General features: G+C 44.2%; 4 protein-coding genes across 6 annotated transcripts in view; 2 read left to right on the plus strand and 2 right to left on the minus strand.

Annotated features, from left to right (window-relative positions):
- Positions 1-895: 895 nt before the first annotated feature.
- Positions 896-3,084, plus strand: LOC134293165 (uncharacterized; the record flags this gene model as incomplete). Its single annotated transcript, XM_062959887.1, has 1 exon — positions 896-3,084. A coding segment is annotated over one exon (1,338 nt), but the record flags the coding sequence as incomplete, so codon positions are not given.
- A 5,863-nt stretch (positions 3,085-8,947) lies between these two features.
- Positions 8,948-39,122, plus strand: nrtn (neurturin). Its single transcript, XM_062959657.1, has 3 exons — positions 8,948-11,966; positions 36,667-36,871; positions 38,153-39,122. The coding sequence occupies exons 2-3, from the start codon at positions 36,694-36,696 to the stop codon at positions 38,602-38,604; spliced, it is 630 nt and encodes a 209-aa protein (XP_062815727.1). The 5' UTR covers positions 8,948-11,966; positions 36,667-36,693; the 3' UTR covers positions 38,605-39,122.
- A 7,376-nt stretch (positions 39,123-46,498) lies between these two features.
- On the minus strand, positions 46,499-55,723 carry LOC100565215 (4-galactosyl-N-acetylglucosaminide 3-alpha-L-fucosyltransferase FUT6). Of its 2 annotated transcripts, none has more exons than XM_062960060.1 (2): positions 55,341-55,723; positions 46,499-47,696 (listed from the first exon to the last, which is right to left on the minus strand). In XM_062960060.1, the coding sequence occupies exons 1-2, from the start codon at positions 55,491-55,493 to the stop codon at positions 46,557-46,559; spliced, it is 1,293 nt and encodes a 430-aa protein (XP_062816130.1). In that variant the 5' UTR covers positions 55,494-55,723; the 3' UTR covers positions 46,499-46,556. The 2 variants fall into 2 exon arrangements, with proteins under 2 accessions (XP_062816130.1, XP_062816131.1); XM_062960061.1 differs by lacking the exon at positions 55,341-55,723 and adding an exon at positions 55,179-55,334.
- A 10,157-nt stretch (positions 55,724-65,880) lies between these two features.
- The window catches only part of LOC100557535 (radial spoke head 3), a 17,444-nt gene continuing 11,889 nt past the window's right edge, over positions 65,881-71,435 (minus strand). For both annotated transcript variants that reach the window (XM_062960531.1, XM_062960530.1), the window contains exons 7-9: positions 70,819-70,905; positions 70,350-70,736; positions 65,881-68,046 (exon numbers count right to left, since the gene is read on the minus strand). In XM_062960531.1, the coding sequence (XP_062816601.1) occupies positions 70,366-70,736; positions 70,819-70,905 (458 nt within the window). In that variant the 3' untranslated portion in view covers positions 65,881-68,046; positions 70,350-70,365. The remainder of the gene's footprint in view (positions 68,047-70,349; positions 70,737-70,818; positions 70,906-71,435) is intronic.

The following is a 71,435-nucleotide window of genomic DNA, read 5'->3' on the forward strand; positions in this document are numbered from 1 at the left end:
TCAATTCATCATCCACTGTGACTCCGAGCCCTTGTTGGAGTACTTCCTCATTCGCCATCCCGAAGGAGATAGAGCCCCCTTGTTTCGGAAGCGACCTGCCTTGGCTCGTCTGCGACTTTAAGGTGCGAGGACTCACCGCGCTTTGAACGCCAGCCATCTCTGGTGACACCTCCAAGCATTCATGGCGAGCCAAAGAGTTTTTTCCGGGAGACGCTTCTTTTCAAAGTTGTTTGGCGATCGAACAATGCTGGGTTTCTTCCCGTCAGATTTAATCCTATTTGCACTCTGTGATTTCCACACAAAGAAACTCTTCCGGTCCTCCTCTCGGGTCAGGAGAAAACGGTGCTAGAACACATTGGCCATATAACCTGGAAACTACACAACACCCCAGTCAAAGTCTTCGACAACACATCTTCGACAACAATATTGGAAGGATCCCCAACTTGTTATGAAAACCTCACAACTTCGGGAGACACATGAGGCCTGTCCCGTCCTCTTTCAGGATGTATTTTATACAGCTTGATGATGTTCCCTCGTCCAAGAATTTTTATTGCTCCTCTGAATGTGTACAGAACGTGTGCTGTCCTGGAACGGGCCGAGATTCATCATCGTGGCTTTGGGGCTGTTTTTTAATAACGCTGCTTTCATCCTTGGGATGCTTGTGATGCCATTGCTTTGATTCACGGTCCTTGTGCGGAGCCTGTGGGATGCTTCGCTGCTTTGTCACCGCTCCTTTCAAAGACTTTTTTATTTAATGAGACACTTGTTTCCCCGTTTGATTTTGGGCCAGGCTTGACGCCTCCCAAAGCTTCTCAGAAGAACAGAGGGATAAAAGACCAGTCTGGACCAAAGGACAAATCCTCCCATTTCTGGAGAGTGTTATTGAAATGACTTACATGTGAGGAAGCCATCCCACGTTAAGTCCAAAGCTAAACGTTCAAAACGTAAACGTAAATGGCCCAAACGTCAACCCAAATGTCATAAATATAAACCCAAATGTCATAAACCTAAACTTAAACGTCATAAACGTAAACGGCTCAAACATCAACCCAAATGTCATAAACATAAACCTAAACGTCCTAAACATAAACGGCCCAAACGTCAACCTAACCGTCATAAACCTAAACGTCATAAACGTAAACGGCCCAAACGTCAACCCAAACGTCATAAACCTAAACCTAAACGTCATAAACGTAAACGGCCCAAACGTCAACCCAAACGTCATAAACCTAAACCTAAACGTCATAAACGTAAATGGCTCAAACGTCAACCCAAACGTCATAAACCTAAACTTAAACATCATAAACCTAAACGGCCCAAACCTAAACCTAAACGTTGCGAACGTAAAAGGTCCAAACGTCAACTTAAATGTCGCAAACCTAAATCTAAAGGACCCAAACCTAAACCTGAACGTCCCAAACCTAAACCTAAATGTCTCAAATGTAAACGTCCCAAACCTAAACGCAAACAGCCTAAACATAAACGGCCCAAACATCAATCTAAACGTCGCAAATCTAAACCTAAACCTCCTAAACCTAAATGTCCCGAACCTAAACGTAAATGGCCCGTACCTAAACCTAAACATCCCGAACCTAAGCCTAAGTGGCCCAAAACTAAACCTAAATGTCCTAAACCTAAACGTCCCAAACTTAAACGTCCCAAACCTAAACGTCCCAAACCTAAATGTCCCGGACCTAAACGTCCTAAACCTAAACGTCCTAAACCTAAACGTCCCAAACCTAAACATCCTAAACGTAAATGTCCCGAACCTAAACTCAAATGTCCCAAACCTAAACGTCCCAAACCTAAACATAAATGGCCTGAATCTAAACCTAAACATCCCGAACCTAAACCTAAATATCCCGAACCTAAACGTCCCAAACCTAAACGTCCCAAACCTAAACATCCCGAACCTAAACCCAAATGTCCCGAACCTACACATCCCAAACCTAAACGTCCCAAACCTAAACATCCCGAACCTAAACCCAAATGTCCCGAACCTACACATCCCAAACCTAAACGTCCCAAACCTAAACATCCCGAACCTAAACCCAAATGTCCCGAACCTACACATCCCAAACCTAAACATCCCAAACCTAAACATCCTAAACATAAACGTCCCAAACCTAAACCCAAATGTCCCGAATCTAAACGTCCCGAATCTAAACGTCCCAAACCTAAATGTCCTAAACCCAAACCCAAATATCCCGAACCTAAACATGCCAAACATTGACACCAATGACCAGCCATTACTAGAAGGAACGGAGAGTTTCCTCTATGCTGACGATTGTGCCATCACGGCCCAAGCAGAGAGTTTTATCACAGGATTCCTACACCCAACACTGTTTTGCTTCTGACATGATAAATAAAACCATCTACCATCTGTCTATGTGAGTTGACACAAAAGACCTGGCGTGAGGGCCGAAGTTTGCCCAGGCTTCGGACAACGGGATCCACTCTTTCCCTTGAGAACGCGAGAGCCGGGGTCTCTTCTTTCTTCTTTCTCCCACTCTCTTTTAGCCAAGTCTTCAGTTAATTTGTGCTCATGTTCCATTTAACAAGACAGCCTAAATATTTAAAATAGATTTGCGAGCACGGGGGCCGCCAGATCTGAGCGAAAGTGTCCTTTGCGAGCTCGCCCGGCCTCTCGGGTTACGGGGAAAAGAGCCGCAGATGGAAATTATTACGGCTCCTTGAGGAGAGCCCTGCCAAGGAAGAGAAGAGGAGGAGGAGACGAGGGCGCTTTCGGTGTGACAACAGCAACAACAACAAGGGCAACAAGCCACGGCGGCGGATCAGATCCCGATAATTTAATTCCGCCCGTAATAGCAAACAGGTGAGTTTGGCCGGAGCGTCGCATCTCCATTGGCGAGTGACAGCGTTGTTGTCGGAAGACAGGAAATCGCCTGTCTCTGGTCAATTGTTTTGGGAAATGGCCAGAGGGATTTGCCCTGGAAATAGGCCCAAATCAAACCCGAATATCTCGCAGATTTGGGATATTTGGCAGGCAATCGCCTACCTCTGTGTACACCTGAACAATAGGTTTGGTCAATTGTCTTGTTTTGGGAAATGGCCAGAGGGATTTGCCCTGGAAATAGGCCCAAATCGAACCCGAACAATAGGTTTGGTCAATTGTCTTGTTTTGGGAAATGGCCAGAGGGATTTGCCCTGGAAATAGGCCCAAATCAAACCCGAACAATAGGTTTGGTCAATTGTCTTGTTTTGGGAAATGGCCAGAGGGATTTGCCCTGGAAATAGGCCCAAATCGAACCCGAACAATAGGTTTGGTCAATTGTCTTGTTTTGGGAAATGGCCAGAGGGATTTGCCCTGGAAATAGGCCCAAATCAAACCCGAACAATAGGTTTGGTCAATTGTCTTGTTTTGGGAAATGGCCAGAGGGATTTGCCCTGGAAATAGGCCCAAATCAAACCCGAACAATAGGTTTGGTCAATTGTCTTGTTTTGGGAAATGGCCAGAGGGATTTTCCCTGGAAATAGGCCCAAATCAAACCCGACTATCTCGCAGATTTGGGATATTTGGCAGGCAATTGTCTACCTCTGTGTACACCTGAACAACAGATTTGGTCAATTGTCTTGTTTTGGGAAATGGCCAGAGGGATTTGCCCTGGAAATAGGCCCAAATCAAACCCGAATATCTCCAAGGTTTGGAATATCTGGCAGGCAATTGCCTACCTCTGTGTACACCTGAATAGTAGGTTTGGTCAACTGTCTTGTTTTGGGAAATGACCAGAGGGATTTGCCCTGGAAATAGGCCCAAATCGAACCCGAACAATAGGTTTGGTCGATTGTCTTGTTTTGGGAAATGGCCAGAGGAATTTGCCCTGGAAATAGGCCCAAATCAAACCCGACTATCTCGCAGATTTGGGATATTTGGCAGGCAATTGTCTACCTCTGTGTACACCTGAACAGTAGGTTTGGTCAGTTGTCTTGTTTTGGGAAATGGCCAGAGAGATTTGCCCTGGAAATAGGCCCAAATCAAACCCGAATATCTCCAAGGTTTGGAATATCTGACAGGCAATTGCCTACCTCTGTGTACACCTGAATAGTAGGTTTGGTCAACTGTCTTGTTTTGGGAAATGACCAGAGGGATTTGCTCTGGAAATAGGCCCAAATTGAACCCGAACAATAGGTTTGGTCGATTGTCTTGTTTTGGGAAATGGCCAGAGGGATTTGCCCTGGAAATAGGCCCAAATCAAACCCGAACAATAGGTTTGGTCGATTGTCTTGTTTTGGGAAATGGCCAGAGGGATTTGCCCTGGAAATAGGCCCAAATCAAACCCGAACAATAGGTTTGGTCAATTGTCTTGTTTTGGGAAATGGCCAGAGGGATTTGCCCTGGAAATAGGCCCAAATCAAACCCGAACAATAGGTTTGGTCAATTGTCTTGTTTTGGGAAATGGCCAGAGGGATTTGCCCTGGAAATAGGCCCAAATCAAACCCGAACAATAGGTTTGGTCAATTGTCTTGTTTTGGGAAATGGCCAGAGGGATTTGCCCTGGAAATAGGCCCAAATCAAACCCGGATATCTCCAAGGTTTGGAATATCTGGCAGGCAATCACCTCTCTCTCCATACACCTGAATGATGGGTTTGGTCTATTACCTTGGTTTGGGAAATGGCCAGAGGGATTTGCCCTGGAAATAAGCCCAAATCAAACCCGGATATCTCGCAGGTTTGGGAAATGGTTTGGGAAATGGCCAGAGGGGTTTCCCACCCGTCCTGTCCAGGGAATCTCTCGGCAGGGAAGCGAATGTCTCTGGGCTCATCGGAAGTTCAACCAAGAAGACAAAGAGGAGGAGGAACGAGACCCAGGGCTTCACTCAACCAAGGTGACAACCACAGTACTTCTCTTCCAACTCCTCCTCCTCCTCGCCTTCCTTTTCCTGTTCTCCTCATCTTCTTCCTAATTCATCTAAAACACAGATGTGTACTTTTCACCTTAAGAACAGTTTCATCCACGCCGACGAGTGTGCCATCACCGCTCAAACAGAACTTGGAAATGGTTGAACAGAAGGTCTCAGAAGCTCGAGGTGATCTTACAGCCTATTACAGGGGAAACTAACTGATATCCTAATCCATCTAAAAGACAGATGTGTACTTTTCACCTTAAGAATAGTTTAATCCACGCTGACGATCGTGCCATCACCGCTCAAACAGAACTTGGAAACGGTTGAACAGCTCGAGGTGATCTTACTGCCTGTTACAGGGAAAACCAGCTGATTCTCATCTACGCCGACGATTATGCCATCACAACCCAATCAGAGAGCTTTGACATTTTTTCCCCAGTGTTGCCTGTGGTTGGGAGTGCTGAATTTAGCTCTCGAGTCTCCGAATTTAGAATTGGTTGGCCGTCTCTTATCCAAGTGCTCACCCCCGCGGATCCTGCTTAGCGGACTCGGATGCCGCTAAGCAGGATCGTTTCGCTCCTCGACCTCCAAAAGAGAGGAGGAAGCGCAAGGCAAGGCAAACAAGCTTCTCTTTGCTCGGGCCCATCTCTCTTTGTTCTCGTCTCGAAACTCTGGCGCAACCGGGCTTTGGCGAGAGGCCATGGGCGCCGGAGGCTAGGACTGTTTTGTGTGTGTGGATATACAATGCCACAAGAACGTCTCTATCATCGCTTGCCGGAATCAACACACAGGCTCCGTTGAGGTCTCCTGGGGCCAAGAAGGAGCCGAAAAACGCCTCTCCATCCGACTACCTGCACAACCCCAACGCGTTCCTCCCGGTCTCAATAACTCGAGAGGAAATGCCGAAACGCTTTCATGTTGCCGTTGCTAAGGGTGACTGTGTTTTTTATTGGTTTATCCCACATGTTGGGCACATGTGTGCGAATCGTCCGCCGCAACACGGCTCGGCGAGGGGTCTCCTTCCCTTCCTAGGAAATAATTCGATTGTCTAGTAATAATAATAACAACAACAACAACAACTCAACAACTCCAAGATCTATCTATCATTCATCTATCCTTCTAGAAAATAATTAGATAGTTTAGTAACAACAACAACAACATCTGGTCGACGACTCCACGATCTATCTATCATCCATCTATCCTTCCTAGAAAATAATTCGATCGTTTAGTAATAATAATAATAACAACAACATCTGGTAGACGACTCCACGATCTATCTATCATCCATCTAACCTTCCTAGAAAATAATTCGATAGTTAAGTAATAACAACAACAACAATATTTGGTCAGCAACTCCAAGATCTATCATCCATCTATCCTTCCTAGAAAATAATTTGATAGTTTAGTAATAAAAACAACAACAACAAGAATATCTTGTCGACGATTCCAAGATCTATCTATCATCCATCTAGAAAAATAATTTGATAGTTTAGTAATAATAACAACAATAACAACAATAAGAATATCTGGTCGACGACTCCAAGATCTATCTATCATCCATCTATCCTTCCTAGAAAATAATTCGATAGTTTAGTAACAACAACAATAACAACAATAATATCTGGTTGACGACTCCATCCATGTATCTATCATCTATCACGCAATGACAAGTTGCCATCATATGCAAAAAAGAGTCCCGTCCCGAGCTCAGAATGCAAGAAATGCCAAGAAGACGCCCCGAAATCATTTGCAGATGGAAGCACATCTGAACGCCATCAGGCAGGCTGCGGAAACATGGATGGAGAAAAACAGCTTTCCAGGACTATTTTCTTTCCGGAGCAAAGAGAGACGGTGACCTCGATGCCAAAGAGTTCGGAACGGAACAACATGCCCTGGCAGAATATGTAAAGCAAAGTGAAGAACCTGCTTTGATTGAAGTCAAAAATCTGAAACTCCTCAAGACACAGCAGGCAAAGAATCAGTACAAGAAAACCGCACTACAAACTAGAGCAGAATCAGTACAAGAAAACCGCACTACAAACTAGAGCAGAATCAGTACAAGAAAACCGCACTACAAACTAGAGCAGAATCAGTACAAGAAAACCGTACTACAAACTAGAGCAGAATCAGTACAAGAAAACCGCACTACAAACTAGAGCAGAATCAGTACAAGAAAACCACAACTACAAACTAGAGGAGAATCAGTACAAGAAAACCGCACTACAAACTAGAGCAGAATCAGTACAAGAAAACCGCACTACAAACTAGAGCAGAATCAGTACAAGGAAACCGCACTACAAACTAGAGCAGAATCAGTACAAGAAAACCGCACTACAAACTAGAGCAGAATCAGTACAAGAAAACCGCACTACAAACTAATGCTGACAGCTGGCACCACAAAACACTGCATGGAAAGTTCCTTGACAAAATTGAAGGAAAAGCTGACAAGGAGAAGACCTTGTCAATGACGGGAAAAACCACGTCTTAGTGGGAGGAAATGCTTCGTTTGGGGGAATCCCGACCCTACCAACCGTTCTGGGAGTTAATTGCATTCCCAAGCTCTGAGCGAAAACGACAAAGACCCAGGATATGCATTTTCTAATCTTGGGATGGATATGTACGGGAGGGCGAGGAAAACGTGGCTATTTTATTTATTTCCCTCTTTCCTTTAAATGGGCAAAACCCGCTCTCGCCAGGAGGGAGAAAATACGGCTAAATTAAACATAATAATCCTAAATCCAGGTCAGCTATATAAAGTCCGATGTCAAGGCGTTTAAAGCCCTAGGAAGGGAAATAACGCACTGTCGATTTGGGGCAATTCAAGACCCACAAGACGTCATATGGGTATCTAGGGGTCGGAAAAAATAATCCCGTATTTAAATACTGGGAGTCGGCCGCTCCCAAAGGTGATTAAATGGAAACCTATTATGCAATTATACCTGAGCTCATCCAAAGGGTTTTAAACAAGCCCTGCGGGGAGAAAACGTACTTTTCCTCCCCTTATTAAATCTCTTTCCTTACCTAATGAGAGAATCCCTTTAATGGGGAGAGACACCCCACAATGTCATGTGGTCCCTGGTCAAGGTTATGATTGAGCAAGATGGGACCTGGTCAAGGTGGTCCTTGGTCAAGGTTATGATTGAGAAAGACGGGACCTCGTCAAGGTGGTCCCTGGTCCAGGTTGTTCCTGGTCAAAGTAGTCCCTGGTCAAGGTGGACCCTGGTTAAGGTGGTCCCAGATCAAGATGGTCCCTAGACAAGGTGGGTCCTGATCAAAGTGGGCCCTGGTCCAGGTGGGCTCTGGTCAATTTGTGGCCTGGTCAACGTGGGCCCTGGTCAAAGTAGTCCCTAATCAAGTTGGTCCCTGGTCCAGGTTGTTCCTGGTCAAAGTGGGGCCTGCTCAAGGATGGGACCTGCTCCTCTGACCCTGGTCAAAGTGGTTCCTGGTTAAGGTTTTCCCTGATCAAGTTGGTCCCTGGTCCAGGTTGTTCCTGGTCAAAGTGGGGCCTGCTCAAGGATGGGACCTGCTCCTTTGACCCTGGTCCAGGTGGTTCCTGGTCAAAGTGGGGCCTGCTCAAGGATGGGACCTGCTCCTCTGACCCTGGTCCAGGTGGTTCCTGGTCAAAGTGGGGCCTGCTCAAGGATGGGACCTGCTCCTCTGACCCTGGTCAAGGTGGTCCCTGGTCAAGGTGGTCCCTGATCAAGGTGGTCCCTGGTCCAGGTTGTTCCTGGTCAAAGTGGGGCCTGCTCAAGGATGGGACCTGCTCCTCTGACCCTGGTCAAAGTGGTTCCTGGTTAAGGTTTTCCCTGATCAAGTTGGTCCCTGGTCCAGGTTGTTCCTGGTCAAAGTGGGGCCTGCTCAAGGATGGGACCTGCTCCTTTGACCCTGGTCCAGGTGGTTCCTGGTCAAAGTGGGGCCTGCTCAAGGATGGGACCTGCTCCTCTGACCCTGGTCCAGGTGGTTCCTGGTCAAAGTGGGGCCTGCTCAAGGATGGGACCTGCTCCTCTGACCCTGGTCAAGGTGGTCCCTGGTCAAGGTGGTCCCTGATCAAGGTGGTCCCTGGTCCAGGTTGTTCCTGGTCAAAGTGGGGCCTGCTCAAGGATGGGACCTGCTCCTCTGACCCTGGTCCAGGTTGTTCCTGGTCAAAGTGGGGCCTTCTAAAGGATGGGACCTGCTCCTCTGACCCTGGTCCAGGTTGTTCCTGGTCAAAGTGGTCCCTGTTCCTAGGATTCTATGAGTTGGAAGGCAACTGTCTTCTCCATCACCTTGTCCAGAAAAGGAAGGTTGGACACTGGTCTGCAGTTGTGAAGGCCCAGGGGATCCAGGGAGGGCTTCTTCAGCAGTGGTCTGACTACTACTTGGATATAATTCTCATGTTGCATGTGAGATCCGAGCTGCATCTCCTCCTTGGACAACCGGCCAAGAGGGACTGGGATCAAGAAGGTCGTCTTCCTTCTGCTGCTCGTCTTTGAGACCGTCCTGAACCTTTTTTTCCCTCCCCTCCTCTTCTCTTCCCAGAGCAATTTGATCCTTTCCATCTTGGTCGAGAGAGGAGGGATTTGCACCCAGCCCACCCCGTCGGTCTTCCCAGATCCCTCCTCCTCCTTCCCGAAGCTGGAAGCAGAGCACCTTCCTGAGGATCCCGAGCTCTTCTCAGACCTTGCTCTTGGATCCTTCCTTCCAATCTGGCTTCGCTCTCTCCTCCGTTCCTTGAAACTGTCAGCGAGGAGGGATGTGAAGAGCAGAGAAAGGGAAAAGTGAGCGGCCGTGAAAAACTGCAGAAAGTTGCCTGGCTTGGAGAGACGTCCGCTCGACTTTCGGCAAAGCTCCGAGCCTCGGGATATTATTCTCCCGTCCTTTCTCGTTGGGGAGAAGAGCGTGAAGGAACCAAGGCGAGAAGCAGGAGCGGCTCAACCGTCTTGCCTAATTTCGGCGGATCTTCTCGACCAGATAAGTCAACTTTATCCCGCGTCGACTCGTCTTGAATAAATAACACAGCTCTATTCTGCATTATCCGGACTCTGCCGGATTTTGTTCCGCGTTGTCCGGACTTCGCCGGGTTCTTCTCGACTTATGTTTATCCTGCAACTACTCGTCTTGAATCGATCACACAGCTCTATTCTGCATTATCTGGACTTTGCCGGATTTTGTTCCGCGTTATCTGGACTTCGCCGGGTTCTTCTCCACTTGTGTTTATCCTCCACCGACTCATCTTGAATCGATAACACAGCTCTATTCTGCATTATCTGGACTTCACCGGATCTCCTTGACCAGATAACTGACATTTCTTCTGCCTTGACTTGGAAGTACACGGCTCTTCTTGACTAGCAACGTCAAGTTGATTCTGCATTAACCAGCTTTGACCGGATCACACGGGCTTGTTCTGCATCGATCGGACTTCACTGGGTCTCCGGAAAGTTCGGTCTATTCCACATTGGCTGGACATCTAAATCCGGAAAGTTCCGTTCATTCTGCATTGATTGGACTTCTCGATCCAGAAAGTCCGGTTAATTCTGAATCCGGAACGTCTGGTTCATTCCGCATCCAGAAGGTCCGATTTATTCTGCATCGCCTGGATTTCTTGATCCGGAAGGTCCGATTTGTTCCACATTGTCTGGGCATCTCAATCCGGAAAGTCTGGTTTGTTCTGCATTGCCTGAACTTCTTGATCTAGGAAGTCTGGTTCATTCCGCATCCAGAAAGTCCAGATTATTCCGCATCCAGAAAGTCCAATCTATTCCGCATTGCTGGGATTTCTTGATCCAGAAAGTCCAACTCATTCCGCATCCAGAAAGTCCAGATTATTCTGCATCCAGAAAGTCCAATCTATTCCGAATTGCCTGGACTTCTTGATCCAGAAAGTCCAGTTTATTCCGCATTGCCTTGACTTCTTGATCCAGAAAGTCCGGTTCATTCTGCATCTGGAAAGTCGAATTTATTCTGCATTGCCAGGACTTCGTGATCTGGAAAGTCCAGTTTATTCCGCATCCAGAAAGTCCGATTTTTCCGCATTGCCTTGACTTCTTGATCCAGAAAGTCCGGCTCATTCCGCATCCAGAAAGTCCAATCTATTCCGCATTGATCCAGTTTATTCTGCATTGCCAGGACTTCTTGATCCAGAAAGTCCAGTTTATTCTGCATCCAGAAAGTCCAGCTTTTTCTGCATCCAGAAAGTCCGATCTATTCCGCATCGCCTGGACTTCTTGATCCAGAAAGTCCGGTTCATTCTGCATCTGGAAAGTCGAATTTATTCTGCATTGCCAGGACTTTGTGATCCGGAAAGTCCAGATTATTCTGCATCCAGAAAGTCCAATCTATTCCACATTGCTGGGATTTCTTGATCCAGAAAGTCCGATTCATTCCGTATCCAGAAAGTCCGGTTTATTCCGCATTGCCTGGACTTCTTGATCCGGAAAGTCTGGTTCATTCCGCAACCAGAAGGTCTGGTTCATTCCGCATCCAGAACGTCCAGCTCATTCCGCATCCGGACAGTCTGGTTTACTCTGCATTGCCTGGACTTCTCGATCTGGATACGTCAAGTTTGCTCTGCATTGCCCAGTGTTTTTGGATCCAGTCGTCACCCAACAATCCAAGAGAAAGGAAGGGAAGATTAGCCGAAGGAATTCATGATCTCTTATTAGAGAGAGAAAAAAGGGAAGATTAGTTGAAGGAATTCAGAAGCCAAGGCCCGAGTGGCACGAAACGCATCCGAGACGCCACCCAAAAATCACGGAATCACCTGCCCGAAGCGAAGAAAGGAAGGAGAACCCGTCCCCGTTTAGGCGGCGAGTGTCAACGCCTTCTGGAGTTTCGATTTGACAACAACTTGGTGTCCGTTTGTCGCCAAATCCCAGGAATGGTATCCGACATCGGGGAGCTCTTTTGGGCGCCCCGGAGCCGTGTTTTTAAGGATTAAGCAGAATCCAGCGTCCTTTGTTTTTGTTTACTTGCGAGATTTTCCGCTTTCCCGGGACGGCATGGATGGCCCTTCAAGGTGACTTCTCCTTCTCCGCCTTCCGCTTTGGATCCTCCTCCTCGTCGCTCCATGGCCGGAGACTTGGGCTGACTTCGGAGAGACGGGAACCGACGCCGAGGAAAAGGTACGAGTGCCGATCCGAAGGGACGGGAAGAGAAGTGGGGAAAATAGGGGGAGATTGTCGTGCCCTTGTGCTTCACGGCCGTTCGGGGAGACCGGGGAGGGGGAAACGAGGCCAGGCCTGGAAAGGTTTCGGGAGAGAGAGAAAGCTCCGATTCAACCAGAACCAGACGCACATGCGAAGTCGATCAGTCTCTCCAACAAGTCGAGGGAAACAGAGTTTTGGGAGGATACTAAAGGCCGTAACACTCAATTCGGGAATTATCGCTCTCCGAAACGATATGAAAATTGGCAAACCTTGCATGCATGTAGCATAGGTCGAGTGTATAGTATAACCTGGTGGCGCAGCGGACTGAAAGGTTTCCAGGTTTGAACCTGGGGTGAGCTCCCGCCGTTAGCCCCAGCTTCTGCCAACCTAGGAGTTCGAAAACATGCCAATGTGAGTAATAATAATAATAATAATAATAATAATAATAATAATAAAACTTTATTTATATCCCGCCACCATCTCCCCACGGGGACTCGGGGCGGCTTACATGGGGCAGTGGCCCAAACAACATAAGAACAAAATATAAGCAACACAATACAATCACAATATAAAAAGATAAAACAAGAATACAATATATCAATATAAACAACAGTACAAGATAAAAATTTCATTTAAAACACATAAATGGTAAGACCGTAATAAAAACAGGATAAATTATTAAATTATAAATTGTGAGTGGATCGATAGGTGTCGTTCTTATTGGCGGGAAGGTAACATTGGCGCTCCATGCAGTCATAATACTATTGGATAAACACAGATGTCTATTCGGCTATAAAAAAAACACAATAACGGTTCAAAACATAAGTCGTACACCATATGTATGTACGCGTATGTACATATGACATTCACAGAATCAATGCTCAGTCCTACGGTATAGAACACAAAAGTATCGTACTCAGTATTGTAAATCAAAACAAGATAATACTCAGGATCGACATCAGCAGTATCAGCTTTACTATTGATCCAAAACCTGAGGAGTCCTGTGGAATTGCTCCAGAACTACAGAGTTTCTGAATTGTTTTGCCTTTAAGACAATCAAATCCTTTGAGGACTGCAGAGACTTATATCATAGAATCATAGAATCATAGAATAGTAGAGTTGGAAGAGACCACATGGGCCATCTAGTCCAACCCCCTGCTAAGAAGCAGGAAATCGCATTCAAAGCACCCCCGACAGATGGCCATCCAGCCTCTCCTTAAAAGCCTCCAAGGAAGGAGCCTCCACCACGGCCCCGGGGAGAGAGTTCCACTGGTGAACAGCCCTTCTCACAGTGAGGAAGTTCTTCCTGATGTTCAGGTGGAATCTCCTTCCTTTCCTGTAGTTTGAAGCCATTGTTCCGTGTCCTAGTCTAAAAAACAAGCTCCCTCCCTCTTCCCTATAACTTCCCTTCACGTATTTGTACATGGCCCTCATCATGTCTCCTCTCAGCCTTCTCTTCTGCAGGCTAAACATGCCCAGCTCTTTAAGCCGCTCCTCATAGGGCTTGTTCTCCAGACCCTTCATCATTTTAGTCGCCCTCCTCTGGACGCTTTCCAGCTTGTCAACATCTCCCTTCAACTGTGGTGCCCAGAATGGGACACAGTGTGATTCCAGGTAAAGTGGTCTGACCAAGGCAGAATAGAAGAAGGGGGAGCAGGACTTCCCTGGATCTAGACGCTATTCCCCTCTTGATGAGGCCAGAATCCCGTTGGCTTTTTTAGCTGCCGCATCACATTCCTGGCTCATGTTCACCTTCCTCCCCACGAGGACTCCAAGGTCTTTTTCGCACACACTGCTGTCAAGCCAGGCCTCGTCCCCCATTCTGTCTCTTTGATTTCCATTGTGGAATATCTTGCATTTGTCCCTGTTGAACTTCATTTTGTCAGTTTCGGCCAATTATCTCTCTAGTCTGTCAAGATCGTTTTGAATTCTGCTCCTGTCTTCTGGAGTGTTGGCTCTCCCTCCCAGTTTGGTGTCGTCTGCAAACTTGATGATCGTGCCTTCTGACCCTTCGTCTAAGTCGTTCATCAAGATCCTGAACAGAACCGGGCCCAGGACGGAGCCCTGCTTGTGGCACTCCACTTGTCACTTCTTTCCATGATGAAGACGACGCATTGGTGAGAATCACCCTTTGGGTTCGTTCGCTTAGCCAATGACAGATCCACCTAACCGTAGTTTTGTCTAGCCCACATTTGACTAGTTTGTTTGCCAGAAGGTCGTGGGGGACTTTGTCGAAGGCCTTACTGAAATCTAGATATGCTACATCCACGGCATTCCCTGTATCGACCCAACTCGTAACTTTGTCGAAAAAAGAGATCAGATGAGTCTGGCATGACTTGTTTTTGGTAAATCCGTGTTGACTATTAGCCATGACCGCATTTGTTTCTAAGTGTTCGCAGACCACTTCCTTCATGATCTTTTCCAGAATCTTGCCTGGTATGGATGTGAGGCTGACCGGACATTGGTAATTGTTTGGGTCGTTCTTTTTCCCCTTCTTGAAGATAAATAGGGACCACATTCGCCCTCCTCCAATCTGCTGGGACTTCTCCCGTTCTCCAAGAACTCTCGAAGATCATTGCCAGTGGTTCTGAAATAACTTCCGCTAGTTCCTTCAGTACTCTTGGGTGTAGCTGATCTGGCCCTGGGGACTTGAATTGGTTTAGAGAGGCCAAGTGTTCCTGGACAACTTGTTTCCCTATTTGGGGTTGGATTTCCCCCAATCCTTCGTCCATTCCGTGTTGCTGAGGTTGAAGATGGCTTTCTTTTTCTGAGAAGACCGAGGCAAAGAAGGCATTAAGTAGTTCTGCCTTTTCCCTATTCGGCTATAAAAAAACACAATAACGGTTCAAAACATAAGTAGTACACAATATGTATGTATGCGTATGTACATATGACATTCACAGAATCAATGCTCAGTCCTATGGTATAGAACACAAAAGTATCTAACTCAGTATTGTAAATCAAAACAAGATAATACTCAGGATCGACATCAGCAGTATCAGCTTTACTATTGATCCAAAACCTGAGGAGTCCTGTGGAATTGCTCCAGAACTACAGAGTTTCTGAATTGTTTTGCCTTTAAGACAATCAAATCCTTTGAGGACTGCAGAGACTTATATCATCTTGTTTGATTTGCAATACTGAGTTAGATACTTTTGTGTTAAATACTATAGGACTGAGCATTGATTCTGCGAATGTATATGTATACGATGCTCTGATATATTTATGTTTTGAACCGTTATTTGTGTTTTCTATAGCTCCATGCAGTCATGCGAGTGGTCACATAACCCTTTGTACCGTCTTCGGCTTAGAAATGGAGATGAGCCCCAACCCCTAGAGTGCGAGTAGATCGATAGGTACTGCTCCGGCGGGAAGGGAATGGCCTTGGAGGTGTCTACGAGTCGTTTGCAGAATTTGGGGCTTCCGTGAATGGCGCTTTGGTTTGAAGTTTGCCGATGTTTTGGTCGAGCTCTGTCCTCGTGTTTGGTGTTGCCACCGAAATTTCCCGTCGAGGAAAGCTTTGCGACTGGAGGGTTTCCTTGGCCCCAAACCCCGCCCCCTCCACCTCTTAAGGATGGGTTTCGGGGCTCTTTCCGACGCGTTCGACTACAAGCTCCATCACTCCTGGCTAGCATGGAATATGGTTGGACTAGCTGCCCTTTGAGGAGCCCTTTCCTGTCTTGGTTCCCATTTATTCGATGCTAATCAAGCTGGGCAATTGCCTCCGGCAGACCCACAGGGAGAGAGAGAGATACGCTCCACTTGCTTCCGTTCCAACGGACCTCTCGAGCCAACGAGGCGGGCGCAACGTCAGGAGAGAGTGCTACTGCACCGCCCGGGGAGAACTCGCGGAAAAGCCAGGCGGAAAGAAATGGGCTTTCTTTTTTTTTTCCCCCAGACCCACCCTGGACGTCATTCCGCAGGGAGAGAGATAGATACGCTCCACTTGCTTCCGTTCCAACGGACCTCTCGAGCCACGGATGCAGGCGTAACGTCAGGAGAGAGTGCTTTTTTTAAAAAAAAAAAAACTCGGGCTTTTTTTTTTTTAAGGGGGCTTTGTTGTGTGTGTGTGTTTTCTCTCCCTGGCCTTGTCACAGTAGCACTCTCTCCTGATGTTTCGCCCACATCTATGGCAGGGCACCCTCAGAGGTGGTGAGGGAAGGGGAATACTAAGCAAGTGGGGTCAATATATATATATATATATATATATATATATATATATATATATATATAACTATATATAATATATAATATATAATATATATTATATTATAATATATATTATTATATTATATTATTATATTACATTATTATATATATTATTATATAATATTATATTATTATATTATAATATAATATATTATATTATATTATAATATAATATATTATATTATATAATATATATATAACTACTAGCTGTGCCCGGCCACCCGTTGCTGTGGCAAAGTGGTGGTGGTACTGGTTAAAAATTGTTGTGTAATTTTTATTTGACTTTATTTGCATTTTTTATTAATTTTATTGTAAGTTATATTTTTATTTATTATATTTTATTATATTCTTGTATTATTTTTAGTTATTTTCTGTTATTATAGTATTTTATTGTATTAATTTTTTAGTGTTTTTTATTATTTTTTATTGGGTTGCTAGGAGACCAAGTTGGAGGAGCTTAGCCTTCTAACTGGCAGCAATTGGATAAAAGCAATTATTCATCTCCCTCTAATTAGGACTTTATTTTTCTTTTCTTTTTGTTGTATCAACCTAGAGGCGTGGATGATGGGTTGTGTTGTCAAATTTCGAGGTTGGGGGGCCTGTAGTTTTGTTGTTTTGTGCGTCGCCGTGATGCCATCACTCTTTTATATATATAGATATTTCATTATTTTCTTGTATTATTTTTAGTTATTTTCTGTTATTATAGTATTTTATTGTATTAATTTTTTAGCGTTTTTAATTACTTTTTATTGGGTTGCTAGGAGACCAAGTTGGAGGAGCTTAGCCTTCTAACTGGCAGCAATTGGATAAAAGCAATTATTCCTCTCTCTCTAATTAGGACTTTATTTTTCTTTTCTTTTTGTTGTATCAACCTAGAGGCGTGGATGATGGGTTGTGTCGTCAAATTTCGAGGTTGGGGGGCCTGTAGTTTTGTTGTTTTGTGCGTCGCCGTGATGCCATCACTCTTTTATATATAGAGATATATATATATATATATCGCTGTGGAATGTTGTCATGGGTCGCCTGGATTAGCATTAAAAGGCCTCGCAAGCTTCATGCCCAGGCTTCGACAACACATTGACTTGAGCATCTCAATGGGAAGGAAGTTTATGGATGTGTCTCATTAAATTTTTACTGCGTCGCGATCTCAAGTGCTTCCTGGAAAGGCCGACGCCATATAAGGAGCCGAAAGAATCCCGTTAAGAGAAAAACGAGGCGGTTTGCTGTGTCTCTGCGTGGATTCGGTTGCATTCCTTAAACGTAGTAAATAAATAAAATAAATAAATCCCCCCCCCAGGCAGGAAGCAGCCAGGCTTTGAAGCGGCAAGGCCATTCGGTTGCGCTCGTCCGCTCCGGGATTTGTTCCGAACTTAATTCGGAAGGATATCGATCGACGGGCGAATACCCAGACCGGCTAGCGACGATTTTCAGGAACCGTATTGATTCCTTAAACGTAGTAAATGAATAAAATAAATAAATCCCCCCCAGGCAGGAAGCAGCCAGGCTTTGAAGCGGCAAGGCCATTCAGTGGCGCTCGTCCGCTCCGGGATTTGTTCCGAACCTAATTCGGAAGGATATCGATCGACGGGCGAATACCCAGACCGGCTAGCGATGATTTTCAGGAACCGTATGGATTCCTTAAACGTAGTAAATGAATAAAGTAAATAAATTCCCCCCCCCAAGGCAGGAAGCAGCCAGGCTTTGAAGCGGCAAGGCCATTCGGTTGCGCTCGTCCGCTCCGGGATTTGTTCCGAACCTAATTCGGAAGGATATCGATCGACGGGCGAATACCCAGACCGGCTAGCGATGATTTTCAGGAACCGTATGGATTCCTTAAACGTAGTAAATGAATAAAGTAAATAAATCCCCCCCCCCAGGCAGGAAGCAGCCAGGCTTTGAAGCGGCAAGGCCATTCAATGCTAATCAGGAGCTTCATTGCAACATTCGCACTTTCTTCCAGCAGACAAGAGTTCTTTCTCCCACCCTGGACATTATTCCACAGATATATAAACCTCTCTTGCCTAGTTTCCAGTATAGCTCACAACCTTTGAGGCTGCCTGCCACATATGTGGGCGAAACGTCAGGAGAGAATGCTTCTGGGACATGGCCAGGCAGCCCGGAAGGCTCGCAGCAACCCAGCAATCCCGCCCTTCTCACATACAATATTATATTATTAGCATAGCACAATACTGGGAAATTAATTACTATATTGTACTATATCAATGTATTGTAATATTATTAGTAATATTACATGTAAAATATAATATACTAGCTTTGCCCGGCCACGCGTTGCTGTGGCTTATGGGAATCCTTTTGGAATAGCAGTGAATAGCCTTGCAGCCTCAAAGCCTGGCCGTTTTCTGGAGTAGCTGGAGTTTTTTTGTTGTATGAACGTAGAGGCGTGGATGAGGGGTTGTGCTGCCAAGTTTAGTGTTTCTGGGATGTGTAGTTTTGTTGTTTTGTCCTAGGCCGAAACGCCATTACCCTTTTATATATATACTAGCTGTGCCCGGCCACGCGTTGCTGTGGCAAAGTGGTGGTGGTACTGGTTAAAAATTGTTGTGTAATTTTTATTTGACATTATTTGCAATTTTTTATTAATTTTATTGTAAGTTATCTTTTTATTTATTATATTTTAATATTTTCTTGTATTATTTTTAGTTATTTTCTGTTGTTATAGTATTTTATTGTATTAATTTTTAGTGTTTTTTATTATTTTTTATTGGGTTGCTAGGAGACCAAGTTGGAGGAGCTTAGCTTTCTAACTGGCAGCAATTGGATAAAAGCAATTATTCCTCTCTCTCTCTAATTAGGACTTTATTTTTCTTTTCTTTTTGTTGTATCAACCTAGAGGTGTGGATGATGGGTTGTGTTGTCAAATTTCGAGGTTGGGGGGCCTGTAGTTTTGTTGTTTTGTGGGTCGCCGTGATGCCATCACTCTTATATATATAGACTAGCTTTGCCCGGCCATGTGTTGCTGTGGCTTATGGGAATCCTTTGTTGGCCAGGTGGAATAGTAGTGAATAGCCTTGCAGCCTCAAAGCCTGGCCGTTTTCTGGAGTAGCTGGAGTTTTTTTGTTATATGAACGTAGAGGCGTGGATGAGGGGTTGTGCTGCCAAGTTCAGTGTTTCTGGGATGTGTAGTTTTGTTGTTTTGTCCTCGGCCGAAATCTCGTTACTCTTTTATATATATATAGATATAATTAATATTATTATATTGTATTATTAGTATTATATAATCCTTAGCTGGCCCTGGTGGTTTCCTGCCTGGAATTTCCCTCTTTTCAGAGTGTTGCTCTTTATTGGCTGTCCTGATTTTAGAGCTTTTTAAAAAAATAATTTCCACACATCTGTCAACCCCACTCGCCCAGTTTCCAACAGACCTCGCCACCTCTGGGGAGGCCTGCCACGGATGTGGGCGAAACGTCAGGAGAGAATGCTTCCGGAACTGGGATTTTTGGGAGGAATGGTAACGAGTGAGGGTTTCCTCTTCTTCTTCTTTTTTTTCCCCTTTCGTTGCCGGAGAAATAAACCCGCTTCCTTTGGGCTCCCTCCTGTACTTGCGTTTTTATCCTCCACCGGCCGGCCGGTCGTAAAGACTTCAAGATACTTTATCTTTTTACAAGTTGGAAGGAGAAGGGCGGAAGGAATGCACCTCCTTTCTCTCCGAGGAACGCAGGCGTGTCAAGCGGTGCGGATCCTAATTTCTTCCTTTGTCCGTCATACACCTTTGAAACTCAGGTGCGTGAGGTATGACGTCATGGCTTCTTGGTCGGGCTTAAATTAAGCAACGTTTACTTGGACTTCCACACTAACCTGTCTCACTCAGTTGTCTCCAATTTACTCTGCATTTTCCAGGATTTTTGTATTAAATTGCATTAGAGAGAAAGGAGTTTTCCTGGGATATCGGATTAGGTCTTTGTACAGAGGGAGTGAAGGATAGATCAGTAAGGCATTCAGAAAGACTCTGTGATAAGTCATCGAAACCTAGGTGTGTGAGGTATGATGTCATGGCTTCTCGGTCAGGTTTGGGCTTAAATTAAGCAATGTTTACTTGGACTTCCGCACTAACCTGTCTCATTCAGTTGTCTCAAATTTACTCTGCATTTTCCAGGATTTTTGTATTAAATTGCATTAGAGAGAAAGGAGTTTTCCTGGGATATCGGATTAGGTCTTTGTACAGAGGGAGTGAAGGATAGATCAATTAGGCATTCAGAAAGACTCTGTGATAAGTTATCGAAACCTAGGTGTGTGAGGTATGATGTCATGGCTTCTCGGTCAGGTTTGGGCTTAAATTAAGCGACGTTTACTTGGACTTCCGCACTAACCTGTCTCACTCAGTTGTCTCAAATTTACTCTGCATTTTCCAGGATTTTTGTATTAAATTGCATTAGAGAGAAAGGAGTTTTCCCGGGATATGGGATTAGGTCTCCGCACAGAGGGAGTGAAGTCTGTGAGGCTCTGTGAGAAGTCATCGAAACCCAGGTGCGTGGGGCACGATCTCATGGCTTCTTCGTCGGGCTTGGGGTTAAATTAAGCAATGTTTACTTGGACTTCCGCACTAACCTGTCTTACTCAGTTGTCTCAAATTTATTCTGCATTTTCCAGGATTTTTGTATTAAATTGCATTAGAGAGAAAGGAGTTTTCCCCGGATATGGGATTAGGTTTCCGCACAGAGGGAGTGAAGTCTGTGAGACTTTGTGAGAAGTGATCAAAATCCAGGTGCGTGGGGCACGATCTCATGGCTTCTTGCTCGGGATTGGTCTTAAATTAAGCCACCCGACGCCATGACCGAGTGGCACAAAACCCAGGTGTGTGGGGTACGATCTCATGGCTACTTGGTCTGGTTTGGGCTTAAATTAAGCGACGTTTACTTGGACTTCCACACTAACCTGTCTCATTCAGTTGTCTCAAATTTACTCTGCATTTTCCAGGATTTTTGTATTAAATTGCATTAGAGAGAAAGGAGTTTTCCCGAGATATCGGATTAGGTCTTTGTACAGAGGGAGTGAAGGATAGATCAATTAGGCATTCAGAAAGACTCTGTGATAAGTCATCGAAACCTAGGTGTGCGAGGTATGATGTCATGGCTTCTCCGTCAGGTTTGGGCTTAAATTAAGCGACGTTTACTTGGACTTCCACACTAACCTGTCTCATTCAGTTGTCTCAAATTTACTCTGCATTTTCCAGGATTTTTGTATTAAATTGCATTAGAGAGAAAGGAGTTTTCCTGGGATATCGGATTAGGTCTTTGTACAGAGGGAGTGAAGGATAGATCAGTTAGGCATTCAGAAAGACTCTGTGATAAGTCATCGAAACCTAGGTGTGTGAGGTATGATGTCATGGCTTCTCGGTCAGGTTTGGGCTTAAATTAAGCAATGTTTACTTGGACTTCCGCACTAACCTGTCTCACTCAGTTGTCTCAAATTTACTCTTCATTTTCCAGGATTTTTGTATTAAATTGCATTAGAGGGAAAGGAGTTTTCCCGGGATATGGGATTAGGTCTCCGCACAGAGGGAGTGAAGTCTGTGAGGCTCTGTGAGAAGTCATCGAAACCCAGGTGTGTGAGGCACGATCTCATGGCTTCTTGGTCGAGCTTGGTCTTAAATTAAGCCACCCGACGCCATGACCGAGTGGCACAAAACCCAGGTGTGTGGGGTACGATCTCATGGCTACTTGGTCTGGTTTGGGCTTAAATTAAGCGACGTTTACTTGGACTTCCACACTAACCTGTCTCATTCAGTTGTCTCAAATTTACTCTGCATTTTCCAGGATTTTTGTATTAAATTGCATTAGAGAGAAAGGAGTTTTCCCGGGATATGGGATTAGGTCTCCGCACAGAGGGAGTGAAGTCTGTGAGACTCTGTGAGAAGTCATCGAAACCCAGGTGTGTGAGGCACGATCTCATGGCTTCTTGGTCGAGCTTGGTCTTAAATTAAGCCGCTCGATGCCATGACCGAGTGGCACAAAACCCAGGTGTGTGGGGTACGATCTCATGGCTACTTGGTCTGGTTTGGGCTTAAATTAAGCGACGTTTACTTGGACTTCCACACTAACCTGTCTCATTCAGTTGTCTCAAATTTACTCTGCATTTTCCAGGATTTTTGTATTAAATTGCATTAGAGAGAAAGGAGTTTTCCTGGGATATCGGATTAGGTCTTTGTACAGAGGGAGTGAAGGATACATCAGTTAGGCATTCAGAAAGACTCTGTGATAAGTCATCGAAACCTAGGTGTGTGAGGTATGATGTCATGGCTTCTCGGTCAGGTTTGGGCTTAAATTAAGCAATGTTTACTTGGACTTCCACACTAACCTGTCTCACTCAGTTGTCTCAAATTTACTCTGCATTTTCCAGGATTTTTGTATTAAATTGCATTAGAGAGAAAGGAGTTTTCCCGGGATATGGGATTAGGTCTCCGCACAGAGGGAGTGAAGTCTGTGAGGCTCTGTGAGAAGTCATCAAAACCCAGGTGTGTGAGGCACGATCTCATGGCTTCTTGGTCGAGCTTGGTCTTAAATTAAGCCGCTCGATGCCATGACCGAGTGGCACAAAACCCAGGTGTGTGGGGTACGATCTCATGGCTTCTTGGTCGGGATTGGTCTTAAATTAAGCCTCCTGACGCCATGACCGAGTGGCACAAAACCCAGGTGTGTGGGGTACGATCTCATGGCTTCTTGGTCGGGATTGGTCTTAAATTAAGCCGCTCGATGCCATGACCGAGTGGCACAAAACCCAGGTGTGTGGGGTACGATCTCATGGCTTCTTGGTCGGGATTGGTCTTAAATTAAGCCTCCTGACGCCATGACCGAGTGGCACAAAACCCAGGTGTGTGAGGCACGATCTCATGGCTTCTTGGTCGGGATTTGGCTTAAATTCGGCCACCTGACGCCATGACCGAGTGGCCCAAAACCCATCACAGAAGCCGCCCAAAAACCAAGCAATCACCTGCCTGATGGACCTCCGAAGGAATGAAGGAGAAGTAATCCTCATTTACGTGGTGTAGGTCAACACATTTTGTTTGCTTCTTGGTCGAGTTCGGGCTCAAATTAAGCCACCCGACGCCATGATTGAGTGGCACAAAACCCATCACAGAAGCCGCCCAAAATCCAGGGAATCGCCTGCCCGATGGAAATCCAAAGGAAGGAAGGAGAAGTAATCTTAATTTACGTGGTGAGGGTCAACACATTCTGGTTCGCATCCACCACCCACGTTTTGGTTTCCACGGTGACGATACTCCTGCGGCACTGCTATGCCACAAATCGTGCCAGATGAAGGATCTCTCGGTCTTCTCTCTTCTCTCGTTCTTTCAGTCGAGGAAAATGCAGAATCGTCTGCTCAGCATCTCATTCCTCTGCTTCTCGGTTTCCCAAGTGGTTCCACATGTGGAGAAGCCGTTTCCCAGGCTCCCATTTATTAGACATGTCCAAAAAATCGTTTTGAATCGTATATCGGAATTATTTCGGATTGTTCTCACTTTTTGATACGCATTCCGAGACATTTTTTTTCATTGATTGGACATGCCTACCATTTATGCTTCGAAGGGTCCCCCAAAGGCCATCTCAGGGGTCCCCAAACTAAGGCCCGGGGGCCGGATGCGGCCCTCCGAGGTCATTTACCTGGCCCCCGCCCTCAGTTTTATAATATAATATATTGTATATACATATAATATTGATAATATTATAATGTAATACAATATAACTAATAATAATACCATATAATAATATTAATTATATATTCTATATTACATATAATATTACTAATAATATTACGGTATAGTGGTATAGTTCAATATAGTAATATCTAATGGTAATATTGTGCTATGTTAATAATATAATATATTGTATATACATATAATTTGTAAGCCGCTCTGAGTCCCCTTTGGGGTGAGAAGGGTGTGATACAAATGTAGTAAATAAATGCAGTAAATAAATAATAAATACATTTTAGACTTAGGCTCACCCAATGTCTGAAATGACTTGAAGGCACACAACAACAACAACAACAACAACAACAACCCTAATTAACTTGACTATCTCATTGGCCAGAAGCAGGAGCACACTTCCCATTGAAATCCTGATAAATGTATGTTGGTTAAAATTGTTTTTATTTTTAAATATTGTATTGTTCTTTCATTGTTGTTGTTGTTGTTGTTGTTGTTTTTCACTACAAATAAGCCATACATCGGAATTTGTTTGTATTTTTTTTCAAATGATAATCCGGCCCCTTAACAGTCTGAAGGATTGTGGACCGGCCCTCGGCTTAAAAAGTTTGAGGACCCCTGGGCCATCTAGTCCAACCGCATTCTACCATTGAGAGAATCATGGAGTCACGGGCATCTAAGGGGTCCCCGAAGGCCATCTAGTCCAAGCAGAGGTCCCGTTCGACCCTTGTAGTTCCACGAACCACATTAGCTGGCGGAGCGGAGATTCTCCAGGCTTGTGCAATCTTCCACTGGGATAACGGAAAGTATTCCAAGCATCCTCCTTCCTTCCTCCTTGCTCCTTTGACCATCTCCAGCTGGGCCAGATGGATGGAGAGAAAGGCCTGCGTGCCTTTAATTCTTTTTGCTGCTTTCGTGCCTCTGCCTGTCTCGAATCGAGAGGCAAACCATATCCACATACGTGGCCAAGAAAAGAGGTCCTGATTGTGCCGGGAATCGTTTGGGAATCGTATCGGAATCCCGAGCTCTTCCTTTTCGTATCCGAATCCCGAGCTCTTCCTTTTCATATTCGAATTTTGAGTTCATCTTTTTCGTATCCGAATCTCAAGCTCTTCCATTTCGTATTTGAATCCCAAGTTCTTCCTTTTCGTATTCGCATCCTGAGTACTTTTCATATTCAAATCCCGAGCTCTTCCTTTTCGTATCTGAATCCCGAGCTCTTCCTTTTCGTATCCGAATCCCGAGCTCTTCCTTTTCATATTCGAATTTTGAGTTCATCTTTTTCGTATCCGAATCTCAAGCTCTTCCATTTCGTATTTGAATCCCAAGTTCTTCCTTTTCGTATTCGCATCCTGAGTACTTTTCATATTCAAATCCCGAGCTCTTCCTTTTCGTATCTGAATCCCGAGCTCTTCCTTTTCGTATCCGAATCCCGAGCTCTTCCTTTTCATATTCGAATTTTGAGTTCATCTTTTTCGTATCCGAATCTCAAGCTCTTCCATTTCGTATTTGAATCCCAAGTTCTTCCTTTTCGTATTCGCATCCTGAGTACTTTTCATATTCAAATCCCGAGCTCTTCCTTTTCGTATCTGAATCCCGAGCTCTTCCTTTTCGTATCCGAATCCCGAGTTCTTCCTTTTCATATTCGAATTTTGAGTTCATCTTTTTCGTATCCGAATCTCAAGCTCTTCCATTTCGTATTTGAATCCCAAGTTCTTCCTTTTCGTATTCGCATCCTGAGTACTTTTCATATTCAAATCCCGAGCTCTTCCTTTTCGTATCCGAATCTCGAGCTCTTCCTTTCCATATTCGAATCCCGAGTTCTTCCTTTTCGTATCCGACTCCCAAGCTCTTCCTTTTTGTGTTCAAATTCCGAGATCTTTCTTTTTGTATTCAAATCCCAAGTTCGTCCTTTCCATATTCACATCCCGAGCTCTTTCTTTTTATCTCCGAATCCCGGGTTCTTCCTTTTCGTATCCAAATCCCGAGCTCTTCCTTTCCGTATTCGAATCTCGAGTCCTTCCTTTTTTGTATTCAAATCCCGAGCTCTTCCTTTTCGTATTCGAATCCCGAACTCATCCTTTTCATATTCAAATTCCAAGTTCATCCTTTTCGTATCCAAATCTCAAGCTCTTCCATTTCGTATTCAAAACCCAAGCTCTTCCGTTTCGTATTCAAATCCCAAGTTCTTCCTTTTCATATTCGAATCCCAAGTTCTTCCTTTTCGTATTCGAATCCTGAGCTCTTCCTTTCCATATTCGAATTGTGAGTTCGTCCTTTTCGTATCCGAATCTCAAGCTCTTCCATTTAGTATTCAAATCCCGAGATCTTTCTTTTTGTATCCGAACCCAAGCTCTTTCTTTTTGTATTTGAATCCTGAACTCATCCTTTCCGTATCCGAATCTCGAGCTCTTCCTTTCCGTATACAAATCCTGAGCTCTTCCTTTTCGTATTCAAATCCCGAGATCTTCCTTTTGTCTCTGAATACTGAGTGCTTCCTTTTCGTATTCGAATCTCGAGCTCTTCTTTTCCGTACTCGAATCCCGAGTCCTTCCTTTTTGTATCCGAATCCCAAGCTCTTCCTTTTCATACCTGAATCCCGAGCTCTTCCTTTTCATATCCGAATCCCGAGTCCTTCCTTTTCGTATTCGATTCTCAATCTTTTCCATTTCGTATTCAAATCCCGAGATCTTTCTTTTCGTATTCGAATCCCAAGTTAGTCCTTTTCGTATCCGAATCTCGCCCTCTTCCTTTTCGTATTCAAATCCTGAGTCCTTCTTTTTTGTATCCAAATCCCGAGTTCTTCCTTTTCATATTCGAATCCTGTCTCGTTAGAATGCGATGGTTCTCTTTCTGGTCCTTGGAGCGATTGAAAGGAAGCCGGCTCCATCTTCTCCGTCCCTTGAAGAGGGCTGTCTGCTTTCCCCAGAGACCCAAATATGCTACTCTACAGTTCAAGGGTCATAAATAAAAACGACCAAAGGTGGATCTGGACTGGAGAACTAATGCAGTTTGATCCCACTTGAACTGTGCTGGCTCAAGGCTATGGATTTCTGGGAGTCGTGGTTCCATCATTTTCTTGCAGTCTCTCCAGTCTCAAAAACACATTTTTGGCCCGGAACGATGCTTATATCAAACCCATGGTTTGTGGTCCCCGAAGCATGTTGTGTTGCCTAAACAAGGCGGTCCAAGGGAAAGGATGTGTGGGTCGTGCTCTCGTTCCAAACAAAACACGAGTAACAAGACAAAGCAACACGCCGCAGCCGAAACCCCAAACCCAAATAGACACCGTCCGCTCGCCAGACTCTGTTTGCTCGTCCCTTTCGGCGTTACGAGCATCAAAACAGATGCCATGTTGTTTTTAATTGAGGCTCAACCGACGTGTCTCAATGGATATTATTATTATTATTATTGCTTCCCGTAAATGTTTGGATTCGGAGACTGGGTTTCGCATCTCTGCCCAGTTATGGAAATACTTGCTGTGCCCGGCCACGTGTTGTTGTGGCATAGTTTGGTGGTATGGAAAATAAAGAGGACTTTTGAGAAACTATACTAAAGTCGGAAAGAAAATTAATAACAAAATTATATAATAAATTGCTGGAATGGGAAACGGAGATGGAAGTGGTGAAGAATTCGATGGTGAACTGGGCAAAAAATATAGGTAGATCCATTTTTCTGTCGGAATGGACTGAGACCTGGACAAGAAGAATGAAATTCACTTATGCCACGGATCTAAAAGAAAATTGTCTGAAAATGATACATAGATGGTATTTGACCCCTAAAAAACTACGTGTTATGTATAAACAAGACAATGATAAATGTTGGAAATGTAAGACTAAGGAGGGCACATTTTATCACTGCTGGTGGACTTGCAACAAAGTAAGAGAATTTTGGAATATGGTGCATGGTGAAAGTCAGAAAATGTTAAAGATGAACTACTCAATGAAACCAGAGACTTGCCTTTTGAGCATTTTGGATAAAGACATTTTTCATGATATCAATAAAGAAAAACTAGTAATATTTTTGTCAAGAAGTGGAAGATGGAGCAGATACCGGATAGAGAAGAATGGTTAAAAAAAATATGGGAAATAAAAGATATGGACCAGCTAACATATTATTTGAAAAAAAAATACTGGTAAGGGTGTAAAGAAGACTGACTGGTCGATATTTGAAGAGTACATGAATCTAAATTACAATCCTTGAAGAATAGACGGAAAATAAAGATTCTCTTTGTAATCAAACGGGAGATAATTAAAAAGAATTAGAACAAAAAAAAAAGAACAGGAACAAGAGTTGAGTGGAAGTTCAAGTATTGAGGAATTGGTGGTAGTCAGTATATGTTATTTCCTAAAGCTTGTGGATATTAGGCATGTCCGATCGATGAAAAAAATGTTTCAATTCTCGTTTCTAAAGTAGGGGGCGCTGGCGCTTCGATATAGAAAGTATTTCCGATTTTTTTCACCCAAAAATTTCGGATATTTCCGAAAATTCGTAATGATTCTAAATGTTTCTAAAATGGGGGACGCGCATGCGCAATCGCTACACACCGGGCTTGTATGGCAATCTTCCATGTGGACATAGAGGACGTTAGCCCTCACCTTTGCGTCCATCATGGAAGCTTCTGATTGGCCGGGGAGCGGCAGCCATATTAGGCTGCGCTAAGCTCCTATTCAAGGTAGGTTGAAGAAACAAAAAATTTTAAAAAAAAATATTTTAAAAAATATATTTTAAAAAAAAATTTTGGGGAAAAAAATTAACGAAACCTTAAGAGACAATTAGAGAATGGGCCAACAATGGTTCGAATTACATTGCTGGTTGCGCTGTGAGACAATGTCTCGGAATGCGTATTAAAAAGCGAGAACAATCCGAAATAATTCCGATATACGATTCAAAACGATTTTTGGACATGTCTAATATATATATATATATATATCCCTGTGGAATAATGTCCCGGGTGGGAGAAATAAATCTTGTTATGGAAATATAGTGGATGCAGTTGGGCGAGTCACGCTCTCTCGGCCTCTGAGGACAGCGAGGGCACGATCTTGCAGCCGATCTCGTGGATGAAGCTGTCAAAACAAGCGAGTGGAGTCCTTCCTTTCCTTCCCGAAATATTTTTGGAATCGCCTCTGTAAACCTTGCGGTTTCTCGGCCTCGCTCTCCGTTCCTCGGCGGTCTCATTTGAGTCCCGGCGCTGTCAGCACTCGCCGCAATGACTTCCTGGCCTGTTTTTGGAAGTCGAGCATTGAAGGCCTTTCTAATGTCTCGCAGATGGAAAACCCGAGGCAGTTGAGATGGGAGAAGTTATTAAAAACGTCAACAAGCAACCATGATATACACTCGGATATTTCGCCTGCATATGTGGCTGGCATCTTCGGAGGTTCCATTGGTTGCGAGGCAAGTGGAGTGTATATATAATATCTGTGAAACACTCACAGACAATGATTCTTTCTGTCCAGGTCTGTGGATGTCGCAATGAGCATGCCTGAATAGCATTGAGTAGCCATGAAGTTTGCAAAGTCACTTGACCCAGGTTACCTTCTGCCCAAAACAACTGGCATTTCTTTCTTTCTTTCTTTCTTTCTTTCTTTCTTTCTTTCTTTCTTTCTTTCTTTCTTTCTTTCTTTCTTTCTTTCTGGATGGGATTCAAAGCCTTTCCGGAAAGCAAACAGTATTGGGATGCGAAGGAGATGTTTGACAAAGACTTACCTGTCTTCTTATTTATTTTTTACCTGGATGACTGTAAGGCATGTCAAGGCCTGGCGTGGAAATGCCAATCCTCGATCCATAGGGTTATCGGAACGACTCGGTTCCTTCTATACAAGCTCTTTTGGTTTTGCCATCCCATCAACTGACATAACACTCCTGAAGATCTACTATATATGTCGTGCATTGGGATATGTTTGTTCCTAGCATTTCAGAGAGATAGCCAGGTATATCGGTCTAACAACTGAAGCCACCCCCCTGGCGCAAAGGGTTAAACCCTTGCGCCAACAGGACTGCAGACTGAAATTTTCTGCAGACGACCAATTCTCTCACACCAGAAGCGACTTGCATTTTCTCAAGTCTGAGGTTCGAATCTGGGGAGCGGGGTGAGCTCCCGTCTGTAAGCTCCAGCTTCCCATGTGGGGACATGAGAGAAGCCCCCCACATGATAGTAACAGTGTCTTTGCAGATGGCCAATTCTCTCACGCCAGAAGTGACTTTCAGTCTCTCAAGTCGGAGGTTCAAATCTGGGGAGCGGGGTGAGCTCCCACCTGTCAGCTCCAGCTTCTCAAGTGGGGACATGAGAGAAGCCTCCCACAGGATGGTAAAACGTCCAGGCTATGTCCTTGCAGACAGCCAATTCTCTCACACCAGAAGCGACTTGCAGTTTTTCAAGTCGCTCCTGACACGAGAAAACAAAAAGGGCAACAACCGAGAAACCCAAGTGGCCTTGCATGAATACTCGCAAATGTTTACCACGAAGGAGAAGGTTCACTCAAATGAGTATTTAACCCTTCTCAGGAAAATTATTATTTACAAATTCTCTCCCACCAGGAGCGACTTGCAGTTTCTTGAGTCGCTCCTGACACGAGAAAACAAAAAGTGTAACAACCGAGAAACCTAAGTGGCTTTCCATGAATACCACGAAGGAGAAGATTCACTCAAACGAGTATGTATGTAACCCTTCTCAGGAAGATCCTTCTTTACAAATTCTCTCCCACCAGGAGCGACTTGCAGATTCTCAAGTCGCTCCTGACACGAGAAAACAAAAAGCGTAACAACCGAGAAACCTAAGTGGCCTTCCATGAATACCACGAAGGAGAAGATTCACTCCAATGAGTATTTAACCCTTCTCAGGAAAATTCTTACTTACAAATTCTCTCCCACCAGAAGAGACTTGCAGTTTCTCGAGTCGCTCCTGACACGAGAAAACAAAAAGCGTAACAACCGAGAAACCTAAGTGGCCTTCCATGAATACCACGAAGGAGAAGATTCACTCAAACGAGTATCTAACCCTTCTCAGGAAGATCCTTCTTTACAAATTCTCACCCACCAGGAGCGACTTGCAGATTCTCAAGTCGCTCCTGACACGAGAAAACAAAAAGCGTAACAACCGAGAAACCTAAGTGGCATTCCATGAATACCACGAAGGAGAAGATTCACTCAAACGAGTATTTAACCCTTCTCAGGAAGATCCTTCTTTACAAATTCTCTCCCACCAGGAGCGACTTGCAGATTCTCAAGTCGCTCCTGACACGAGAAAACAAAAAGCGTAACAACCGAGAAACCTAAGTGGCCTTCCATGAATACCACGAAGGAGAAGATTCACTCAAACGAGTATTTAACTCTTCTCAGGGTTAGTGTGGATGCCAATGAATCTCCAAAAAGCTATTCAAAGCCTTTCCTTTGACGAGAGAGCGACTGTTTCCATTTAGGCGCCAAAAGCGAAGGCCTGGTTTTGCTTTTCTATCAGAGATATTTCAACTCTCTCTCCCCCCCCCCCCCCTCCCCACATTTCTCTCTCTGGGTCCGTAACTTTCTCTAAGCTTCCTAATCCGGCCCTTTTCCTAAACATCTTGACAACGTCTCTTTAGCCGACAGACAGGCGGGAACACTCGAGGCCTTTCTAGTGGGGAAGGAGGGGCGTTTAGATGGGAAAAACAGGCCTTTCCTCCTTCTGGGCTCCCGCTTGGCGGCTTTTCCTCCCTTCTTCGGATTCGATGCACAGAAATGTGAGCAAAATCCGTCCCGAGTTCGGCGACAACCGACAACTGTGTAGTGAACGGCCCGCTTTGCTCGTCCCGCCTTGGCCCTGTTGTTATCGCCCTCGTGATCTTGTCACAGAAAGAACCAGCCTCTCGTTTTGTTTTGTTTTTTTTTTCCAAGGAAAGAGAATAGAGATGAACCCATCCATATTTGGCGCTCGGCTCGGTCCCCAAATCGTTGTCGCCTCTCCAGGGAGGTTGGAACAACGATCCCGCTCAGTTCAATCTCGCTTTTGGCTTCGTTCGCAGTCACTCCGCTCTCGGTGGAGCTTAGTGGAAATTTCCTCTTCCACATCTTCCTTCCCTTTTCCTCCATTACTCCTTTTCCTCCTTCCTTCCTTTTTCCTCCATCACTCTTTTTCCTTCCTTCTTTCTTCCTTCTTCTTCCTGTTTTCTCCTTCCTTCCCTTTTCCTCCAGCGCTCCTTTTCTTTTCATTCCTTCCTTTCTTCCTTTCATCCTTCCTTCTTTCCTTCCTTTCTTTCTTCCCTTTTCCTCCATCACTGCTTTTCTTTTCCTTCCTTCTTTTTCCTTCCTTCCTTTCCTTCCTTTCTTCCTTCCCTCCTTTCCCCTTCCCTGTTTCTTCCATCACTCCTTTTCTTTTCCTTCCTTCTTTTCCTCTTTCCTTCCTTTGTCTTTCCTTCCTTCCTTCCTTCCTTCCTTCCTTCCTTCCTTCCTTCCTTCCCCTTCCCTTTTTCTCCATCACTTCTTTTCCTCCTTCCTTCCTTTTTCCTCCCACTCCTTTTCCTTCCTTCCTTCCTTCCTTTCTTTCTTCCTTCCTTCCTTCCTTCCTTTCTTTTTTCTCCATCACTCGCTTTCTTTTCCTTCCTTCCTTCCTTCCTTCCCTCCTTCTTTTCCTTTCCTTTTCCTCCATCACTCACTTTCTTTTCTTTCTTTACTTCCTTCCTTCTTTCCACCTCCATTAGTCCTTTCCTTTTCCTCCATCACTCACTTTCTTTTCTTTCTTTACTTCCTTCCTTCTTTCCACCTCCATCAGTCCTTTCCTTTTCCTCCATCACTCCCTTTCTTTTATTTCCTTCTTTCCTTTCTTTTTCCTCCATCATTCCTTTTCTTTCTTTCCTTCCTTCTTTCCTTCCCCCTTCCCTTTTTCTCCTTTCTTCCTTCCCTTTTCTTCTGTTACTCCTTTTTTCCTTCCTTCCTTCCTACCTTCCTTCCTCCATCACTCCTTTTCCTTCCTTCCTTCCTCTGCCTTCCCTTTATTCATCCATCTTTTTCTTCCTTTCTCCCTCCCTTCTTTCCTGACTTCCTCAATTTTTTCTTCCATTCCTGTACTTACTTACTTACTTACTTCTCTATTCCTCCATCACTCCTTTTCTTTTCCTTCCTTCCTTCCTTCCTTCCTTCCTTTTTCCTCCATCACTCCTTTTCCTTCCTTTCATCTTTCTTTTTTCCTTCCTTTCTTACCTTTTCCTCCCATCGTTCTTTTTCTATTCCTTCCTTCCTTTCCCTCCATCTCTCCTTTTCCTTCCTTCCCTCATTTTTCTTTCCTTCCTTTCCTCTTTCCTTCCTACCTTCTTCCTTCCCTTTTCCTCCATCACTCCTTTTCCCTCCCTCCCTTCCTTCCTTTCTTCTATTCATCCGTCTTTTTTCTTCCTTCCTTCCTCCCTCCCTTCTCTCCTTTTTTCTTTCCTCAATTTTTTCTTCCATTCTTCTGCTTCCTTCCTTTCCTCCTTCCCTCCATCCCTCATTACTTCTCCTTTTATTTCATCTATCCACCCGCCTTTTTCTCTTCCTTTTACCAGTTCTTCCTTCCATTCCTGGAGCTTCTTCCTCTCTTCTTCCATCCCTCCGTCTTCTACTTCCTTCCTCTTTCCTCCCAAGAGAGCAAAGCAGCGAGGAAAATGCTGGGACAGTGTTCTCGCTTTGGTTCCATAGTAACCGTTGTTGACGGAGACGGGCGTTGAGCCGTGGAGAGCACGAGGAGAAAAGAAAGCAACCGCGGCCTTCTGCCGGGAGCAGATCCAAATCGACTGATAACAACATCTGCACGAAATTGCGAGAGATAGGATCGGAATAACACAATTACCCAAAGTGATTCCTCTTGGAACGAGGTGCATTTCCTTGGCGGGGCTTCTGGAGAGAAGGGGAATCTCCGACGGGCGATCCCAGTTAGTCCTTTCGTAGCAGTCAAAGCAGAAGACGGGAAGCGGAATAATTGACAAGCCGTTGTCCTGTGGGGTCCCACAGGACTCAGTATTGTCCCCATGTTGTTTAAGATCTACACGAAGCTGCTGAGGAAAATCATCCAGAGTATTGAAGTTAAATGCAATCTATTTGCAGATGACACCCAACTTCACTCCTTTCCACCTGCTGCTAAGTGTGAGCTTCTCGTCTCCAGTTGTGCTGTGGGTTAACTCTTCTCCGGAAGAAAACACCCAGACACACGCTGAGGCAGATCCAAACAGCTTTGTTTATTTAATTAATTAATTTAATACATTTATATCCCGCCCTTCTCACCCCGAAGGGGACTCAGAGCGGCTTACAAATTAAAGGTACATACAATATTATATTATTAGCATAGCACAATACTGGCAAAAAATTACCATATTGTACTATATCTATATATTAGGCATGTCCGATCAATGAAAAAAATGTTTCAATTCTCATTCCTAAAGTAGGGGGCGCTGGCGCTTCGATATAGAAAGTATTTCCGATTTTTTCACCCAAAAATTTCGGATATTTCCGAAAATTCATAATGATTCTAAATGTTTCTAAAATGGCGGACGCGCATGCGCAATCGCTACACACCGGGCTTGTATGGAAATCTTCCATGTGGACGCAGAGGACGTTAGCCCCCACCTTTGCGTCCATCGTGGAAGCTTCTGATTGGCTGGGGAGCAGCAGCGATGTTAGGCTGCGCTAAGCTCCCATTCAAGGTAGGTTGCAGAAACAAAAAAAATTTTTTAAAATATTTTTAAAAATATATTTAAATTTTTTTTGGGGGGGGGAATTAACGAAACATTAAGAGACAATTAGAGAATGGGCCAACAATGGTTCGAATTACATTGCTGGTTGCGCTGTGAGACAATGTCTCGGAATGCCTATCAAAAAGCGAGAACAATCCGAAATCAATTCCGATATACGATTCAAAACGATTTTTTGGACATGTCTACTATATATTGTAATATTATTAATAATATTACATGTAATGTATAATTTATAATTAATACTATTATATTGCATTATTAGTATTATATTGTATTACAAAATAATATTCTTAATATGTGCATATATACAATATATTATAATATTATACATTATTGTAAATTATATTATATAGGTATATATGCACGGAATACCAGAATCTTCCCTGTAGCCCATTATATAGGGGGTTGCATATACCTGAAGGTAATTGAGGTTTTATGGCTGGCCAGTTTTATGGCTGGCCATCTGTTCTTTGTCAACACTCTGTGTTTGGAGATGGCATGAGATGGTGGATCATGACACTAAGGAGACTGCTCGGGTCCTGAACCGGGGCTTGGGTAGTGTCCCCCATGTTGTCTAACATCTACACGAAGCTGCTGAGGAAAATCATCCAGAGTTTTGAAGTTAAATGCAATCTATTTGCAGATGATGCCCAACTCCATCATGCCTTTCCACCTGCTGCTAAGGAGGCTGTTTGGGACCTGAACCAGTTCTTGGGTATTGTCCCCAATGCTATTTAACATCTAGGAGGGATCATATGGAGTTTTGGATTTCGATGTCATCTGCACGCAGATAACATCCAACTCTATCACTCTTTTCCACCTGCTACTAAGGAGGCTGCTTGGGTCCCGAATCAGTGCTTGGCCGCTGTGACGGTCTGGATGAGAGCAAAAAATTGAAACTGAATCCAGACAAGACAGAAATCCTCCTGGTCAGTCGCAAGGCCAAACAGGGTGTAGGGTTAAAGCCTGTGTTAGATGGGGTTACACTCCCCCTGAAGACACAAGGAGTCCTTCTGGATTCATTGCGGAGCCTGGAATTCCAGGTTTGGGCAATGGCCAGGGGAGCTTCTGCACAATTCAACAGTTTCTCTCTCCTCAAAGTCAGGGCGCCTGAAAAGGCTTTCTGGAGATTAATTGGCATTCACACTAACCCTGGGAAGAGTTAAATACTCGTTTGAGTGAACCTTCTGCCTGGTAAATATCCGCGAGTATTCATGTAAGGCCACTTCGGTTTCTCGGTTGTTACACTTTTTGTTTTCTCGTGTCAGGAGCGACTTGAGAAACGGGTGTGAGAGTGTGTGTGTGCCAGTTGCACCCGTATCTTGAGAAACCAGGTGGCCCACGCTCTTGTTACATCCTGAATAGACTACTGAATAGTCTCCAGTGTTAATATTGTATGTTTTATGTTGATTTTAACGATTGTTTTTACTGTAATTGATGTTTTTATTGGATAACTGTTTTATTGCTGTGTTTTGATATTTGATTGTTTTATCGGGCAAGGCCCCATGTAAGCTGCCCCGAGTCCCTTCGGGGAGATGGGGCGGGATATAAAAATAAAGTTATTATTATTATTATTATTATTATTATTATTATTATTATTATTATTGCAATGCACTCTACATGGGGCTGCCTTTGAAGACTGTTCAGAAGCTTCAAATAGTCCAACCCGCGGCAGCCCAATTGGTCACCTGTCCGAACATATCTCCCAGCTTACCTATCCGAATTTATCTCCCCCCATGAACCAACTCAGAGGTTAAGATCGTCTGTGGAGGCCTTGCTCTCGGTCCCACCTCCCTCACAAGCATGACTGGTGGGAACGAGGGTTTTGTCCTCAGCAAAATAAGACCTTCGGGCAGAAAGTAAAAACATGGTTATGGGTCCGAGCTTTTGGACAGTGATTTTCAGTGCAGTAAGTGAATACGAAATAGGAACAGTCTTGGATTAGAATTTTTGGAGCGCGTGGTTTTAATAATGGGTGGTAATGTTGACATGTTTTTAGCTCTTTAGTTTCGATACATATGTTAATTTAATTGCAAGTATTGAAGCATAGTTCTGGGGCAAAGAAAACCACCGTGATTGAGGATGTGTTTGTGTTTCTCCCCAACAGCGTTTCCATGTTCTGACCCGGTCGACGATGAAGGTATGGAAGTTTGTGGCCCTCGCCTCGATGCTCCTCAGCTCCATGCTCTCCGTCCTGGTTTGTAGGGACCTCTTCCGCGGGAAGGCCTTCTCCTTCGCCCGCTCTTCCTCGTCCGGCGGGCAGAAGAGGCACCCGAGGGACCTGGGCCGCCGGGCCTCGCTCATCTCCCAGTGTAAGTTTGCCGGATCCGCTCCGGGTTGTCATCCAAGCAGGAGTCCAACCCCTTGATTCGCTTCCGGTCCAGGTTTTGCTTTCCATGGTGCTGAACCCAACGTTGAGTCCATGGGGTTGGAAGGTAGAGTCAGTGGGATGAAAGCGAATCCGTTCCAGCTGGAGGGATAGATGGAATGCTAGATGGATGGATGGATGGATGGAGAGAGAGATGGATGGATGGATGGATAGAATGGTAGAGAGATGGATGGATAATAAATAGATAGAATGGTAGAGAGATGGATGGATAGATAGAATGGTAGATAAAATGGTAGAGAGATGGATGGATAAATAAATAAATAGATAGATAGAATGGTAGACAGATGGATGGATGGATGGATGGATAGAATGGTAGATAGAATGGTAGAGAGATGGATGGATAAATAAATAGCTAGATAGAATGGTAGACAGATGGATGGATGGATGGATGGATGGATGGATGGATGGATAGAATGGTAGATAGAATGGTGGAGAGATGGATGGATGGAATGCTAGATGGATGGACGGATAAATAAATAAATAGATAAAATGATAGAGAGATGGATGTATAGATAGAATACATACATACAATGGTATACAATGGAATACATACATAGAATGGTAGAGAGATGGATGGATAGATGATAGATAGATAGATAGATAGATAGATAGATAGATAGATAGATAGATAGAATAGTAGAGAGATGGATGGATGGATGGATGGATAGATAGATAGATAGATAGATAGATAGATACGTAGGTAGATAGGTAGAAGATAGAATAGTAGAGAGATGGATGGATGGATGGATAAATAAATAGATAAAATGGTAGATGGATGGATGGATGGATAGATAGATGATAGATAGATTGGTAGATAGATAGAAGGTAGAATGGTAGAGTGATGGATGGATGGATGGATGGATGGATGGATGGATGGATGGATGGATGGATAAATAAATAGATAAAATGGTAGATGGATGGATGGATGGATAAATAAATAGATAAAATGGTAGATGGATGGATGGATAGATAGATAGATGATAGATAGATTGGTAGATAGAAGGCAGAATGGTAGAGAGATGGATGGATGGATGGATGGATTAATAGAATGGATATTAGATGTTCTGAGTCCTCATTGGGGGTGAGAATAGGGTGGGATGGACGTAAATGTCTGGTAAACCCATACTAACGGCTGTTTACCCCCCGTGTCCCCCCTTCCCTTCCCTCCCTCCCTCCCTCCTTCCCTTCTTTCGGCCTCCTCCAGACAGCAGCTTGTTTGAGAGCTACACGGAGGGGGAGGTCCGCCAGCTGGTCTGGGCGCTGGTCGAGCGCTACGGCCAGTCCATGAACTCGGGCGGGCACGAGCTGCCCCTCTTCGCCAAGGCCGGCGGCCCCCGGACCAAGCGGGCCAAGGCCCGGCACAAGCCCTGCGCCCTCAAGGAGCTGGAGGTGACGGTCAGCGAGCTGGGCCTGGGCTACCAGTCGGACGAGACCGTGCTCTTCCGCTACTGCAGCGGCACCTGCGAGGCCGCCCTGCGCAACCACGACCTCTCCCTCAAGCACCTGCGCGGCATGCGGCGCCTGCGCAAGGAGAAGCTCCGGGCCCGGCCCTGCTGCCGCCCGCTGGCCTACGAGGACGACGTCTCCTTCTTGGACGCCGGAAACCGCTACCACACCGTCAACGAGGTCTCGGCCAAGGAGTGCGGCTGCGTCTGAAAGCAGGGGCGTCCGGATGACTGCCCGCCGAGAGAAGGCCTGCCCAACGCCGAGTCGAGTGGGCGAGTCTCCTTCTCCGGAGAAAGGGATCCGATCGGATGGTCTGGTGGAGTCTTCATCCTTCTCTGGTCGTTTTTCGGCATCTCGTCCTACTCTGGTGGAAAGTGGGACTCGTCCAGTGGAGTTGTCATCCTTCTCTTGTCGTTTCGAAGTTGGGACTGGATCGTCTTTGGAGGTCTCGTCCTACTCTCATAGAAAGTGAGAGTCGTCGAGTGGAGTCGTTATCCTTCTCTCGTCGTTTCGAAGTGCAGAGCGGATCGTCTTTGGGCATCTCATCCTATTTTGGTGGAAAGTGGGAGTCATCTAATGGAGTTGTCATCCTTCTCTCGTCATTTTGACGTGCGGACTGGATCGTCTTTGGGCATCTCGTCCTATTTCGGTTGAAAGTGGGACTCGTCCAGTGGAGTTGTCATCCTTCTCTTGTCGTTTCGAAGTTGGGACTGGATCGTCTTTCGGCATCTCGTCCTACTCTCGTAGAAAGTGAGAGTCGTCGAGTGGAGTCATTATCCTTCTCTCGTCGTTTCGAAGTGCAGAGCGGATCGTCTTTGAGCATCTCATCCTATTTTGGTGGAAAGTGGGAGTCATCTAATGGAGTTGTCATCCTTCTCTCGTCATTTTGACGTGCGGACTGGATCGTCTTTGGGCATCTCGTCCTATTTCGGTTGAAAGTGGGACTCGTCCAGTGGAGTTGTCATCCTTCTCTTGTCGTTTCGAAGAGCAGACTGGATCGTCTTTCGGCATCTCGTCCTACTCTCGTAGAAAGTGAGAGTCGTCGAGTGGAGTCGTTATCCTTCTCTCGTCGTTTTGAAGTGTGGACTGGATCGTCTTTGGGCATCTCGTCCTATTTTGGTTGAAAGTGGGAGTCATCCAGTGGAGTCTTCATCCTTCTCTTGTTGTTTTGACGTGCGGACTAGATCGTCTTTGGGCATCTCGTCCTACTCTGGTGGAAAGTGGGACTCGTCCAGTTGAGTTGCCATCCTTCTCTCATCATTTCGAAGTGGGGAGTGGATCGTCTTTGGGCATCTTGTCCTACTCTTGTTGAAAGTTGGAGTTGTTCGGTGGAGTCGTCATCCTCCTCTGCTCGTTTCGAAGCAGAGACTGGATGGTGGACTCTAAGGAGGACTGGATGGCCTTTGGGGGGGTCCCTTCCTACTCTCGTGGAAAGTGGGAGTTTTGTGGAGTCTCGAGTCCGAATGGCCACCCGTTGGGAGGGATCGGATTGTGCCTTCTTGCTTCTCCCTCCCGAGCAAACTTGACATGTTTGATCAAGATGGATTAATGCGGAAGTCCAAGTAAAACTCACTTAATTTAATCCCAAGCCCGACCAAGAAGCCATGAGATCGTGCCTTGCACACCTGGGTTTTGTGCCACTCGGCCTTGTTTTCCACAGAACACACAAAAAACCATAAGGGAGTTGGGACCACTTTGGGCTCTTACGGATGGGTGTCGATTCCATTTACTCCTGGGAACTCTCCGTTGTTCTAGCGTAAACAAGGAAGTGTTTCTCCAGTCCAGACGTTTCATCATCCCGAGAAAAACTCCTAATATTTTGTGATACAGAATATTACGGATGTGCAGTCTTCTCGGCAATTTCGGCCTCGTTGAACTTGAACGTTTTCGGAGGAGATACCGAGGACCGTAAGATCGCGATCTTCATGTACAGTTACGACCGCGCTGTGTACAAATATAAATATATAAATATTGATATATATATGTATAGATATATATGGGGAAACATAGGCCTAGTGTCCGAGCTATGTATACCAAATGCTTCCATTCCTTAGCGGGCGTTGCGTCAACTTCTTTGTGGGATTGAAGTGAGATTTCCTCACCCAAAGAGGACAAATTCTCTGATCCTTAGAGACAATGAGCAATAGAGACAGGGACATAATATAATAATGATATACTTTATTTATATTCCGAGGGCGGATTACAGAACACATATATGGCAAACATTTATATAATTAACAAGGACAGACAAAACATAAACAGAGGTAAAGGCTTTCCCTATCTTTTCAATTTCCGACATCTGGAGGCTGTGCTCAAGTCCAGCCATGGGGAGGGCGGTGCCATCGCTACAACTTCCACGCCGAGGAGCTTTGTAGTTCTTAGACATCCTCCCGATCGAATCACCATTTATTACCTCCCCGCTTTAAAGCAATACCTATTTATCTACTGCCATTTATGTTTTCAATCTGTTAGTTGGGCAGGGAGCTGGGGATGACGGCGAGTGCTCACCCCGACCCGGGCTCGAACTGCCAACCTTTCGATCAGTGGGATTTTCTGCAGCTAGCGGTTTAGCTCGTAGAGCTTTTACGTTTCAAATGGAGACTATAAACATTTAAATGCAATAAATCTTACCAATCGAAAAGTTGGCCATTCGAAGCCCGGGTCGGAGTGAGCACCCGACCTTCAGCCCAGCTCACTACCCACCTAAAATAGCAGTGAGTAGATAAATTAGGTACCGCTTAAGCGGGGAGGTATTTTATGGTACCATAAAAAGGAAATAGGAGAAAATACCGGCGATCAAAGAAAGGAGGAAGTCTGTGATCAAGGACGGAGCGACAGCACCCCCTTGTGGCCGGAATTGAGCACAACCTCCAGGATGCTGAAGATGGGAAAAACCTATATATACCTCTATCTTTGTCGTTTCTGTATAACGGCAGTGAATGTTTGCCATATATGTATATTGTATGCTATGTTGTTGTCATATTCTTGTTGTAAGCCGCCCCAAGTCCCCGCGGGGAGATGGTGGCGGGGTATAAATAAAGTTATTATTATTATTATTATTATTATTATTATTATTATTATTTACATTCTGTGATCCTCTCTGAGTTCCTTTCGGAGTGAGAAGGGCGGAATATAAATGCTGTAAGTAAATAAGCAAATAAATTTTGTTATAATCCACTTGTAAAATTGAGATTCGAAAACTCAAACTAGAGATGGTTTAGTCCCACGAAGTTGATGCAACGCCCCTCTTCGAGCTTGGGAAAGTTCCTTTTTCTGTCTCGATCAAAATCCCAGGACTCCAAAAAGCCAATTTTCCCAAGTCTGTTTTTTTATATATATATTATATATTATATTATTATATATTGCCTCTATTTATTCAAAGTAACTTATGATATTTATTTAGGTCCCGTTCTACTTAACGCGCCGACGGCTCTGTGACTTGTTTCCAGACCCTCCCCTTAATTTATTTCACGTTCATGTGACCTTTCGCTACAAAATAAAACCCTTTTGTATTTCCAAACGAAAAGGCAACAAGAACCGCGACCTTTTTTTAATAAACCAAGGAAGGAATGCCTTAAAAAGCCGCTGACTTGAAGATTGAAAGAAAAGAAACGAGGAAATCCAACGGTGTTGTATATGTTTGTTCCCTATCGGTAGGTTCTATATATATGTGTGTGTGTGGTTGTTTATTAAGCAAATGAATCAAAGTCTAAAAATGGAAACTCAAGAGGTCATGAAGTCAGACTCCAATTTTCTTAAATAAAAGATAGATAGTAGGGTTGTGTGTGGATTTCGGCAGTGGGTGGAATTTCGGGTTTCAGAACATTTCGGTGATCCACTTTGAGTGAATTTGAGGCTCGTTTCTCTGTCATATTTATGACTATTGGGATGTAACTTGGCAAACTTATAGGCAACATTGATGACTTTAACCCTGTCAAGTTTCAGAACATTTTGGTCATTTGCTGATTTTTAGGAATTCTTTAAAGTTAGCGGCAATGGGGAGAATTTCGAGGCTCGTTTCTCTGTCATATTTATGACTATTGGGATGAAACTTGGCCCACTTATAGGGAACAATGATGACTTTAAACCTGTCGAGTTTCGGAACATTTCAATCATTTTCTGATTTTTAGGAATTTTTTTAAGTTAGCTGCAATGGGGAGAATTTGAGACTCATTTCTCCATCATATTTGAGGCTCGTTTCTTTGTCATGTTAATGTATATCAGGATGAAACTTGGCACACTTGTAGTCAACATTGACAACTATAAGCCTGCTGAGTTTCGGAACATTTCGGTCATCCACTGATTTTTAGGATTTTTAAAAAATTTTACAAACAAAAGGAGACCAGCTTTGTGATTGGCTGACAAGGGAAAAAACAACATATACAGCTGCTGTTGTCAAACACATCTGCTCCCTCTCATCCCAGACAATTCTGGAGTGTGTTGCATTGAATAAAACATCTCTTGAAACGCTCAGAAATAACAAATCTCCCAATTACTAATCAAAACGAGACCCCCTCTGAAGCATTACGAAACGAAATGGAAGCCTCCGAAACATTTCAGAGAGATTAGTAAAGATCTTTCCAAAACATTTTGAAAGTTTCCGTTTCGTAATGCTTCCAAAGGGGGGACCTGTTCTGATTCGTGATTCAGAGATTTGTATTATTAACGAATCACGAAAACTCCGAATTATGAAACGAACCCTTCGAAGCTTTGCACAACCCTAATATATATATTTCTGGACAATATCAGGAGGTCAAAAAGGGAGGACGAGAAGCTTGAGTTTTGTTTGAGCAGCAGACTCGACTTCCTAGTCGGGAGACTTTTTCTTGTTTTCCCATCTTCCCTGTTTTTTGGGAGGAAGCAAAAGCCCGGAAGATTTATACCGTTTGTTTTGGGGAGAATGGAAAAAAGGCTGTGTTTACATCTCGGCCTCGTGCCACCCAGATCTCTCCCGCTGCTCTGTAAATGTTTTACGAAACCGGTCTTTGGTGACCCGTAAATCTTACTTTCTCGAAAGGAAAATAAAGGGTTGCCAAGCTAGATGCCACGAGAATGACAAATGTGGAGTGTTCTGCAATGGATTTCTTTTTTTAATTGTTTCAGAAGCGACTTGAGAACATACTGTACGTTGCTTCTGGCGTGAGAGAGAATTGGCTGACTATCGTTCAATGCTAAGGCTTCCCTGTCTGCTCAGAGTTCCATATTTCGCACTTTAACAACACAACCGTTCGATGCTAAGGCTTACCACCAAATGGAACTATAGAGGAGAGTCTACTGCCGCAGACCAGGACTGCCATCTGTTGAGTAGTTATGAAGGTGGAGGCATTACTTTTCATTCAACCCTCGTATTATTACAATTTATTTTATTACAACATTTATATCCCGCCCTTCTCACCCGAGAGGGGACTCAGGGCGGCTTATAATAAACACACATATAAAAATCATAGAATACACTATAAATCAGATTAAAAATTATTAACTTACATCAAGATTCATAAAAACATTCTAAAATACAAATGGACGTGTTCAAGTTCAAAAGACTGGCTCTGTCAAGTGAGTTCTGGCATCAATCATAATAATTGGCTCTGCTGATTCTTATTCGGAAGACTGGCCCCATAACCAAGTCTTGAAAAATAGTCTTGAAAAACCGCGGAACAACGAATCCACGAAAAGCGAACTACAAAGTAGTGCGGGAACACTGTAATGATAATATTTGCATATGAAGATATTTGCATATATGTGACGAGAGATCGTGACGACGGGAACCCGAGTCTAAACACGCAACACATCCGTGCTTCACAAACCCCCTTAAACCCAAAACCCTTGATTGAATCTGACACTAATTGCACTTTTTTGGCCCAGTTCGTTTTTAGAGCCGACCCAGGATTTTATCATAGTATATATTTACTGTATCTTGACCTATGTCTTGTTTTATCGTTGACTGATTGTTTTATAGGCATGTCCGATCGATGAAAAAAATGTTTCAATTCTAAAATTTAAAACAATACCAAACACTCCACAAAACCTTATTCCACACTTACCTTGCTTCCGACCGACCTCACCACCTCAAGGACGAAACGGCGCGAGTCTCGTTGAGGAATCTACCCTAACTACCGAATGTAGAAAATGTTCCAGAACCGAAAGACTTCTTTTGGCGAGGCTGACCATTCTGGATACGCCCGGAGACAGAACAACGGCAAGGGCTGGCTCGTTGAGTTCCCAAGATAGCACCTGTATTGTCCTTCCGGAAAACGTCGCCCGGGGTTTATTTAGCTTTGGACCAATTGGATGCCTCGCTCGCGTGGCTCTCCCGAACCCAGCCAACGGGCCGGTGTCGCAATACCACTTTTGCAGTGGCTCATGGTTTATGTTTCCTCGTACAAGAAGATCGATGCCCGGAAGCACAATGGTTTGCCGTGAACACCTGCTACCGTATTATGGTGGAATTATGACGTTTTTGCCCCCTTCTTCGCCAGGGGCCAGATTGGCAGTCAGTCCTCGGGCGGAGTCGGACTCAAAACTCAACTTCCTTATTGTCTCCATGTCACTCGCTTAAGTCCAGACTGGCTTCAAGCCATCCTTCCTCTTCTGTTGAACTATTTTCTAGGCATGTCCGATTGATGAAAAAAATGTTTCAGTTCTCGTTTCTAAAGTAGAATCTCGTGTCCAACTGTCCTAAATTCGGCCAGGACAATCCCATGTTCAACTGTCCTAAGTTTGATCAGGAGAATTTTGTGTCCAGCTGTCCTAAGTTTGGCCAGGACAATCCCGTGTCCAACTGTCCTAAATTTGATCAGGAGAATCTCATGTCCAACTGTCCTAAGTTTGGTCAGAACAATCCTGTGTCCAACTGTCCTAAGTTTGGCCAGGACAATCCCATGTCCAACTATCCTAAATTTGACCAGGACAATCCCGTGTCCAACTGTCCTAAGTTTGGCCAGGACAATCCCATGTCCAACTGTCCTAAATTTGATCAGGAGAATCTCATGTCCAACTGTCCTAAGTTTGGCCAGGACAATCCCATGTCCAACTGTCCTAAATTTGATCAGGAGAATCTCAGGTCCAACTGTCCTAAGTTTGGCCAGGACAATTCCGTGTCTAACTGTCTTAAATTTGATCAGGAGAATCTCGTGTCCAACTGTCCTAAGTTTGGCCAGGACAATCCCATGTCCAACTATCCTAAATTTGACCAGGACAATCCCGTGTCCAACTGTCCTAAGTTTGGCCAGGACAATCCCATGTCCAACTGTCCTAAATTTGATCAGGAGAATCTCGTGTCCAACTGTCCTAAGTTTGGCCAGGACAATTCCGTGTCTAACTGTCCTAAATTTGATCAGGAGAATCTCATGTCCAACTGTCGTAAGTTTGGCCAGGACAATCCCATGTCCAACTGTCATGGCGCTTCGATATAGAAAGTATTTCCGATTTTTTTCACCCCAAAAATTTCGTAATGATTCTAAATGTTTCTAAAATGGCCGACGCGCATGCGCAATCGCTACACGCCGGGCTTGTATGGCAATCTTCCATGTGGACGCAGAGGACGTTAGCCCCCACCTTTGTGTCCATCGTGGAAGCTTCTGATTGGCTGGGGAGCGGCAGCCATGTTAGGCTGTGCTAAGCTCCCATTCAACGTAGGTTGAAGAAACAAAAAATATATTTTAAAAAAAATTTGGGGGGAAAAAAATTCACGAAACCTTAAGAGACAATTAGAGAATGGGCCAATAATGGTTCGAATTACATTGCTGGTTGCGCTGTGAGACAATGTCTCGGAATGCATATCAAAAAGCGAGAACAATCCGAAATAATTCCGATATACGATTCAAAACGATTTTTTGGACATGTCTATTGTTTTATTGTTATTATTACATGCATTTATACCCCGCCCTTCTCCCCGAGGGGACTCAGAGTGGCTATTGTTATCTTTTTATATTGTTTGTGACCTGGGCTTGGCCAAATGTAAGCCACCCCAAGTCCCTTCGGGGAGATGGGGCGGGGTATAAAGACAAAATTATTATTATTGTTATTATTATTATTATTATTATTATAACCCCGAAGGTAATTTTACACGCTATTTTGAACACGAGACAACACAGAAGCTCCTCTGTTTTCCACATCCAAAGATTTTTTTATTTTGCCAACCCTTGAGTCCCGACACAACCACGTTACTTGAACCACTTGCTCAGTTCCGGAATGGTCTGGTATTGGACCGGCTTCTTCTGTAAGGCCCAGCAGGCTTTGCAGAAGTGCATGGCCCAACAGGTCTCGCCGACAGGCTTCAGCCTCTCGCGCCAACGGAAGTAACTCTGGTACCGGGTCGCGTTCCGGTCCAACTCTTGTAAGAACGTGGCCAAGTCTTGGGCGGAGGGGAAGTCGTCGACGTGGATGAAAGACTCCGGAGGCATGTGGCGCTCGTAGCTCTTCCTCGGAGGCCCGAGGACCACGGGCACCGCCCAGGTGACGAAGGAGTTCCGCCAGACCTTCTCGGTGATGTAGTCCTCGTGGACGGTGTTCTCAAAGGCCAAGTAGAACTTGTACTGGGACAAGGTCGAGAGGTGATCCTCCCGCCGGAGAGGGAGGTGGCCCCGCCCGTAGACGTCCACCTGCAGGTGCTTCTTGAGCTCGTTGTAGTACTGCACCCGGCGGGAGCCTGCCTTCCAATTGCTCAGCACCCAAGCGACCAACTTGGACTTGGGTGGGACGGTGACGTTTCCCGGACGAGGGAGGACCTCCATCCAGCCGTACGGAGTGAAGATGTCCGAGTCTCGGCGGTAACTCATGGTGAGGTTGAAGTGGTGGTCCATGAAGTGGAGGTTCGGGGAGGCGGAGGGCGACTCCAGGTTGAACCAGATCCAGAGCTGGGACGGTGGTCTCGGCAATTGAGGGAGCTTTCCGGCGCTCCAGCAGACATCCCGGTGGTGGACGATTACCGCGTCCGCCTCCTGGTACCGACTGCGGTTTGTCGTGAAGTCGCAGTCGGGGAGGCCCAGCAGCTGGGAGCACTTCTGTATCAAAAAAGGCCTGCCGAAAGGCCATGTCCACAGCAAGATGGTGATCAAGTTGGAGGACCGCTCGCCGACCGTAGAACGTTGGGGCTGGCCGGCCGGAGGACATGGGGTCTGGCTGACCGGAGGACATCGGGTCTGGCTGACCATGTCGAACTCAGGGACCTCTTGGTTTGCCTTGCCATGTATCCGGACGTAAGCGAAGAAGATCGCACTGAAGCTGAGCTGGAGGATCAGGAAGGTCAAGACCTTCCAGCAAGTTAGACCTGGCGCTTGTCCACTCGAGCCCATGGAGTGACCCTGGGAGGGAAGAGAGACACGGGAAAATAATGTGCATATAGAAACCTTTACCACAGTTTCTGAACCAAAATATACCCTGCAGTGGAATTAAAATATCAGGGTTACTTCACAGTTCAAAAGATCGAACAGAGCAACAATATATACAACGGTCTCTCTGAATTCCTACAGAAAGCAGAGGGAATAAACAGTCCTTTACTACAACTTTCGAACCAAAATATACCCTGCGGTGGAATTAAAATGTCATTCAGGGTTGTCTAAGAAGTAACATTTACTTCACAGTTCAAAAGATCGAACAGAGCAACAATATATACAGCGGTCTCTCTGAATTCCTACAGAAAGCAGAGGGAAGAAACAGTCCTTTACTACACTTTCCGAACCAAAATATACCCTGCGGTGGAATTAAAATGTCACTCAGTTATCTAAGAAGTAACATTTACTCCACAGTTCAAAAGATCGAACAGAGCAACAATATATACAGCAGTCTCTGAATTCCTACAGAAAGCAGAGGGAATAAATAGTTCTTTACTACAGTTTCCGAACCAAAATATACCCTGCGGTGGAACTAAAATGTCACTCAGGGTTGTCTAAGAAGTAACAGTAACCTTACTTCACAGTTCAAAAGATCGAACAGAGCAACAATATATACAGCGGTCTCTCTGAATTCCTACAGAAGGAATAAATAGTCCTTTACTACAGTTTCTGAACCAAAATATACCCTGCAGTGGAATTAAAATGTCACTCAGGGTTGTCTAAGAAGTAACATTTACGTCACAGTTCAAAAGATCGAACAGAGCAACAATATATACAGCGGTCTCTCTGAATTCCTACAGAAAGCAGAGGGAATAAACAGTCCTTTACTACAATTTTCGAACCAAAATATACCCTGCGGTGGAATTAAAATGTCATTCAGGGTTGTCTAAGAAGTAACATTTACTTCACAGTTCAAAAGATCGAACAGAGCAACAATATATACAGCGGTCTCTCTGAATTCCTACAGAGAACAAATTTTCACTTTTCGCAAGTGGTGAGGGAACACTGTATTGCAATATTATTCGTAATATTACATGTAATATAAATATACAATTATAATAGTGTATTATTATTATATTATATTATATTATATTGTATTACACTATACGTATCGTATGACTTGGCAGCCATCTAATGCCTGGCTGTTCCCAACCAGCGCTCTCTTCAATCTCTCGGGTGAGAGTGCCAGTTGGAACCGTTCCTGTTCCAGAGACAGCAGCCGATCGGAATTCTGAGTCCTGGCATGCTCAGCCCACTAATGGCTGACACAGTCCTCTCCAGTTAACCCATTATATCATGGACCAATGTTGGACAATGGTGGACAATAGTGGACCAATGGTGGACCAAGGTGGACTATGTTGGACCAAGGTGGACCAATGGTGGACCATGGTGGACCAATGGTGGACAATGGTCGACCAAGGTGGAAAATGGTGGACTAAGGTGGACTATAGTGGACCAAGATGGACCATGGTGGACCAAGGTGGACAATGATGGACCAAAATGGACCAAGGTGGACTATGGTGGACCGAGGTGGACCATGGTGGACCAATGGCGGACCAAGGTGGACCAATGGTGGACCAAGGTGGGCCATGGTGGACCAAAATGGACCAAGGTGGACCAAGGTGGACTATAGTGGATCAAGGTGGGCCATGGTGGACCAATGGTGAGCCACAGTGGACCAAGGTGGACCAAGGTGGACCAAGGTGGACTATAGTGGACCAATGGAGGACCAAGGTGGACCATGGCGCACCAAGGTGGACCATGCTGGACCAATGGTGACCCAAGGTGGGCCATGGTGGACCAATGGTGACCCAAGGTGGATCAAGGTGGACCAATGGTGACCCAAGGTGGACCAATGGTGGACCATGGTAGACCAAGGTGGACCAATGGTGACCCAAGGTGGGCCATGGTGGACCAAGGTGGGCCATGGTGGACCAATGGTGACCCAAGGTGGACCAATGGTGGATCATGGTAGACCAATGGTGACCCAAGGTGGGCCATGGTGGACCAAGGTGGGCCATGGTGGACCAATGGTGACCCAAGGTGGACCATGGTGGACCAATGGTGAGCCATGGTGGACCAAGGTGGACCAAGGTGGACGATGGCAACCTTCACGCTTGCCTCCAATGGACAAGAGTCCTTTCTTCCTCCCACCCTGGGCATTTACGGACCCCACTTATTTATTTATTATTATTATTTATTTCCATCATTCCTATCCCGACCTTCTCACCCGAACTGGCAGAATCCGACGCCAAGACACAACGATACAATAGAATAAAACGTGAGCAGTGAAATACAGATTTAAAACAATGCAAAATACTTGAGCCATTAGACCACCTACCTTGCTTCCAACTGACCTCACCACCTCAAGGACGAGTCTCGTTGAGGAATCTACCCTAACTACCGAACGTAGAAAATATTCCGGAACCGAAAGACTTTTTTAGGCGAGGTCTGGCTCATTGTGTTCCCAAGATGTTGGTTTTGATAGATAGCTCCTTAATGGTCGAACTGGTGACGGTAGAACTTCGGGAACACGTCACCCGGGGTTGAATAGGCTTGGGAACAACTGGATGTCCCGAACCCATCCGGGGGCGGGTGTCGCAATACCATTTTGACAATGATTTATTATTTATATCTCATGACTAGCTGTGCCCGGCCACGCGTTGCTGTGTCTGAGTCTGGTGGTGTTGGTCAGTCTACATTAGGTTGTATTTATGCTGTGACCTCCACCTTCTTTATACTCACATTAGTAGTAGTATTTGAAGTCTGTTACCTTCTTCAATTTTTGTGTTGATTGATAATTGCTTGAGATCCCTGTTGTCTTTGGTATGTTGTTAATTGTAATGTCTGATTCTGCTGAGTGCGGTTTATATTTTTATTGTGGTACAATAGTCTTTTTTTTTTTTGCCTGTGTAGGTGTTTATTATTATTGTTCTTGTAGTGATTATGAAGGTTGGATAAGTTAGATGCTACTGTATTGTTTTTTGGAGGCCCAGTTTAGCACTGACTGGCCTCTCAGCCTCAGTGCCTGGCTGTTTCTTGCCTGTGATGGTGTTGATTCTTATTGTTGTTGTTGTTGTCATTGTTATTATTGTAATTGTTTTTTTGGAGGCCAAGTGTGAATGTAGGGATTGGGGAGGTGGATGAGTTGTGTTGTCAAATGTTGTATTTGTTATAGTCACAATGCGTTGTTGTGAGTTTTGTGGGTCTGGATTGTGGTTTTGTGGTGTGGTTGTGTTGTTACAACTGAGAGGCAAGGCTTTTGTGTTGTGTTGCGAAGTTTTGTATTTCTGGGTCGTTTAGTTGTGTGCCAAGTTTTGTATTTCTGGGGCGTTTAGTTGTGTTGTTATAGTCACGATGCATTGTTGTGAGTTTTGTGGGTCCGGATTGTGGTTTGGTGGTGTGGTTGTGTTGTTACAATCGGGAGGGAATGCTTTTGTGTTGTGTTGCCAAGTTTCGTATTTCTGGGGCGTTTAGTTGTGTTGTTATAGTCATGATGTGTTGTTGTGAGTTTTGTGGGTCCGGTGTGGTTTTGTGGTGTGGTTGTGTTGTTACAACCGGGAGGCAAGGCTTTTGCATTGTTTTGTCAAGTTTTGTATTTCTGGGGCGTTTAGTTGTGTTGTTATAGTCATGATGCGTTGTTGTGAGTTTTGTGGGTCCGGATTGTGGTTTTGTGTTGTGGTTGTGTTCTTACAACTGGGAGGCAAGGCTTTTGCATTGTGTTGTCAAATTTTGTATTTCTGGGGCGTTTTGTTGTGTTATAGTCACGATGCGTTGTTGTGAGTTTTGTGGGTCCGGATTGTGGTTTTGTGGTGTAGTTGTGTTGTTACAATCGGGAGAAAAGGCTTTTGTGTTGTGTTGTCAAGTTTTGTATTTCTGGGACGTTTAGTTGTGTGCCAAGTTTCGTATTTCTGGGGCGTTTAGTTGTGTTGTTATAGTCACAATGCATTGTTGTGAGTTTTGTGGGTCCGGATTGTGGTTTTGTGGTGTGGTTGTGTTGTTACAACCGGGAGGCAAGGTTTTTGCGTTGTGTTGTCAAGTTTTATATTTCTGGGGCGTTTAGTTGTGTGCCAAGTTTCGTATTTCTGGGACGTTTAGTTGTGTTCTTATAGTCACGATTCATTGTTGTGAGTTTTATGGGTCCGGATTGTGGTTTTGTGGTGTAGTTGTGTTGTTACAACCTGGAGGGAAGGCTTTTGCGTTGTGTTGCCAAGTTTCGTATTTCTGGGGTGTTTAGTTGTGTTGTTATAGTCACGATGCGTTGTTGTGAGTTTTGTGGGTCCTGTGTGGTTTTGTGGTGTGGTTGTGTTGTTACAACCGGGAGGCAAGGCTTTTGCATTGTTTTGTCAAGTTTTGTATTTCTGGGGCATTTAGTTGTGTTGTTATAGTCATGATGCATTGTTGTGAGTTTTGTGGGTCCGGATTGTGGTTTTGTGGTGTGTTTGTGTTGTTACAAATGGGAGGCAAGGCTTTTGCATTGTTTTGCCAAGTATTGTATTTCTGGGGCGTTTAGTTGTGTTGTTATAGTCATGATGCATTGTTGTGAGTTTTGTGGGTCCGGATTGTGGTTTTGTGGTGTGGTTGTGTTGTTACAAATGGGAGGCAAGGCTTTTGCATTGTTTTGCCAAGTTTTGTATTTCTGGGGCGTTTAGTTGTGTGCCAAGTTTCGTATTTCTGGGGCGTTTAGTTGTGTTGTTATAGTCACGATGCATTGTTGTGAGTTTTGTGGGTCCGGATTGTGGTTTTGTGGTGTGGTTGTGTTGTTACAACCGGGAGGCAAGGCTTTTGCATTGTGTTGTCAAGTTTTATATTTCTGGGGTGTTTAGTTGTGTGCCAAGTTTCATATTTCTGGGGCATTTAGTTGTGTTGTTATAGTCACGATGCGTTGTTGTGAGTTTTATGGGTCCGGATTGTGATTTTGTGGTGTGGTTGTGTTGTTACAACCTGGAGGGAAGGCTTTTGCGTTGTGTTGTCAAGTTTCGCATTTCTGGGGCGTTTAGTTGTGTTGTTATAGTCATGATGCGTTGTTGTGAGTTTTGTGGGTCCTGTGTGGTTTTGTGGTGTGATTGTGTTGTTACAACTGGGAGGCAAGGCTTTTGCATTGTGTTGCCAGTTTTGTATTTCTGGGGCGTTTAGTTGTGTTGTTATCGCATGATGCGTTGTTGTGAGTTTTGTGGGTCTGGATTGTGGTTTTGTGGTGTGGTTGTGTTGTTGTAACCTGGAGGCAAGCCTTTTGCATTGTGTTGCCAAATTTCGTATTTCTAGGATGTTTACTTTTGTTGTTATAGTCACTGCGCAAACAACTTTATCATTTTATATATATAGATTTATATTTCCTCGTACAAGAATCCCTGGGCAACGGAGATCATGCCCAGAAGGACAACGGTTTGGTGTGAACACCTTCCATCCGTCCATCCTCCCCGAAGCATCTTCGACGTCCAAAACTCGTTTTTCCTGCTCCTCATTCCGACCCAAAGCAAAGGGATCGCCATTCCCTGTCTGCCCGTCTCTCTTGTTTCAGGAAACATCAAAAATTATTAGCGGGTGAAGTGTCCTCCTCCTCTCGAGCTCGCCGTTGACGTTTTTCGTTCCCGCCCGTTTCGGGATTGGTCTGCCTCCGGGGTCACTTTCAGTCCTAAAACCCTGGACTCTCGCTTGCTGAGAGTGTCTCCGTGGGTCTTAGGAAGGTGTTCTTACGGTGAAAAGCACACGTCTGCATTTTACATGGATTAGACAGTAAGAAGACCTAAAGTTTTGCTCCATTGCCATCAATCTGTACGGATGCTTAGGGGAACCGCTCCGGCTGTGCTATGTAAATAGTTGTAATTAATTCATAAGAACCGTCATTTAAGGCGAAAAGCACACGTCTGCATTGTACATGGATTACGAATCAGCTGTTTTCCCTTGTAATAGACAGTAAGAACACCTAAAGCTTCGCTCAGTCGCCAACAATCCGGACGGATGCTTAGATGAACCGCTCCGGCTGTGCTATGTAAATAGTTGTAATTAATTCATAAGAATTAAGAGATTTTCGGCTGACAGCTGAAAGTGTGGATTTATGTCTGTGCATCTACGCCAGTGATTCCCAAAGTTCACGAAACATCAAAAAGAATTAGCGGGTGAAGTGTCCTCCTCCTCTCAAGCTCGCCGCTGACGTTTTTCTTTCCCGCCCGTTTCAGGATAAGGTGTTCTTAAGGCGAAAAGCACACGTCTGCATTTTACATGGATTAGGAATCAGCTGTTTTTCCTTGTAATAGACAGTAAGAAGACCTAAAGCTTAGCTCAGTCGCCAACAATCCTGACGGATGCTTAGATGAACCGCTCCGGCTGTGCTATGTAAATAGTTGTAATTAATTCATAAGAATTAAGAGATTTTCGGCTGACAGCTGAAAGTGTGGATTTATGTCTGTGCATCTATGCCAGTGATTCCCAAAGTTCACGAAACATCAAAAATTATTAGCAGGTGAAGTGTCCTCCTCTTCTCGAGCTCGCCGTTGACGTTTTTCGTTCCCACCCGTTTCGGGATAAGTCTGCCTCCGGGGTCTCTTTCAGTTGTAAAACCCTGAAGGCAAAGAGTTTTCTGGACTCTCGCTTGCTGAGGTGCTCCTGTGAGTATCTCCGTGGGTCTTAGGAAGGTGTTCTTAAGGTGAAAAAGCACACGTCTGCATTTTACATGGATTAGACAGTAAGAACACCTAACTCTTTGCTCAGTTGCAGTCAATCTGGACGGATGCTTAGATGAACCGCTCCGGCCGTGCTATGTAAATAGTTGTAATTAACTCATAAGAACCGTCACTTTTGGCTGACAGCTGAAAGTGTGGATTTATGTCTGTGCGTCTATGACAGTGATTCCCTCTTGAGCAGGAGCCACACCCACCCCTCTAAGCCCCGCCCTTTAGTCCTAAAAGGCCTCTCAGGAGAGGTATAGAGGCTCAGCCCTGTCTCAGGCTCTTAGAAGGAGGCCCCGCCCCTTTCCTTAGCTCCGCCCTCTGGTCCCAACAAGCGCCTCAGGAGAGGTATAGATTCTCAGCCCTGTCTCGGGCTCTTGGGAAGAAGCCACGCCCACTCCTCTAGCTCTGCCCCCTGTGTCCTAACAGGTGCTCAGCCCTGTCTCGGGCACTTGGGAAGAGGCCCCGCCCCTCCCTTGGCCCCGCCCCCATGTCCTAATAGGTGCCATCACCCACCAGGGGGCGTAGCGCCCACTTTGGGAATCACTGGCATAGATGAATTAGATGATGATGATGATGATGATTATTATTATTATTATATTTTATTATTATTATTTTATTTTATTATTTTATTTATATTATTATTATTTTATTTATTATTATTATTATTATTTTATTTATTATTATTATTATTATTATTATTATCTTATTTTATTTATTTATTATTATTATTTTCTTTTTCTATCCCGCTTCCATCTCCCCAAGGGGACTCGGAGAGACTTACCTGGGGACGAGCCCGATCAACATCGTAAAAACAATCACATTAAAATCCATACATCGTATCTTAAAACAGGATAAATCAAACTATCGTTTAAAACAATTATAAAAACAATCTCAGCTGGATTAGAAATCGGCTGGTTTCCCCCGTAATAGGCAGTAAGAGCACCTCAAGCGTCGGAGAGCGTCTGTTCTTCCATTTCCAAGCTCCCGGCCTGGGCGGTGATGACACGATCGTCGGCATAAATGAAATCTTCAGAGAGCATCTGTTCAACCATTTCAAAGCTCTCTGCTTGGGCAGTGATGGCACAATCGTTGCCATAGATGAATTATTTGGAGAGTGTCTGTTCAACCATTTCAAAGCTCTGTACTTGGGTGGTGATGGCACGATCGTCAGCGTAGATGAAACCACTTCGTCACCCCGTAAAAACAAGACCGTGATCAGTTCGGAGTTCTAAATCGGCACGTCACCTATCAAGACGGATATCATGACACATGTGTAGTTTCGGCCTCCTGTGATAAATAGAAGTGGGTCACGGGAGGATTTTAACGAACACCCCACGTTTAGCCTCGGTTCCCACTTGTTTATGCTTTGAACCGTGAGAATCCCAAGGATTTCCTGGACCAGACATCAGAGATTTGGTCGCTTCCCAGATGTGTGGAAAAGGCTCCAGATTCCGGCTCTACAAAGGTGTTCACAACCACGCTCCCGGCCGCGACCCCACAAAGCGTGATACTCTGGGATTTCCTCGCCGACACCTGGAAATTAGCCTTGTGCTGTCATTTCAGTTTGCAGGGGTCCGTTACTCTTGTGAATGTCGAGAGAACGAGAAAACGGGGAACCCAAGGCGATCCCAACCCCGTCCAATAAGGCTGGACTAGATGGTCTTTGGGAGCCCCGTTCCGACTCCATTCAGCTCTGTCTTGGATTGCAGTCAAAAGGCTGGGAACCCAAGGCCAAAGAAATGCATTCATGTCCTGTAAGAACGAGTCTCAGATCAGGCAACTTTGCTTTTAGAGCAAGATCTCCCGTTTTGTCCCTGTTTCAAGCTTCAAGTCCTAGTTCATGTTTTGCATTTCTTTGGCCTTGGGTTCCCAGCCTTCTGGCCGCAATCCTTGGATAACGCCTGGGGAGTCTGGTTCTTTTCTGGCATTTCTGTCTAAATATTGCTGTGTTTTTCATGTGTTTTATAATGATTGTGATTTTTTTTTAATGCCTTTTAAATTTGTGTGTTTTTGTATTGGATATTTGTATTTGATATCACTGTATGCTGGTTTTATATCTGTGAGCCGCCCCGAGTCCCTCTGGGAATCTAAGGTGATCCCAACCCTGTCCAATAAGGCTGGACTAGATGGCCTTTGGGACCCCCGTTCGGATTCCATTCAGCTCCATCACCAGGACTATTGTGCTGCAGGAGACCCACCATCCAAGCAAATCTTGGATTGCGGTCAAAAGGCTGGGAACCCAAGGCCAAAGAAATGCATTCATGTCCTGTAAGAAGGAGTCTCAGATCAGGCAACTTTGCTTTTAGAGCAAGATCTCCTGCTTTGTTCCTGTTTCAGCCGATTCCTAATCCATCTGAGATTGTTTTTATGCTTTTATAATTGTTTTAAACGGTTGCTTGCTTTATCCTGATTTAAGATACGATGTATGGATTTTAATTTGATTATTTTTATGATGTTGATCGGGCCCGTCCCCAGGTAAGCCACTCCGAGTCCCCTTGGGGAGATGGAGTCGGGATAGAATAATAATAATAATAATAATAATAATAATAATAATAATAATAATAATAATAATAATAAAGTCCTAGTTCAGGTTTTGCATTTCTTTGACCTTGGGCTCCCAGCCTTTCGGCCGCAATCCTTGGATAATGCCTGGGGAGTCTGGTTCTTTTCTGGCATTTCTGTCTAATTGCACTCCCTCATGATCACTATCTGAAAGTGAAACACCTGGCTGTTGTTGACTCTCCTGACTTCCCTCCTTCCGTTCTGAAAGCTGCAAAGGGTCATGCTGATCTGAAGCCTCTGCTATCTCATCTTGTCTCCCTACTCTGAGTCTCCTACAACATTTTCAGACTGTGAAACCCCAAATCCTCCTTCATCATCAGACTGAGCATTCATTCCTTATGTTTCACCTGCATCTGTGGGAGACATCCCCAGAGGTTCGTTCAGAGATCTATTGGAAATGAGGCAAGTGGGGTGTATATACTATACACTAGGCATGTCCGATCGATGAAAAAAATGATTCAATTCTCGTTTCTAAAGTAGGGGGTGCTGGCGCTTCGATATAGAAAGTATTTCCGATTTTTTCACCCAAAAATTTCGGATATTTCCGAAAATTTGTAATGATTCTAAATGTTTCTAAAATGGGGGACGCGCATGCGCAATCGCTACACACCGGGCTTGTATGGCAATCTTCCATGTGGACGCAGAGGACGTTAGCCCCCACCTTTGCGTCCATCGTGGAAGCTTCAAGGTAGGTTGCAGAAACAAAACAAAAAAATTAAAAAATATATATTTAAAAAATTTAGGGGGGAAAATTAATGAAACATTAAGAGACAATTAGAGAATGGGCCAACTATGGTTCGAATTACATTGCTGGTTGCGCTGTGAGACAATGTCTCGGAATGCCTATCAAAAAGCGAGAACAATCCGAAATAATTCCGATATACGATTCAAAACGATTTTTTGGACATGTCTACTATACACACAGCCCAGAACACTAACAGCAAGTGATTCCGGCCATGAAAGCCTTCGACAAGACATGCAAAGAGTCTGCGTTAACTCAGCGGAAGGGAGAGAAGAGGCCAAGGCAAGCTCTCTTCGCTTGTCTATTCTCAGTCGTAAGTGTTGTGAAAGTAGCGGAAACTACGATCTCCTTGGAGGAACGGCTCATTCCTCGTCCACCTGGCCGAACGACGGTTGCGAAGTCGACCCCAAGGACCGGCTCGTACGGCGGAAAGGATGACGGATGAGCCGTAAAACTGAATCCGAAACCTTGGGGAGGCCCCGTCGCCCCCCGCAGATGCGAGAGGCCGAGTTGCTGCTACTCGTAAGGGATTGAGTACCAACTCGTGGTGGTAGCGGCTCGCCTTGTTTACCCGCCGTCTCCCAAACAGCTGCTCTGAGCGAAATCATGTAGAAATGGCCATTAATTCCAGCGAGGCCACCCACGGTGTACCCGGCACGTAAGACCCCGTCCTCGCTTGTTTCCACTTGCCCTTTGGCTCCACTTCTGCCGTGACGAACCATAAAAAGAGACCCATGAAGTTCGAAAAAATTCATTTTGATTGGCGTCGAGGCATGGAAAGAGAGGGAAGGAAAAGAACGCCATAAATAACCCGCCGGGGAAAAGGAGGAGAAGGTCTGCGGCCTGTTTTGAGAAAACCTCACGCTAATGAGACAAGGGGAGAACATTACGGGTTTCCCCCCTTTTTCCGGAGAAGGTTTTCTTGGAATCGCACACAGGAATCGTTATTTTTTATTACGGTTACAAAGAGAGGGGATCGAATCGGGTTCCCGTCCCGAGCAAAGAACAAAAGGGCCGGAAAACATCCGAATCCAAACACACCGACCAAGCAACATCAAGAGATCCTTCCTTCTGTTTCCCAGATCTTGTTTCGTACGGCCTGGATCGGATTATAGATCCCACCTTCTGTTTCCCAGATCTGGTTTTGTACGGCCTGGATCGGATTGTAGATCCCACCTTCTGTTTCCCAGATCTGGTTTTGTACGGCCTGGATCGGATTATAGATCCCACCTTCTGTTTCCCAGATCTGGTTTTGTACGGCCTGGATCGGATTATAGATCCCACCTTCTGTTTCCCAGATCTGGTTTCGTACGGCCTGGATCGGATTATAGATCCCACCTTCTGTTTCCCAGATCTGGTTTTGTACGGCCTGGATCGGATTGTAGATCCCTCCTTCTGTTTCCCAGATCTGGTTTTGTACGGCCTGGATCGGATTATAGATCCCACCTTCTGTTTCCCAGATCTGGTTTTGTACGGCCTGGATCGGATTGTAGATCCCGCCTTCTGTTTCCCAGATCTGGTTTTGTACGGCCTGGATCGGATTATAGATCCCTCCTTCTGTTTCCCAGATCTGGTTTCGTACGGCCTGGATCGGATTATAGATCCCACCTTCTGTTTCCCAGATCTGGTTTTGTACGGCCTGGATCGGATTGTAGATCCCTCCTTCTGTTTCCCAGATCTGGTTTTGTATGGCCTGGATTGGATTATAGATCCCACCTTCTGTTTCCCAGATCTGGTTTTGTACGACCTGGATCGGATTATAGATCCCACCTTCTGTTTCCCAGATCTGGTTTTGTACGGCCTGGATCGGATTATAGATCCCACCTTCTGTTTCCCAGATCTGGTTTTGTACGGCCTGGATCGGATTGTAGATCCCTCCTTCTGTTTCCCAGATCTGGTTTTGTATGGCCTGGATTGGATTATAGATCCCACCTTCTGTTTCCCAGATCTGGTTTTGTACGACCTGGATCGGATTATAGATCCCACCTACTGTTTCCCAGATCTGGTTTTGTACGACCTGGATCGGATTATAGATCCCACCTTCTGTTTCCCAGATCTGGTTTTGTACGACCTGGATCGGATTATAGATCCCACCTTCTGTTTCCCAGATCTGGTTTTGTACGACCTGGATCGGATTATAGATCCCACCTTCTGTTTCCCAGATCTGGTTTTGTACGGCCTGGATCGGATTGTAGATCCCGCCTTCTGTTTCCCAGATCTGGTTTTGTACGGCCTGGATCGGATTATAGATCCCTCCTTCTGTTTCCCAGATCTGGTTTCGTACGGCCTGGATCGGATTATAGATCCCACCTTCTGTTTCCCAGATCTGGTTTTGTACGGCCTGGATCGGATTGTAGATCCCTCCTTCTGTTTCCCAGATCTGGTTTTGTATGGCCTGGATTGGATTATAGATCCCACCTTCTGTTTCCCAGATCTGGTTTTGTACGACCTGGATCGGATTATAGATCCCACCTTCTGTTTCCCAGATCTGGTTTTGTACGGCCTGGATCGGATTATAGATCCCACCTTCTGTTTCCCAGATCTGGTTTTGTACGGCCTGGATCGGATTGTAGATCCCTCCTTCTGTTTCCCAGATCTGGTTTTGTATGGCCTGGATTGGATTATAGATCCCACCTTCTGTTTCCCAGATCTGGTTTTGTACGACCTGGATCGGATTATAGATCCCACCTTCTGTTTCCCAGATCTGGTTTTGTACGACCTGGATCGGATTATAGATCCCACCTTCTGTTTCCCAGATCTGGTTTTGTACGACCTGGATCGGATTATAGATCCCACCTTCTGTTTCCCAGATCTGGTTTTGTACGGCCTGGATCGGATTATAGATCCCACCTTCTGTTTCCCAGATCTGGTTTTGTACGACCTGGATCGGATTTGCAAGCAAAGAAGGGAAGGATACTCTGCATGTCCTCGGGAATGTTTTGCCGAGAGATAGCCAAGAAATATGGCATCTGAATCACCACCTTCTGTTTTCCAAAACTGGTTTCGTATGGCCTGGGTCAGATTTGGATTTTCATCTTCACAAGGGGATCAAACCTGGGGTTCGAACCAACGGTCCAGGAGCCCCTGTCCCCTCAAGGGAGGGGGCCAAGCCCCCCCCAGACATCTTCCTCTTGAGTAATGTTAACCACGTTCTTCCTGGTTGTGAGGAAACTCTTCAAAAGCTTTCGATGAGCTTCTGAAGAGCTTCTGAAGAGCTTCTGAAGAGCTTCTGAAGCTTTTGAAGACTGCGAAAAATTTGTACGTAGGAGTTTTTTACGCGAAAAAATTCATATTTTTTTTTTTTGCGTGTGTGAAAAACCACATGGCTTTCATGACATTGTGGTTATGAAAAAATCCAAAAATGTAATTTTTCAAGCTCTGATGAAGGAACGAGACCTATTGTGTCCCTGTTATAAAAGGAAACAGCTTTAATAGGCCGGTTGTGACTGCGATGAATTACTGGGACGAGTCGCCGGAACGTTTTGCTCGATTTCCGCCCCTCGAAGAAAAAAATATTTTAAAAAAATTTCGGAATAAGGTTTCTTATCCCTCCTCGCGGGCCATGAATCATGATTTAATCCGCAGAAAACAACAAGAGTCCACAGTAATCCTCGGGTTTCTGTCTCGCTCACGGTTCGGGAAATGGTCAGAGGGGTTTCCTCTCGCGTTCGTTGGTTGGTGAAGCAGCGTAGAGAGAAACCGCTGGAAACCCGGCAGATTCGGAGCCCGTAATGATCTCCAGATTTCTCTCTCATTTTTGGTGATGGGTTCGGGGGGGGGGGGTGGCGAAATTGACAGCTGGTTTGTATTATCTGCAGCCCCGCCCCCCCTCCCCGCTTTCCCATGGTGATGGGGAAATGATGTGCCTGTCGAAGGGTAAGGGGAGGAAACAGGGGCTCATTACGCGAGGCTCAAAGCGGTGGTCCCCGCGGATGGATTACGGGTTTTGTTCCCAATTTTTTTCAACGCCCCCCCCCCACAAGCCCCCCCGTCCCGCCCCACTCGCCTCCCTTTGAGGGGATCTCGTTTCCCGGTTTTTGAAGCACCGAACAATTAAACAAAGTCCCGTCCACAATAGATTTACGAGCTGGAGACTTGACATGGGGAGGTGTCGAGATGTTCATTAACACGCAAACACACGTGTGGAATGTCCCTGGGTAACCGGAGGTTGTGTAATAAATCCACGGGACGGAGCTGTGGATAGAAGGGGGTCTCGCGGTTGTATCTATATATATATATATAATCGAAGTCAGTGTTTGTTTGTATGTATATATGTGGGCGGTGATGTATTTTGTGGCTGGTCCTCCGATTTCCATGGACCACTGCGACCCCCACACGTGACCCTCCCATGGATGACGGACCTGGACCAAACTTGGCACACATATATAACATAATAATAATAATAATAATAATAATAATAATTATTATTATTATTATTATTATTATTATTATTATTATTATTTATTTATAGACCGCCCTATCTCCCAAGACTCCCCCATGACCACCAGAACATAATAGAGGGGTTTGGGGGAGACTGGACCACAGGTGATGGGATTTGCAGTACCTTCTGAAGAGCTTCTGAGGAGCTTCTGAGGAGCTTCTGAAGAGCTTCTAAAGAGTTTCTGAGGATCTTCTGAGGATCTTCTGAAGAGTTTCTAAAGAGCTCCTGAGGATCTTCTGAGGATCTTCTGAAGAGCTTCTAAAGAGTTTCTGAGGAACTTCTGAACTTCTGAGGAGCTTCTGAAGAGCTTCTGAAGAGTTTCTGAGGAGCTTCTGAATAGCTTCTGAGGAGCTTCTGAAGAGCTTCTAAAGAGTTTCTGAGGATCTTCTGAGGATCTTCTGAAGAGTTTCTAAAGAGCTCCTGAGGATCTTCTGAGGATCTTCTGAAGAGCTTCTAAAGAGTTTCTGAGGAACTTCTGAACTTCTGAGGAGCTTCTGAAGAGCTTCTGAAGAGTTTCTGAGGAGCTTCTGAATAGCTTCTGAGGAGCTTCTGAAGAGCTTCTAAAGAGTTTCTGAGGATCTTCTGAGGATCTTCTGAAGAGTTTCTAAAGAGCTCCTGAGGATCTTCTGAGGATCTTCTGAAGAGCTTCTAAAGAGTTTCTGAGGAACTTCTGAACTTCTGAGGAGCTTCTGAAGAGCTTCTGAAGAGTTTCTGAGGAGCTTCTGAATAGCTTCTGAGGAGCTTCTGAAGAGCTTCTGAGGAGCTTCTAAAGAGTTTCTGAGGATCTTCTGAGGATCTTCTGAAGAGTTTCTAAAGAGCTTCTGAGGATCTTCTGAGGATCTTCTGAAGAGCTTCTAAAGAGTTTCTGAGGAACTTCTGAACTTCTGAGGAGCTTCTGAAGAGCTTCTAAAGAGTTTCTGAGGAACATCTGAGGAGCTTCTGAGGAGCTTCTGAAGAGCTTCTGAAGAGCTTCTAAAGAGCTTCTGAGGAGCTTCTGATGAGCTTCTGAAAAGCTGAGGAGCTTCTGAGGAGCTTCTGAAGAGCTGAGGAGCTTCTGAAGAGCTTCTGAAGAGCTTCTGAGGAGCTTCTGAACTTCTGAGGAGCTTCTGAATAGCTTCTGAAAAGCTTCTGAAGAGCTTCTGAGAATCTTCTGAAGAGCTTCTAAAGAGTTTCTGATGAGCTTCTGAAGAGTTTCTGAGGAGCTTCTCAGGAACCTCTGAGGAGCTTCTGAGGAGCTTCTCAGAAGTTCTTCAGAAGCTCCTCAGCTCTTCAGTACCGTCACCCCCTTTGGCTATGACTTCCACAGAGCACTGCAACCCCCACGGATGACAGACCTGGACCCAACTTCGCACACAGACCCCCCCCCCCATGACTCCACTGGGCAATCGGGCTCTGTGACTGTCAAGGACTCTAAAACCCATCCACCGGGCCTTCCGCACCACCTGGTGTTGAAAATATTTGGTATTTTGACCCTCATAGAAGGCAACTGGTGTTCCCACATTCCCTTGATGGACCTGAGACAAGAACAAGGCCGATAAGCTACTGATGATGGAGTACTTTGTCTTCATTGTAACCAAGTGTGGATGTCGGTCTCCCGTTGAGGCTCACGCTGGAAGGCCGCCAGGTGGGTCTTGTTCTTCTGAATGATAACAGATGCTGAGGAAAGAGGGAAGCGAGGGAGAGCGAGGGGTCAATGGGTCTCCATTGGAGACGTCCCCCCGAGAGGGATGCTCTCATCTGCTATCTGGCGGCGGTCTGGTTTCCTCCCAGCGATGGCGGGCGCGTTTGTGGTCAACAGACCCGACGTTGCTGTGGCGATGGGTCCAGGCGGTCCCCGCTTCCTCTCCCCGGCTCCCCCCGTCACCCCGGTGTCCGCGGATCTTTTTCCGGAAGACATCCTTCAACCAGGCAATGGGTTTTACGGCCCTTGGCGAGAGTACAGTCGACGATGCTCTCGGTTGTAGCTTTGACTCAACGGAAATCGAAGACGAGAACAAGAGGCGAAACTTGGCACAACGAACAACCTGTGAACTAGACATGTCCAAAAAATCGTTTTGAATCGTATATCGGAATTATTTCGGATTGTTCTCGCTTTTTGATACGCATTAGACATGTCCAAAAAATCGTTTTGAATCGTATATCGGAATTATTTCGGATTGTTCTTGCTTTTTGATACGCATTTCGAGACATTGTCTCACAGCGCAACCAGCAATGTAATTCGAACCACTGTTGGCCCACTCTCTAATTGTCTCTTAATGTTTTGTTAATTCCCCCCCCCCAAAAAAATGTAAATATATTTTTAAAAATATTTTCAAAATTTTTTTTTTGTTTCTGCAACCTACCTTGAATGGGAGCTTAGCACAGCCTAACATGGCTGCCGCTCCCCGGCCAATCAGAAGCTTCCACGATGGACGCAAAGGTGGGGGCTAACGTCCTCTGCGTCCACATGGAAGATTGCCATACAAGCCCGGTGTGTTGCGATTGCGCATGCGCGTCCCCCATTTTAGAAACATTTAGAATCATTACGAATTTTCTGAAATATCTGAAATTTTTGGGTGAAAAAATCGGAAATACTTTCTATATCGAAGCGCCAGCGCCCCCTACTTTGGAAACGAGAATTGAAACATTTTTTTCATTGATCGGACATGCCTACTGTGAACATTAAGATGCTCGTAACTTCCAAATATCCCGAAATGGCGAAGATGATTGGAGTACTCTCGTCTTGCGACGTTTTCTGCTGTTTTGAAAATATCCTTCTCTCTCTCTCTCTCTCTCCTCGCTTTCTCTTCATCTTGATGCCGGAAATTTGAGGTTTTCCAAGTGACCGCGGATACTGGGGGACGCCTGGCAAGCTTCGTTATCCGCGAATGTTCCGAATAAGGAATCTCAATAATAATAATAATTTATTTTTATTCCGTCCTATTACTTACGCTGTGCGGAAAGGACACTTGTACGCTTCTTCCTCTCTAAGCAAGAGATTGCCAACGGTATAGACTTACTTCACTGGAAAGTAATAATAATAATAATAATAATAATAATAATAATAATAATAATAATAATAATATTTTATTAATATTATTAATAATTTATTTGTATTCTGTCCTATTACTCACTCTGTGTGGAAAGGTCACTCGTACGCTCTTCCTCTCTAAGCAAGAAATTGTTAACATTATAGACTTACTTCACTGGAAAATAATAATAATAATAATAATAATAATAATAATAATAATAATAATACTTTACTTGTGTTCCATCCTAATAGAAAGTAATAATAATAACAACAATGCAATGTCATTCGAACCATTGTTGGCCCATTCTCTGATTGTCTCTTAATGTTTCGTTAATTTTTCCTCCCCCCAATTTTTTTTAATATATATATTTTTAAAATATTTTAAAAATTATTTTGTTTCTGCAAACTACCTTGAATGGGAACTTATTTGCAAATGTGATGAGGATAGCTCAAGAAATGAGGGTGGGAGAGCCTGTAAAATCCCCCCCCCCTCGGGTTTCTTTCTTTCTTTTTTTTGCGATTGCGCATGCGCGTCCACCATTTTAGAAACATTTAGAATCGTTACGAATTTTCAGAAATATCCGAAATTTTTGGATGAAAAAATCGGAAATACTTTCTATATCGAAGCGCCAATGCCCCCTACTTTAGAAACGAGAATTGAAACACTTTTTCCATCGATCAGACATGCCTAATAAATACTGTAAATAAAACATTCACTGAGGCCGTCGTAGTGCGATTTTCTTTATTCTCGGTTACACACACAGTGTTATATTCAGGTAGAAGGAGAACAGGTTTGACAACGGATTTGGTCGTTTGGTACATTGGGAATACGGAAAAATGGTAAGAGTCATCACCACTGGCTATGTCCCAAATCACACATTGGCATGCTCCATTATGAAATTTTATATATATATATATATATATATATATATATATATATATATAGGAGCATTTGAAATGTTGATTGGGGAAAAACGAGCTCGTATTCTTCCGCCGCCCGAGCTTTTCGGAACCAGCGGAACATAGAATCAGAAACAAAACAAACGGCAATACAACTTACAGTAACTTCAAGAGATTCGTAATGTAGAAGTGGTATGGAAGCAATAAATCTCCAATTTTTAAATTGACACAAGGTCACCGGATACGATCTTCAGAGTTTTCCGAATACACGGAAGTCCGCAACCCCATTAAAAAGCTGTAACCGAACGCTTTGATTTTTTTTTATGGGTTGTCAAATTTGGTTAGGAAACTAACATTTCTATCACCGAAACCAGGAAGAAACGCGAGTTGCGCTTAAATAAAAAATGCAGAATATTCGGAACGAATCAGGAAACGCATTTTTTTCCATTTTGCCAAAGTCACGAATACAAATCGGACTTCTCAATGGGTGACATTTTCTGCCCAAAGTTCTCTTTACTATTGTCAAATTTTGGGCTGGTTGGGAAGTTAACATTTCGGTTACCAAAATGCGCGTGGTACTTAAATTTTAAAATGCGGAATATTCTGAACAAATCGGGAAACATGTTTTTTCCTTTTTGCTGAAGTCACGAATACAAATCGGACTTCTCAATGGGTGACATTTTCTGCCCAAAGTTCTGTTTACCATTGTCAAATTTTGGTTGGAAAACTAACATTCCTGTCACCGAAATGCGCGTTGCGCTTAAATTTAAAAATGCGGAATATTCTGAATGAATCGGGAAAAGCTTTTTTTCCATTTTGCCGAAGTCACGAATACAAATCGGACTTCTCAATCGGTGGCGTTTTCTCTTAAAACTTCTAATTACCATTATCGAATTTTGGACTGGTTGGGAAACTAACATTCCCGTCACCGAAATGCGAGTTGGGTTAAATTAAAAATGCGAAATATTCTGAACAAATCGGGAAACGCGTTTTTTCCATTTTGCCGAAGTCACAAATACAAATCGGGCCTCTCCGTCGGTGAAATTTTCTCCTAAATATCCTTATATATTGTATGTAACTATACATTTATGTGGCTATCATTAAGTTTACAGCTAAACACACATAAAACCGGGACGCAAACCAGAAACAGAACATGTCCAACTCGATTTAACAACGCTTCCATAAAAGCAGATTTTTGGATGCAATTTCACATAAAAATTTCCAATCTGCTTAAAGAACCATATGTATAAAATTCAAAACAACGATATATATATCGTAGTTTGTATATATATATATATAGAGAGAGAGAGAGTTAGAGTTATATGTGTAAACCATTCCAACTGGCAAACCGCAAACAGAACCTACTTATTTTAAGACTATTCTTGCTCTCTGGCTATTCAACTGTAAATAGATATATTTTACGTATATAAAATTGCATAACATACAATAAAAATGGAATATTTCAAAACGAGGATTCATGAACTGCATGGAAAAACGGCGAAATGATTTTCTACTGAAAACAAAGGCATCGTAATGGGATCCCGACGATTTGAATGGGATGCGAATCGAAATGGACCGTGACCAAATTTTAACTCGGAACTAACTTGCGAAAAATTTTGAAAAATTTCAAAAACTTTCAAAAACTTTTGAAAAATTTCAAAAACTTTCGAAAAATTTCAAAAACTTCTGAAAAATTTCAAAAACTTCCGAAAAATTTCAAAAACTCAAAAACTTTCAAAAAAATTCGAAAACTTTCGAAAACTTCTGAAAACTCTAACACTTTCGAAAACTTTCGAAAACTATTTTTTAAAAAAACCTTAAATTTTATATAGTTGTTTACACAGAATTTTCAAAATAAGAGTGTAAGACCTCGGACGTGTTTCAGAAAAAAACATAGCTTTCGGTTTATTACTTGCCCACTAAACGAGATCCGATTTTCTTTCTTTTTTTTTACCCCTCCCTCGACGTGTCAACAATCTTCTCAGATGAATTCCCTGGAAAAAATACAACGAAAATGCCGATTGTTAAACATATCCGGTTTTCTATCCTCAAAGAACATTAACACCTTACAGGGAAGTAAATGCTTTCCTTAATTTACAAAAAACGATCCCTAAAGGCTAACAATAAATATGATGTGATTGTTGTGTAGTCTGTGCCATATTCTTCCTCCATTGGCATCAGAGACACCTTGTGGACAGAAAAGGAATAGCAGCGGAGGAAATAAGAACGGCGTATTTTTTTGTGTGTAGCGATTTGACCAAATACGGAGAAGCCGAGTGAGAAAAAGCGAGGAATGCGGAGATATGTAAGAGTTCCTCCCTCTCGATGAAAACGCGGCCTTATCTTCAATCAGATGTTATTCACGAGGAGCGTGTTTTCCATTCAACCCTTTCGGAACTCCCTCCTTGGGCAGTGATGGCACGATCGTCAGCATAGATGACGATCTAAAATTCATTCCAACTACCTTCCCGTGGTTAAAAAAAAATCCCAATTTCCCATTTAGTGGGTGATCTAAAAGTGCCGGTTCCCAGAACCCTGTTTGACTATCTCACCAAGGAAGGATAGTAAAGATGGTGGGCATTCTAGAGTTTCCTCTATATTGACGATTGGTCCATCGTCGCCCAATATAATACTTATTATAATATAATACTTATAATAATAATACTTTCTGAAGCTTGAGGTGGTCTTACTGCCTATTACGGGGGAATTATAATATAATATAATATAATATAATATAATATAATATAATAATTATAATAATAATACTCTCTGAAGCTTGAGGTGGTCTTACTGCCTATTACGGGGGAATTATAATATAATATAATATAATATAATATAATATAATATAATATAATAATTATAATAATAATACTTTCTGAAGCTTGAGGTGGTCTTACTGCCTATTACGGGGGAATTATAATATAATATAATATAATATAATAATTATAATAATAATACTCTCTGAAGCTTGAGGTGGTCTTACTGCCTATTGCAGGGGAATAATAATAATATAATACTAATATAATATAATATAATAATAATACTCACTGAAGCTTGAGGTGGTCTTACTGCCTATTACAGGGGAATAATAATAATAATAATAATAATAATAATAATAATAAAAATAATAATAATAATATAATATAATACTCTCTGAAGCTTGAGGTGGTCTTACTGCCTATTGCAGGGGAATAATAATAATATAATACTAATATAATATAATATAATAATAATACTCACTGAAGCTTGAGGTGGTCTTACTGCCTATTACAGGGGAATAATAATAATAATTACAGGGGAATAATAACAATAATAATATAATATAATATAATATAATATAATATAATATAATATAATATAATAATAATACTCTCTGAAGCTTGAGGTGGTCTTACTGCCTATTGCAGGGGAATAATAATAATATAATACTAATATAATATAATATAATATAATATAATAATAATACCCGCTGAAGCTTGAGGTGCTCTTACTGCCTATTACAGAGGAATAATAATATAATATAATATAATATAATAATACTCTCTGAAGCTTGAGGTGCTCTTACTGCCTATTACAGGGGAATAATAATAATATAATAATATAATATAATAATAATACACTCTGAAGCTCTAGGTGCTCTTACTGCCTATTGCAGGGGAATAATAATAATAATATAATAATATAATAATAATACTCTCTGAAGCTCTAGGTGCTCTTACTGCATATTACAGGGGAATAATAATAATATTATAATATAATGATAATGATAATGATAATGATAATGATAATAATAATAATAATATAATACTCTCTGAAGCTTGAGGTGATCTTACTGCATATTACAGGAGAATAATAATATTATAATATGATGATGATGATGATGATGATGATGATGATGATGATACTCTCTGAAGCTTGAGGTGGTCTTACCGCCTATTACAGGGGAATAATAATAATAATAATAATAATAATAATAATAATAATAATACTCTCTGAAGCTTGAGGTGGTCTTACCGCCTATTACAGGGGAATAATAATAATAATAATAATAATAATAATAATAATAATAATAATAATAATACTTTCTGAAGCTCTATGTGCTCTTACTGCCTATTACAGGGGAATAATAATCATAATAACAATACTCACCAAAGCTTTAGTTTTAAACTTTGTTTGTGTTTTTTTTATATAGATTATAACTATTCTCAATTTGCTTCTGACACAATCAATCAATCAATCAATCAATGAGTTCCAAAGTTTCGGATCCCGATTAATCTACGCCCTTCCTGTCACTGACCTGATTGACGTGGCCATCATTGCGGTTCGGGGTCTTTGATTTCCGTTTCTGCTTCGGCTTTGCTCGAATCCGGGACGTCCAGTTGCTCGGGAGGGTCCGTTCCGACTGCGATTTCCACCTCGCCTGCAGACTCCGGTTGTCCGGAAGCTTCCGCCTGCTCCGAAGGTTCTGTCTGACCGGGAGCTTCGGCCTGATCTGAGGATTCTGGCTGAACGGGTTGGGTCAACACTTCTTCCTCGACCGCGGATTCAACAACGAGCGCTTCACCCGACGGTTTGGGCTCCACGTCGGGTTCGGGCGGCGGGACGACCACCGGTTCGCGAGGGATGAGTAGCACCTTCTGTTCGAAGGAGTCCAGCCGGAGCTGGGTCACGTCGCGGATTAAGTCTGCGGGAAGAAGGCATTGGCTCGCGTCACCGGCGAGTGGACTCTCCCAAGCTCGGTCCTGTCCAAAACAACCTCCACTTACTGTCGGCCAGGATCCGGCCCAGGACTTTCTTCTCGATGGATTCTTCGACATTCTCCATCGCAAACGGGAGGAAACCGGTCTCGGTATCTGCACGACACAAGGACCAGGTCATTAGTGTGTAGTATTTCTTGCATTTCTCTTTTTATGGTGCCTACTTTCTCTACTCACAGTTTCAAACTACTTAGATGGACAGTGAGCTGGGCTGAGGGTCTGGTGCTCACCCCGACCCATCTTCCCGCTTAAGCAGTACCTAATTTATCTACTCAGAGCTGTTTCCGAACTACTTAGATGGACAGTGAGCTAGGCTGCCAGTCGGGTACTCACCCCGACCCATGTTTCCGAACTACTTAGATGGACAGTGAGCTGGGCTGACAGTCGGGTACTCACCCCGACCCATGTTTCCGAACTACTTAGATGGACAGTGAGCTGGGCTGACAGTCGGGTACTCACCCCGACCCATGTTTCCGAACTACTTAGATGGACTGTGAGTTGGGCTGACGATCGGGTACTCACCCCGACCCATCTTCCCGCTTAAGCAGTACCTAATTTATCTACTCGCAGCTGTTTCCGAACTACTTAGATAGACAGTGAGCTGGGCTGACAGTCGGGTACTCACC

This window comes from Anolis carolinensis, unplaced genomic scaffold (genome assembly GCF_035594765.1).
Source record: "Anolis carolinensis isolate JA03-04 unplaced genomic scaffold, rAnoCar3.1.pri scaffold_7, whole genome shotgun sequence".
Lineage (NCBI taxonomy): Eukaryota > Metazoa > Chordata > Lepidosauria > Squamata > Dactyloidae > Anolis > Anolis carolinensis.

Bases quoted from the DNA above. Each gene is read 5' to 3' on its own strand.
- nrtn (XM_062959657.1), top strand. From the start codon at position 36,694: ATGAAGGTATGGAAGTTTGTGGCCCTCGCCTCGATGCTCCTCAGCTCC. The intron at 36,872-38,152 runs GTAAGTTTGCCG...GGCCTCCTCCAG, and splicing joins GGCCTCGCTCATCTCCCAGT to ACAGCAGCTTGTTTGAGAGC.
- LOC100565215 (XM_062960060.1), bottom strand. From the start codon at position 55,493: ATGGCAACGATTGTGCCATCACTGCCCAAGCAGAGAGCTTTGAAATGG. The intron at 47,697-55,340 runs GTGCTCTTACTG...CTTCCCTCCCAG, and splicing joins GACGCTCTCCGACGCTTGAG to GGTCACTCCATGGGCTCGAG.